Source organism: Bufo bufo, chromosome 6, assembly GCF_905171765.1.
Source record: "Bufo bufo chromosome 6, aBufBuf1.1, whole genome shotgun sequence".
NCBI lineage: Eukaryota > Metazoa > Chordata > Amphibia > Anura > Bufonidae > Bufo > Bufo bufo.
In genome coordinates, this window is record NC_053394.1 from 311,661,961 (window position 1) to 311,734,049 (window position 72,089).

General features: G+C 44.3%; 1 protein-coding gene across 2 annotated transcripts; it reads left to right on the top strand.

Moving 5' to 3' along the window:
- The first annotated feature begins 25,852 nt into the window (after positions 1 to 25,852).
- ODAD4 (outer dynein arm docking complex subunit 4) lies at positions 25,853 to 44,007 on the top strand. 2 transcript variants are annotated; one of them, XM_040435809.1, is made up of 12 exons: positions 25,853 to 25,886; positions 28,519 to 28,650; positions 29,247 to 29,400; positions 32,417 to 32,478; positions 33,342 to 33,501; positions 37,286 to 37,507; positions 38,270 to 38,471; positions 38,606 to 38,692; positions 38,829 to 39,025; positions 41,025 to 41,125; positions 43,230 to 43,305; positions 43,827 to 44,007. In XM_040435809.1, the coding sequence occupies exons 3-12, from the start codon at positions 29,280 to 29,282 to the stop codon at positions 43,838 to 43,840; spliced, it is 1,242 nt and encodes a 413-aa protein (XP_040291743.1). In that variant the 5' UTR covers positions 25,853 to 25,886; positions 28,519 to 28,650; positions 29,247 to 29,279; the 3' UTR covers positions 43,841 to 44,007. The 2 variants fall into 2 exon arrangements, with proteins under 2 accessions (XP_040291743.1, XP_040291742.1); XM_040435808.1 differs by lacking the exon at positions 25,853 to 25,886 and adding an exon at positions 25,902 to 26,078.
- The last annotated feature ends 28,082 nt before the right edge of the window (positions 44,008 to 72,089 follow it).

Sequence of the window (72,089 nt, forward strand, 5' to 3'; positions counted from 1 at the left end):
TTGTTAGTCTTACTGCAACAGACCAGTGATTTGGACGCATCAGTGCATCTTGATACCAACGCCCAGGCAGATCTGTTCATGTGGGACGGATTTCTTAGTGAGTGGAACGGCATTTCCATGTTTATTCCGAGGGCCACTTCTGATTCTCCACACGTATTTTCAGACGCGGCTGCCTCCATAGGTTTCGCAGCCATATTTGGCCCTCACTGGTTCGCCGGCTCATGGCCCTCGCACGTTCTACAGTTACCGGGGTTTTCTCAGACGTCGGCATTGTTCGAGATCTATCCTATTGTGGCAGCCGCTATAGTTTGGGGGCGTAGGTGGTCGGGTCACACGGTGGTTTTCCACACTGACAACATGGCGACCGCAGAGATCATTAACAAGGGTAGGTCCAAATCGCTGCTCATCATGTCTTTCATGCGTAGGTTGACCTGGATAGCTCTGGAACAGGGGTTTCATTTCCATGCCCAGTTTCTGGACGGGGTCAGCAATGTGGCGGCTGATACTTTATCTCGTTTTGACTTTGCACGCTTTTTCTTACAGAACCCAGAAGCAGACGCGGTGGGCACCCCGGTACCTGACTGGCGGCTGCTGGTCTTGGACTAGACTCTCTGTTGGTGGTCGCCAGTTCGCTCATTAAGAAATCTTTGTCGACCAGTACTTTGAAGTCATACCGCCGAGCATGGGTAGTTTTCTTAGACTTCCAGTCGGTATATCCTAGGGGTGACGCTGGTCAGGTCAAGTATATGGTGGCTTTCGTATCTTACTGTCACTCAGTACTAGCGTTATCCTACAATACCATCAGGCTATATTTGGCAGGGGTGCAACATTTTTTGGCACTTCAAGAGCCAGACAGACCCTCCATATTTGCAGCTCACCCGATTTAAGGCCATCCTCAGAGGCATCCAGAAGAGCCAGGTCACGGTCAAGTCGATCCGTCAACCTATTACGGGGGTCACATTTCGTAGCCTGTCGGACGTCCTCTCGTTGTCACCGTTCGGGGCCCTGCCCAGCCTGGTGATCAAAGCAGCGATGTACTTGGCCTTTTATGGGTTTCTAAGACCAGGTGAGGTGACACAGGCCAGACGAGGGGCGGTGGCTCTCCTCAAGGGAGACTTAGTTAGGATGGGCAGTATCTTCCATCTACAGTTGCCTCACAACAAAACCAGGCACCACAAACGCCTGGTGTCCAGTGGCAGTCTTGGACAACCTCGCGCTGGCCCTTAGTCTCCACGGCCCCACCGACCCGCTGTTACCATTCCCTGTTGATCCACTCACGACCAGCCAGTTCACCAAACATATCCGTACCCTGTTGGCCAGTATTGGATTGAATCCGGCGCAGTTCTCGGGGCATTCTTTCCGCATTGGGGCTGCATCCGCAGCGTCCAAACATGGAGTGCCTGCGCACATCATCAAGCACTTGGGGCGCTGGCGCTCAGGGTGCTTTGTCCGGTATATCCCGGAGCCTCTAGCAGAATTGGTCCAAGCATTTAGTACGTTGGCAGAGTAGCACGGGGACCATCCTTCCCTCACTGGTGGATTTTGCCCCCTTTTCCAGGCATACCGACCTAGTGAGGCCAAGGCACACCTCAGGCCAGGTAGGTAGGGGGGTTGGTGGTTGGGCGTCCTCCATTCGCCAGGTCCTGTCCACAAGTGATAAGGCTGGCCGCAGGCTAGCCTGGATTTGTGGGAGGGACCAGTACCTGTTTTAAGCGGCCCACTTCTCCCAGGCAGCACGTCGACATTCGGACATCCCCTGCCCACCCATTCCCATTCTTCAGTCAGTCATCCAACTTTCACATCCAGGGTATGCCCCCTTTTCCAGGCATACCGACCTAGTGAGGCCAAGGCACACCTCAGGCCAGCTAGGTAGGGGGGTTGGTGGTTGGGCGTCCTCCATTCGCCAGGTCCTGTCCACAAAACAATAATAGCCGATACAACATCCTACAATGTTTGGTCTGGATCAGATCATTAATTAGTCCCAGAAGACTGGTCTCTGGAGAACAGACCACTGGTAGACCCAGTTTCTTATTTAAAAACTCATGCACCGCCGACCAGTATGCAGCAATAACTGGGCAACTCCAGATCATGTGGATTAGAGTTCCTCTGTCTCCATTACACCTAGTGCACTGGGCGCTATCCAGCTTGCGCATATCCTCCAGTCTAACTGGACTTAAGTAGATACGATGTAACCATTTGATCTGAATCAACTGATCCCTAGCGCTAATAACTGTATTTCTCCAGTTATGCATTATCTCTTTCTCATGTCTATTTTCCAATATCGGGATATCTACCTTTCATTTTACCAGAGATCTGGACAGCGGTGAAGACAGCTGTGACAAAAGGACCAAATAAAAGGACACTCTGTCTCCCATCATCCGCAGACCTGCTGCTTAGCTTCGGGAACGAGGATCTGTGTTCAGCCTCATTCTCAGGGCGGCTCTTGCTAGCCGGGAGGCTCCCCCGCTCCTAGGTCTGCCTTGAGCTGGCCACGTCACATGACCCTCACTCCCCACTATAAATACAGGCAACCTGCTGGCTACAGGTTGCCTGTGATTTTTGTCCCTTATGCTGTGTATTATTATTATTATTATTATTATTATTATTTAGCTTGCCTTTTGGATTTGACCCTTGATCTGCTTCCTGACACCTCTTCTGCCTGCTCCCTGAACCTTGACGCTACCTATCGGATTTTGACCTCTGCTTGCTTTTGGATTTTGTCTTTGCCTCTTCTCTTGTACTGACGTGACCTCCTGGACTGACCCCGGCTAGTTGACCCGCCTCGCCCTTCCGTTTTTGGTGGTACCTTGCTTGTTCCACCTCTCTGTCCGCTCGAGTGCTACCTCTCATTGGCTGTCTGCTTCCCTGCTGTCTTTATCTCTCTGCTTGCACTTACTCAGGTCAGGGACTGTAGCCCAGTTGCGCCCCGTCACCTAGGGCGGGTGGTGCAAGTAGGCAGGGACAGGGGACCGGGTGGCAGCTCAGGGGTGCACCTCCGCTCTATCTTTATACCAGTGACGCTACCCCGTGACACGTGTGCCAGAGCTGGAAGTACCTAAAAAGGCCAGACTGGGGCAACTGGAACTCTCCCTTCAAGGCCATAAAGGTCTTAAACTAACCATTAAGGTATAACAGGGTAACATACTTAAAGGGGTTATCCCATGAATAATGTAAAAAATGAAAATGAGACATCATACAGTACATGACAATACCTTTCTAACAAAGCTAGGACCAGCCCTGTACCTCACATGGATCCTGAGATCTCCACATTCATTGCCTTAATTGCTCCGCTGGATTTATATCAAGCTGACAGCTCAAGAGGAGTGTCTGTTCTGCTGCAGCTAAAGGGGCGTGTCCATGCTCTCCCTATCACAGCTCAGGAGGCAGTTGAAAGATGAAACTGAGCATGTGCGGCCATCTTGGTGAGCAGGTCAAAGAAATAAGAAATTAAGTGGCACTATACAGATACATTTTATTGAATAACTTAGTAGCTCTACTAAATTTTTAATTACATGCAATTACAAAAGTATTCAGATCCAGGTGCTGATTTGAAAACTGTAGAATTATTTTTCGTGGCACAACCCCTTTAATACCGTGTTTCAGCCAAAATTCAAGGTCAGTCAGGTTAAACAAAACAGGCCGTTTAGTGTTTTGCCACAAAGGGAGCACCGGAGACCACCCTCCACTGCCCATTCCCATCCCACCTGTCTGGACATTCCCCTTCCACACATTAATCACTGCTGACATAATGTAACACCCCAGAGTTGTGTTACTAAACTCTTTTATCCCGCTACAATCTGTTAAGAGCATTAACCTTGTCATCTCATGTAATTTTACATTATATCTTCACAGATGTGCATAAAACCTTGTTAAATCTAATTATTGCTGTCATTTTCCATGTTCACCAGCAGGTGGCAGCAATGGTCTGGTAAGGACTTAAGTTCAGGTTAGTACATCTAAGCTAGAATAGTTCATTCCAGCTTAGCCCCCCTCTGTGAGTAGAGTGGGCTGTGACAACATCCTGCAGCATGGGGAGAGAAGGAAGTTAGGAGTGTAGCCTACCCCCTTCTAGGGCTAGGGTGTGCGTGTTAGGAGCTCCCTGAGATAGGGAAGAAAGCCTTAAGCCAGGATCTTGTCTGTGCTGAGACATTGATCAAATCCCCAGCCTGAGCCCTGCGACCTCAGCTGGATGACAGAAGCAAGCAGACAAACTCCAGTTCCAGGAAGAAAGCCTACCCTGAGAAGATAACTGTGAGTAAAGTCCAGAGACCAAGGAGAAGTCATATTCCTCCTCAGCTAGTCAGTCCCCTTACAGCAGAAGATAGAAAGTGCAGAAGCCAAATTCTAGTTTAGAGCTACAAAGCAGACATCCTTTCCTGCAAGCTCCAGGTTGATAGAGCAAAAGATAAGTTCCTGCCAAACATTGCCAATACCTGCTGGGACCAAAGACAAAAATCTGTATCTTGCTTGGATGAAGGTTACAATTAGTAAAGACAAGTTTGAACTTTACCAAAGGTCTGGATCTCAATTTCATCTGCAAAATCCCTCTATTACTCCTACTAGCACTACACTCAATTTATTGCTAGTGAGCCAGGAGTCCAGCCGTACCCAGGTAGGAGACACCGTTGACACCATTATCACCACCATACAGAGACATTACACCACTCTGGCATTCCTAACCTGGGGCGTAAGTTAAAACCTCTTCAGAGGGCCCTGTGACAGTACCCTGCGCACGCTGCAATTGGCGTCACGAACAAAACTATAGACTAATATATCCATATCCTGACCCACTGCATAATTTGGCGTCAGCGTACCCCGTTCCTGCTCATTGCAATATTAAATGTGAGACACTTAACTGGGTATTTGCCTGCTTAATATAGGAAATTTGCCAAGGCTTCATACGAACCTAAGAGTGCCACCTCTAGTACAATTGCGGGGTTATTGGCATCTGCCCGGATCCACCAACTTGCATACGTTAGTTGGACAGCTTGGTAGTATTTATATAAATCAGGCAAGGCCAGACCTCCCCTAACATAAGGCGCCTTCAGCGTATCTCTAGCAATCCTGGGTTGGGTGTTAGGCCAGAGAAATGGGGTAAGTAGCCTGTCAACAAGGCCCGTGCAAGGATTTTTGCACACAAGAGAAGCTATTTTGGCACCCCCTTCCCCCCACAACTCGGTGGGGGTGATGTAAAAAGGAGGGCGTGATGTGACATGGAGGGGGATGAGAAATGTGACATGGAGGGTGTTGAGAAATGTGACATGGAGGGGGTTGAGAAATGTGACATGGAGGGGGGTGAGAAATGTGACATGGAGGGGGTTGAGAAATGTGACATGGAGGGGGATGAGAAATGTGACATGGAGGGGGATGAGAAATGTGACATGGAGGGGGTTGAGAAATGTGACATGGAGGGGGTTGAGAAATGTGACATGGAGGGGGTTGAGAAATGTGACATGGAGGGGGTTGAGAAATGTGACATGGAGGGGGTTGAGAAATGTGACATGGAGGGGGGTGATGTGACATGGAGGGGGAGAAATGTGACATAGGGGGGTGATTTCTCCTCCCTCCATGTCACATTTCTCCTCCCTCCATGTCACATTTCTCCTCCCTCCATGTCACATTTCTCCTCCCTCCATGTCACATTTCTCCTCTCTCCATGTCACATTTCTCCTCCCTCCATGTCACATTTCTCCTCCCTCCATGTCACATTTATCCCCCCCCCTCCATGTCACATTTATCCCCCCCCTCCATGTCACATTTATCCCCCCCCCCCCTCCATGTCACATTTCCCCCCTCTATTAATGTTGTGTAAAAATTATTATGCTCACATGGCCCTGGTCCGTCTGCAGCAGCTCCCCTTCTCCTCTGTGTGGTCCTGGTATCTTCTCTCTGTGCTCCCGACAAGACTTTGAGGACCTTTCCCACTCAGCCAATCAGTGGCTGCAGCTGTGTCATGTGTCAGACCAGTGATTGGCTCAGCGGGAAATCACTGCCCTGACACAGCTGCGGCAACTGTTTGGCAGAGTGGGAAAGGTCCTCAAACAACTTGTCAGGACTCGGGAGCCCAGAGAGAAGATATGAGGACCACCACACAGAGGAGAACAGCCGCTGGAGGCCGGCGGCCTGCCTGTCAATAGCCACAAAATGGGGTTTCTGAAGAATCACTGGGGCTGCCCTGTATAAATACACAAGCTTAGGTAGTATTATCACTTTAAAAACATTTATTCACCCTATCGACAGTGGGAGTGTCATCCATGCCTTCAGCTTCTGAGTTATATACTCCATGGTAGGGATTATGTTAAGAGGGGTAAATTGGTAGAGATCTTTATGTATCACTATTCCTAGGTACTTGAACCTGTACGCTATTAGTTTCGATTTATCTGAAATGCATTGCTGGTCCACCTCATCTACCAGGTACAGCACAGATTTGGTCCAGTTGCCTTTTAGGCCCAAGTACCTCCCGTAATTGTCCACCATTTTCAGAAGCGCCTCCAATGAGCCCCCCCCCCCCCCTTGTGTCCCCCAGGTATACCAACATACAGTCCTGATCAAAAGTTTAAGACCACTTGAAAAATGGCAAAAAATCATATTTTACATTGTTGGATCTTAACAAGGTTCCAAGTAGAGCTACAACATGCAACAAGAAGAAATGAGAGTGAGACAAAACATTTTTTGAGCATTCAATTAATTGAAAATAATGATTAAACTGAAACAGGCTGTTTTTCAACTGATCCAAATTTTAGGACCACATGCCTTTTAAAAGGCAAAATCTGTGCAAAGATGTGGATTCATTGTCATCTTCTGTCAGGTAGTCACACGTTGTGATGGCAAAGGCAAAATAACTCCCTTTTTGAACGTGGTTGGGTTGTTGCATAAGCAGGGTCTCTCACAGCGCGCCATCGCTGCTGAGGTGGGACGCAGTAAGACAGTCATTTGGAATTTCTTAAATGATCTTGAGGGTTATGGAACAAAAAAGTCAAGTGGAAGACCCAAAAAAATTTCATCAGCACTGAGCCGGAGTATCCAATTAAGGCCCTTACTGGTGCTGACTGTAGCCCCATAACCATCAGACTGCATCTGAGACTGAAGGGCTTCAAAAACAAAAAACGTCTTCAAAGACCTCGTCTCCTTGAACGCCACAGAACTGCTCGTTTGGACTTTGCAAGAGAGCACTAAACATGGGACATTCAAAGGTGGAAGAAAGTTTTATTCTCTGATGAGAAAAAATGTAACCTGATGGTTTCCAACGTTACTGGCATGACAAGCAGATCCCACCTGAGATGTTTTCTACGCGCCACAGTGGAGGGGGCGCCATAATGGTCTGGGGCAGGGATGGCCAACCTGAGGCTCTCCAGCTGTTGCAAAACTACAACTCCCATCATGCCCGGACAGTCTACAGCTAGCCGGAAAAGGCTACTGCCAGTGTGAAAGTAGCCTTAGAAAGACATATCACTGGCCCTCGGGTCACTGGCCATTTTTCACTGTTATTATTTCAACCTTATCTTGTTTATTTTGTAAATGTCCCCTCTTTGAATCTATCCACCAGTGTTGTCAAGTCATTTCCCTGCCTGGATCAGTTAGTTTGGGACGTCTGAAGTACGTCCCGCTGATCCTTCACACTAAACACTGCTGCTATTTTAAAAGATTAAAGTGAGCTCCCCCGACATGTTTTGCTGCTAAACTGCGTCCTCAGGGGTATCGAAGCTACAAACAGGAGTGCCTCGGCTGTCTCACTCTTACTGGCCGAGGCATCCCACCTCCTTGCCTCTATTAGCCATTGCCGTACACTCTGGAATGATGGACAGATACTTGCTGCTTATCACCATGTCCTCAGTGGTTCCTATAGCCAGTGAGGAGAGCAGCTCGTCATCTCTGTCCAATGACGTTTTATCCCCATTCTCCTCTTGCGCACGCGTACCGGACTTAGTCTACAGTCCCTGCATTATCTCTACTGCGCATGTCTTTATACTTAGTCGTTTTTCTCTTATAGTTTAACGTTAATGCGCATGTTTTTAGACTAAAAAATATCACAATATGTCCTGTGAGAATCCTTTAATATTGATGCCTTTTCTGGATTAATTGATATTTATCATTTTATTGGGATATAATTATTAATAGTATCAAGGACTGTTTGATGAAATATATATTTTTACATATTTATTCATCCATATATATTATAGTTGATTTATTTTAATCCCAATAATGATTATTCGTTCTATTTATATAGGATTGATATTTTATTTTAAATCAAAAAATGAAAGTAATGTTCTGGCAGGTAGCTGGTTTTGAAGTTTTCAGCATTTGCAGTTGGGCTAGAAAGCAAACCCAGTCTCACTTCTCACTCCCTGGCTGACATCTTTCCCTGCCTGTCTTTATGCTACACACACAATTCTACTTTGTAATTGTAGCCTTTCTCTTCACTGTTCCTGGCAGTAGAATACATTGATTATGATTTCTGACTGTCCCTGACTCCCTAAATTCATTTTTCTGTCAGACACTGTAACACCCAACGACCCTCATTCACAGCCCAGCACAGAATGACGTTCTGCCCGTTCTGCTAGGGCACCTCCTTGCCTGCTGCAGCACTGATTGGCTCATCCAGGCTGTCTGTTGGTCTGTGAGCCAAATCAGGGCAATCCCTCTGTTGGGGAAATTTTAAATTTACTCTGTTTTTCTAGAATATACTTTATTGTAATTACCGAAATGAGTGAGCTTTGCACGATGTTCAGTTTTTTTGAGTTTCACCTGTATGTGTAGGGGTCTGGTATATGCAATAAAGTGGTCAAAGGCAGTGGAGACATAGATCATTGCCGCCTTGAAACTAGAGATAAGCATTACAGTGGACAGCTGGAACAGATCTTGTTCTCAGGCACTTTTTAAATTATCCTTAATGTCTGTAACATTTTCCATATGTCTCAAACTGTGAATATGTTGTTAAAACTAGTTCAAACCAGTTTTAATATGCCTCAAGATTGTCTATATAAGCTCAACTTCGACAATATATCCCGCAGACATTCTGCTGAACCTCCATACAGTGCGTTTGTCTCTTCTTATATAAGAACAAAGAGAAAATACCTCTAACCTTAAATTCAGATGACATTGTGATCCTTCCTTGGTAAAAAAAAATTCTTTTGAGGTCATGTGACACCCTTCTTTTTCCTCTCTAGTGCTTTTTACCCTCCAACATGTGCAGTAAAATGGCGCTACGTGCCTGTAACAGATCTCCTGGCACCCCAACTGGGTACCTCCGTTGATGGATGCTCCTAGTGCTTCCTGAGGGCTCTAATCACTCCACTTGACACCGTAAGCACTGCAGACCCCACGAACCGCCGCAGCTTGGCTGGGGTCTCGCCGTCTCCTACCCACCCTGGACCTACGACCAGGCTCCGGTGGGTGAACCTCTCTTCCTTCAGAGAGCGATGCAGGGACAAGGCCTTAAAAGATTATAGCCAGGGGATTATACAGCGTATAGCAATCCCCAGTGTAGATACAGACTTCCCCCCACACATGAGACGAGGCTCTATGTTGAGGGTAAAACAGGAACTCTTTAATGGGGCTACATGTCAGCCTTTTATGCAGGTCTTCCAGCAAGGGACACTCCCCCTGGTGACCTTGTGGAAGACTGTGACCGTTTATATATTAGCCAATCACATGCATTTACAGTATTGAAACCTTCCCAGCAATAGTACACAACCCCCACCCCCCCCCTCTGTCTGTGACGCAATCAACAAAATACAATGGTCATTGCCTGTGATACAATTACCAAACATAATGGGCTAACTTAATTACTCACAGGCAGAAAACACAAATTTTTCCCAAAACACAGAAAACACCTCAAAACCCCACATATCCCCATTATACATCCATGGATAGCTCTGATCTGGGTGAACAACATATCCAAAAATCACCCAGATCCGAGCAGGGGTTCCAGAATTCCATGGAAGTCACATTTGGCCGACCGCAAGCATGGCTTTCCTGCCCAAAACAGTTCCACAGATTTAGGCTGTGCAGCCGGTCTATCTTCTCCTTCAAAGTTAGCATATGGGCCATAATTCTGAGGCAAGAGGCTGGCAAACAGGCCCCTCCAAAACCCAGTGGCGAGGTTAGTTTCGTCACAGTGCCGTTTTACTGAATTTGTCGAAAATAAACCTGAAAATTGTTCGGGTTCGTCTGTCATCTGAAGAAATGCAAAGTTCGGAACAAACCCCTGTTCGTTACCAACTGGTTCGGTCATCTTTAGTTCTTACTTAGATATAAAATTGTGTAGCACTACACTGATGCCTTAATTAGTCGATCTACAGTTTCTGGACTCATCCGAATTGATGTCAATATTCTCCACTTTGAGGTCAGTATTATTAATGCACCTTCTACATACTTCCTCGCATGAGACAAACGCTCCCTATTCAAGGTACGGCTGGCATATGGCCTAAGTATATTTTTGGACATCTGAAATGCCTCATCTCCTACAATAACATATGGCATTGGTTCCAGTTCCTGGAAGAGGTTGTGGAGGAGGAAAACTTTTTTTTTCATACAGTCATTCGCCCATTTTAGATTCTTTAAAAACTCTTGAATCGTTACTCTGGCCAAAAGCACCTATATCAATGGCAACAAAACATAATAGACATTTTTTTTTTTTTATAGTTGCAAAAATTTGATCCACTATTTGTTTTTCAATTCTGATATGTTTCCTATCTACAGCTCCAATAAAATTAGGAAAATTAGCAATTTAGTAACATTTTTATGCAATTGAGAGCCACTGTAAGATGTGAGAAAACCTGTGGTTGGAGCGTTTCCCAGATTTTCATGCAAATTTCACCAGCAAAACTAGTTATTGTAGATTTTTCCAATTCTAAATTCAAAATGATGTACCTTTTGAAGAAAATCTATTTATTATATAGATCATCTATTTTTTTTCTAAAATATATAATATATATACATATTATTCCAAGCCTTGTCACACTCTGTTCCTCTTGCTTGGAGTAGAGTTCCCACCCCAGTTAATCAATGAAAGAAGACTCCAGCAAATATAGTATATTAAGGTGATTTTTCTTTTTGTGGTTACTGCGGCTTTAACGTAACGTTTTGGCCTTGTGGCCTTCTTCAGACTAATGCCGCTGGTGTGAGAAGAGGAAGGTTAGGCGCAGTGGAAATTGCGGGTGTATCGCTGGTGGGAGAAGCGATACACTGGAGCTCCAGATTAAAAAAGCCTCCTCTCCTTACCTAAGCCAGGGTTGTTTCCTGTCCACGGACAGCGCGGATGCTCCTGCCAGTGCTATGAAGATTCCGCACGACCTTGTGGTTTCCCCTGCATTGGGAGGGCTGCTGAAGAGGTCGGAGGCTCTGGGGATGCGGTGGCTCCGTTCTCCGATCTTCGGTATTAGCCCTTCTGTGGAAGGCAGCCCCGGGCTTCTTACCCCTTCTTAGGGGTTGTGGATCCGACACGACGGGCTTTGATGCAGGCGGAGCCTTCTCTGGGGCGGAGGAGGTACCAGAGCGGAGATGATGTCACGACGTAGCGACGTGGCGTGCGTCTTGACGTCACGTGCATGCATACGGACGTCCTTGCATTCAGGGCGCGCTGGTGGCGGGGATTTTAAATATTAATGGCCACTGCCTTGTTGGTGGTGTGTTTCCCTGCTCCAGCATGCCGACTCCTCAGGAGGATGCGGCCACTGCCTTGTTGGTGGTGTGTTTCCCTGCTCCAGCATGTCGACTCCTCAGGAGTCTGTGGATCCTGGTTCCAGCGCCCTCAGCCTGGTAAGCTTCCTCTCCTGTAAGCTTGTGCAGATATTATCTTGGATGTGGGGCTCTCCTCTTTTTACTAAATGCACTCATAGGTGTCTGGTGGTGGAGGTTAATATATATAAAATTACTAGCCCTTTTTAAATCTGATTGTTTTAGGGCAGAGAAACCTCCACTACCAGGACACAAGGTGGAGACTCAGGACGCAAAAAGTGTGCTATATGCAGGAAGTCCTTTGTCTCAAAATTCAAGAAGTCACTATGTGTAAGATGCACAGAAAAAGTTGTATCAGAAGAGTCTCCCTCTTTTTTGGACTCCATGAGGAATATGATTAGAGAGGAAGTAAATGCGGTGGTGGAATCAAGGCTACCTCCCTTATCTCCACAAGCTTCCACCTCTCAAAAATCCCATAGTTCACAATTATTCCTTCCAGAGGAATCGCAGAGTCTTCTAAAAACAATCAGGGCTACTATGGATATAGAAGACCCTAAAGAGAGCCAGTCGGTACAGTATCAAATGTTTCAGGGTCTGGGAGAGAGAAGAAAACACGTCTTCCTAGTACATGATAGTGTTGTGCCTTTTCATAGGTAAATGCATTGATATCCAGTTATTCTAGTCAAGATGAATGTTCATTGCCTTTAAGAGCCATGCTCGACTAGAGTTACAATTTTGTATGTCTTGAGTAGGCTGAAGTAAGGTCGCACAAAGGTTTCTACTTTTTAGTGTTATTCTTCTCATGAGTGTACCAGTCTGAGAAGAGGCCTCCTTATCTACTGATAAATTTATGACGGGAGATAAAGATAACCTCTATGCAGCTGGTAATAATTACCTATACAATTAGGTATTTATTAATGAAGCTAAATATATAATATTCATGTATTGATTTAATGAGCCTTAGTCCTTAGCATAAGACAATCAGCAGGATATATATATATATATATATATATATAACTTTATATTATATTGTTATGTTATGAAGACAACATGTATCCAGTATATTATATATATTTCTCATTAGGAGAATATTCGTCTCAAAAAGAGTTTCTGTAAAGATGTGTGTTTTGTAACAATTAATCGCATCTTTGGTATGACAGAGGTACTGATATCTCTGTGAGAAAACAAGGCCATTCATATCATTACGGTCCATAAATCAACAGTGTGAGAAACATTCAGAGAGACACCTAGAGGTCTGTCTCTAATTGCTACAAGTGTCAGAATTAATCCCTATAGCTTTGAATTAGAGATTCTAAGGTCAAATGTATAGAATACGTTTTATTCAGACTTACATAAGTTAACCCTTTATACTATGATGCAAATAGCTTACACAGCAGTGCCACCTAGGTATGAGTAGGTGACATTACAACAGTAGCAAAAGTGCATTCTGGGTAAGGTTATGATGTCACATTTTTTTATGAATGGTCACGCCCATCCGACAATGATTGGAAAGTTCCAAACTAGGAAAGTGTGTCTGATAAATTTGTGGTCATAAACCACACAAAGAGGGGGGGGAAAAGGAGGAGGAGAGGGAGAGACAAGGTGAAAGCTCTCTAGAGGGGTCTATCAAGATGAAATTCATGGTGAGATGCGCTTTTTGGACCACCCAGCTTTCCTAGGAGCAGAAGTGAGATTCCTACTAGGACTTGGTAAGAGACACAGAAAATAATATTTCATTTTATTAAGACTAATTTGATAGTGTGGGTGAAATTATATCATCTAGATTGGCTAATAAATAAATTAATCATCTCCCTATTGAGATGTAGTATTAGGATATTGTGAGGCTTCATTCTACCTGCAGAAGAATCAAGACTCCTAATCTAGAAAAGCATGATTGCATATGTGTGTGTATGTATATATGTATGTGTGTGTGTGTATGTGTGTATATATATATATATATATATATATATATATATATATAACATTCTTCGCCAAGCTAAATAATGAGTTCCCACAGGAAAGACTTATTTCAAGTCCTTCCCATTTAAGATATGGTCTAGCAAAGATCCTAGATCCCTGTTATTTGTCTTAATATTCTTACCAAAGTTATATGTGTGAAAATAGTCCAGGATGGGGCAGAAGGATACAGTTATCTCTTCTAAGTTATATCCTTGAACGGATTTGCCCATTCTGGAAGTCATGTGATGTGTAGTTGGTTAGAGGGGGGCAGAATGTATTTAGCATTCTATAATGATGTCTAGGATTAGACATGCCCATCTTAATATCATGAGGTTTTCTCTGAACAGAAGTAATGTATATAACTTATGTTCCTACTTTGATATCCTAACCTAATAATAGCTTGGTTATAATGTGACAAGTTATTTCCACTCACATGTATTAAGCTTGTAATGATTTAGATTAACGCTATATATATTCATTTGCATGTATCATTGTGTTTATTTACTTATGTATGTTTAGAACCTTGTAACCAATAAACCTGTGTATTATTGTATAATGCAGAACTACATGTTTATCATTAACGTCATCTCACGTCAAAAAGAACTTATTTATCTGAGGAAATAGTCGGACTCAGATGTGAATTGTATAGATTAGTTTGTCTACAATTCACCAGGTCATGATTTTAAGAATTTATGACAAATTTTATAAATTTTATTTTTTTATGGTTAATTATTTTTATGACCATAATTAATAATTCTTGATTGAATTATTACTTCCCGACAATAGTATTAAAGATCTACCGTAATCTATAAGGAATGGAGAGATTCGGGGAAAAAAGAGCCCTAGTTACAAGCTCTTTTAAAAGGAAGTATCCTTTTGCAGATTCTGATGCGACTCTTTGGAATAAAACTCCTAAGATTGACGCACCGGTAGCCCGTATATCAAAGAAATCCTCCCTTCCGTTTGAGGATATGGGCTTACTACGTGACAAATTAATAGCAAAGACAGGTGCACTCAAGACTGGCTGATATGTCCCAGCAGTGGCGTAGGGGTCGCCATAGCAACCATAGCAGTGGCTATGGGGGCCTACGCCACTGGGGGCCCGTCCGGGCGGCCTTCTGTTTTTTTTTTTTTTTTTTACACACACTACAAACAGCAGCCAAGCCCGAGCCGCGGACCGCCCGCCCACTACACTAGTGTAGTGGGCGCGGCTCAGGCTTGACTGGGGAGGAGTCAGGACACGCAGGGCAGGGCCGGGCCGACACAGAGGCTGGGGAGGCTCCAGCCAGGCCACTGAAGATCCGATCATATTCTAACCCCCAGGCGTTCCCATGGTGACAGGGACGCTTGCCTGGGGGTTAGAATATACAGGGCCACGCCGCTCACAGGAGCACATTTATAAACTAATTAGTAACTTGAACTTTAATCATTGACAGTGCTGAATGCTGATCTCTTTACTTGCATTGGATACCTTAGCTCCGGTAACAGCAGGCAGTGCGGGGGGCGGCGCTCGCTCACTGACGTCACGCGCCTGCGCCGCCTAGTGGGAGGAGCAAGCGTGTGACGTCAGTGAGCGAGCGCCGCCCCCCGCACTGCCTGCTGTTACCGTTACCGGAGCTAAGGTATCCAATGCAAGTAAAGAGATCAGCATTCAGCACTGTCAATGATTAAAGTTCAAGTTACTAATTAGTTTATAAATGTGCTCCTGTGAGCGTCGGGGAGGGGGATCTGTGGTTGGCACTGTTTAGGGGAGGGGGATCTGTGGATGGCACTGTTTAGGGGAGGGGGGTCTGTGGGTGGCACTGTTTAGGGGAGGGGGATCTGTGGGTGGCACTGTTTAGGGGAGGGGGGTCTGTGGGTGGCACTGTTTAGGGGAGGGGGATCTGTGGGTGGCACTGTTTAGGGGATGGGGATCTGTGGATGGCACTGTTTAGGGGATGGGGATCTGTGGATGGCACTGTTTAGGGGAGGGAGATCTGTGGATGGCACTGTTTAGGGGAGGGGGATCTGTGGATGGCACTGTTTAGGGGAGGGGGATCTGTGGATGGCACTGGGGGGGGGGGCCCATAAAATTATTTTTGCTATGGGGCGCATGCATTTCCAGCTACGCCCCTGTGTCCCAGGCCTCACAGGTGCACCTAAATGTAGCCTGTAGATGGAAAACAGGCACATTTAATTTGGCGTTTATACACCTCCAGGAATCTATTTATACAAACTAAAAAGAATAGCGTGGTATTAGCAGGAGGTGCTCAAACCCAAACGCAGTCGTGCATATACAGTGGGGGAAATAATTATTTGACCCCTCACTGATTTTGTAAGTTTGTCCAATGACAAAGAAATGAAAAGTCTCAGAACAGTATCATTTCAATGGTAGGTTTATTGTAACAGTGGCAGATAGCACATCAAAAGGAAAATCGAAAAAAAAAACTTTAAATAAAAGATAGCAACTGATTTGCATTTCATTGAGTGAAATAAGTATTTGAACCCCTACCAACCATTAAGAGTTCTGGCTCCCACAGAGTGGTTAGACACTTCTACTCAATTAGTCACCCTCATTAAGGACACCTGTCTTAACTAGTCACCTGTATAGAAGACACCTGTCCACAGAATCAATCAATCAAGCAGACTCCAAACTCTCCAACATGGGAAAGACCAAAGAGCTGTCCAAGGATGTCAGAGACAAAATTGTAGACCTGCACAAGGCTGGAATGGGCTACAAAACCATTAGCAAGAAGCTGGGAGAGAAGGTGACAACTGTTGGTGCGATTGTTCGAAAATGGAAGGAGCACAAAATGACCATCAATCGACCTCGCTCTGGGGCTCCACGCAAGATCTCACCTCGTGGGGTGTCAATGGTTCTGAGAAAGGTGAAAAAGCATCCTAGAACTACACGGGAGGAGTTAGTTAATGACCTCAAATTAGCAGGGACCACAGTCACCAAGAAAACCATTGGAAACACATTACACCGCAATGGATTAAAATCCTGCAGGGCTCGCAAGGTCCCCCTGCTCAGGAAGGCACATGTGCAGGCCCGTCTGAAGTTTGCCAATGAACACCTGAATGATTCAGAGAGTGACTGGGAGAAGGTGCTGTGGTCTGATGAGACCAAAATAGAGCTCTTTGGCATTAACTCAACTCGCTGTGTTTGGAGGAAGAAAAATGCTGCCTATGACCCCCAAAACACCGTCCCCACCGTCAAGCATGGGGGTGGAAACATTTTGCTTTGGGGGTGTTTTTCTGCTAAGGGCACAGGACAACTTATTCGCATAAACGGGAAAATGGACGGAGCCATGTATCGTGAAATCCTGAGCGACAACCTCCTTCCCTCTGCCAGGAAACTGAAAATGGGTCGTGGATGGGTGTTCCAGCACGACAATGACCCAAAACATACAGCAAAGGCAACAAAGGAGTGGCTCAAGAAGAAGCACATTAAGGTCATGGAGTGGCCTAGTCAGTCTCCGGACCTTAATCCAATCGAAAACCTATGGAGGGAGCTCAAGCTCAGAGTTGCACAGAGACAGCCTCGAAACCTTAGGGATTTAGAGATGATCTGCAAAGAGGAGTGGACCAACATTCCTCCTAAAATGTGCGCAAACTTGGTCATCAATTACAAGAAACGTTTGACCTCTGTGCTTGCAAACAAGGGTTTTTCCACCAAGTATTAAGTCTTTTTTTGTTAGAGGGTTCAAATACTTATTTCACTCAATGAAATGCAAATCAGTTGCTATCTTTTATTTAAAGTTATTTTTTCGATTTTCCTTTTGATGTGCTATCTGCCACTGTTACAATAAACCTACCATTGAAATGATACTGTTCTGAGACTTTTCATTTCTTTGTCATTGGACAAACTTACAAAATCAGTGAGGGGTCAAATAATTATTTCCCCCACTGTATATAGGGGAGCAAATCCTGCACTTGTGGCCCGTTGCTAATGGAGATCCCCAGCAAAAATGCATACGGTGGAGGATGCCCGCGGTGAACCACAAGTACCACAATAGACATCCTACACAAGGTAGCAATTGTGTGGATGTTATAATCAATATAACAATATAACAAATTAATAGCAAAGACAGGTGCACTCTGCAGTCTAACTAAACCCTCAAACTGATTTTAAAATTGAGAGATTAGTCAACATATCCTACGGTGTAGAACATGTCTAAGCCCGGGCACCACGCCAAGGTTTCTCAAGTAGCCCGGGACCTCCACCGTATGCATTTTTGTTGGGGATCGCCATTAGCAACGGGCCACAAGTGCAGGATTTGCTTCCCTATATATATGCACAACTGCATTTGGGTTTGAGCACCTCCTGCTAATACCACGCTATTCCTTTTAGCTTACTACGTAACCCCATGGACAAAAAATGTGGAAGCCTGCTTAAAAAAGCATGGGAGATCAATACTGCGATGTTTAGACCCAGTATTTCTTCCACCGCACAGCTAGGTCCTTGTCGGCATGGCTGGGTAAATTAGAAGATCACCTGGCAGCTTGAACTCGTAGAGGGGATATCTTAGCATCTATACTGAAGTTGAAACAAGCAACAAACATTTTAGCCAATGCTTCAGCTGATTTGGTGAGACTGTCAGCTAGATCAGCCGCCGTCTCCAATGCAACAAGAAGGGCCATCTGGCTCTGTTCCTGGTCAGGGGATATGGCATTAAAAAAAAATCGCTTATGTTCTATCCCCTGTGAAGGAGACCGTCTTTTTGGGTCAGTCCTTGACGATATTTTTGAAAAGGCCTCTGATAGGAAGAAAGGGTTCCCTACAGAGAGTAGATTTTTTTTTTCAGCAGAGGCGGTCCTGATCAGAAGAGAAAGGATTACTCAGGGAATTGGCACTCCTCAAGAGTGAGAGGATTCCTCTTTAATCCAGACAAGCCGGCAAAATCCACTCAATGACGCCAGATGCCCGGTTGGAGCAAGGTTAAAAACTTTTGCTTCGGTGTGGGAAAAAATAGGAACCTCCCCTTGGATTCTAAATTTTATCCAAAGAGGGTTTAGCCTAGAGTTCGATACCGGTCCAGAAGATTACTATGTAATCAACAAACCACTGCCTCAGAGGGAGAAACAACTATCCCTGGAGGCAGAGATATCTGTTCTTCTCCAGAAGCAAGTATTGATTTGGGTTTCAGACCACCAACAAAAAAGGGGATTCTACTCTCCAGTATTTCTGATCAAAAAAACGGAGGGTTCATTCAGACTTATTATAAATCTAAGGAAGTTGAACAGATTTTTAACTTACCAAAAATTCTAAATGGACACCATCAAGTCGACAATAAACCTCCTTCCTCACAGTTGCTATATGATAACTATGGATTTACAAGATGCCTATTATCACGTGCCAATCCTCAGAAATCCCTGAGAATTGCTGTTCATATAGGAACCCCCCTGTGTCATTTTCAATTCCAGGCCCTTCCCTTTGGGCTATCCTCTGTTTCGAGGATCTTCTCAAAGATAATATCTGAGGTGACAAGTTGCCTCCATCTACAGGGTATTCTCATAATACCCTGTCTAGACGATTTCCTGATTGCAGCTAAAACAGAACACGAGCTGCTACTTCATCTAGACCAAGTAAAGAGTCTTCCTTTCTTTAGGATGGATTATAAATCACAAAAAATCGGAATTCATCCCAAGTCAACAAAAAATCTTCTTAGGCCTATTTCACACGGGCGAGATTTCCACGTGGGCGCAATGCGTGAGGTACGCATTGCATCCGCACTGAATCTGGACCCATTCATTTCTATGGGGCTGTGCACATGAGCTGTGATTTTCACGCATCACTTTTGCGTTGCGTGAAAATTGCAGCAAGCTCTATTTTGTGAGTTTTTCTAGCAGCGCAGGCCACATAGAAGTGAATGGGGCTGCGTGAAAATCGCAAGCAAGTGTGGATGCGGTGCGATTTTTCACGCACGGTTGCTAGGATAATTTTTCTGCCACACTTATTACTGTCACCTGGGGGGGGGGGGTGGCAGCAATGAGGAGACTGGCACCTGATGGGGGGAGAATTGGCATGTATATTGCTGGCACGTGGGGGGGGTGGCAGCAGAGAGGAGACTGGCACATCATGGGGGGAGAATTGGCACGTATATTGCTGGCACGTGGGGGGGTGGCAGCAGAGGGGAGACTGGCACATGATGGGGGGGGAATTGGCACTTATTACTGGCACATGGGGGGGGTGGCAGCATAGAGGAGACTGGCACATGAGTGGGGGGGAGAGGAGAGTGGCATTTATTACTGGTACATGAGTGGGGGGAGAGGGACTTTTCACTAGCACATGATTGGAGGGCATCTATGGGGCACCTCTTACTGGCACATTATTGGGGGGCACTATGGGGACATTTACTGAGGCCACAAAGAAGGGGTATTTTATATGGGGGGCTCTGTGTGGCACTAATATTATCAATGGTATTATCTGTTTCTGCAGTATAGTATTGGGGATCTCTGGATCCGCCACTTGTTCTATTCGTCTTGCCGCGCAGGCGCACCTCCTTCCAGACCTGAGAACCTCATGTGCAGCTGCGTCACAGGAAGTCCGGAGAAGAAGAAAGGAGAAGGAGACGTTCAGGGGTAGGGAAATTTGGTTTTTCACTTCAAAATAAGATATGTGCAGTGTGCATAGGGATTTGTTCATAGTTAAAGGGGTTTTCCCATCTTGGACAATGGAGGCATATCGCTAGGATAAGCCCCCATTGTCCTATAGGTGCGGGTCCCACCGCTGGGACCCGCACCTATATAGAGAACGGAGCCCCGAAAGTGAAGGAGGGCGCACTACGCATGCGCAGCTGCCCTCCATTCATTTCTATGGGGCTGACGAAAATAGCCGAGCTCTGGCTCGGCTATTTCCGTCTGCCTCATAGAAATGAATGGGAGCATGGGCAGTGCATGCGCGGTACGCTCCCATTCACTTTCGGGGCTCCGTTCTCTATATAGGACCCGCACCTAACGATATGCCCCCATTGTCCAAGATGGGAATACCCCTTTAAACTATAGTCCGGCCCTCCAACGGTCTGAGGGACCGTGAACTGGCCCCCTGTTTAAAAAGTTTGAGGACCCCTGCTCTACGCCATGTAAAAATCTTATCAGACAACACAACCATGGTTGCATACATAAACAGACAGGGGGACACTCGGAACAAGTTTCGTGGCCGATTTCTTAAGCAGACAGACAATAAAGGAAGGAGATTGGACCCTGAGTCCCGACGTGTTCCAACTGATCACAGCAAAATAGAGTGTTCCAGTCCTGGACTTATTTGCAGATCGGGGCAACAGGAATGTACAGAGATTTTGTTCTCTGTCCCCACAGGACCAGCCACAGATTCTAGATGCCCTATCTTGTCCATGACCAAAGGGGCTGCTATATGCGTCCTTCCCCCCCCCTTTCAGTTTAATTCCGAGAACCCTAATGAAAGTGGCGGAAGAACAGGCGCAGGTAATTATGATCGCTCCTTATTGGCCAAGAAGAGCCTGGTTTCCTCTGCTTCTCAATCTGTCAGGAGGAGAATACTGGACTCTCCCAGCACTTCCAGATCTTTTATTCCAGGGTCCGATTCACCACCCCAGAGTCTTTGAACTCAGATTGACGGCTTGGAAATTGAACATCTAGCTTTAAAAGGAATGGGCCTCTCAGATCCAGTAATCTCCACTATAGTAAAAGGTAGGAAAGCCGTGACATCGAAAATTTATCTTAGGACCTGGAAGGCCTTTACGAAGAGCAGAAACTGTCAAAATTCCCTTCTGAATGTTCCCATTATTTTGTAATTCCTACAGTCGGGGTTAAGCAAGGGTTTCAAACCCTCTAGCCTCAAGGTACAGTCAGAATCTCACCAACCATACACTCTACCATTCCAATATGGGACTTATATTTAGTTCTTACAGTTTTAATGGAGACGCCATTCGAACCCATTGATGGTATCTCCATGAAGCTTTTATCACTTAAGACCACCTTACTTCTAGCCATAACAGCCGCTAGAAGGGTGGGTGAGATCCAGGCATGTCTCTTGTCGTGCACCGTATCTTAAAATTTTAGATGACCGTATAATCCTTAAGCATTGCCCAGCGTTCCTTCCAAAAGTAGTTTCAAAATGCCATTGTAATCTGGAAGTTGTTCTGCCGTCCTTCTGTGATTCTCCTACCACGGACCAAGAGAGGATGTTCCACAATCTGGATGTAAAACGTTGCCTACTATGTTACAGTATCTAGAGAAAACAAAGCAGATCAGACAGTCGGACCACCTCTTTATTCAGTTCCAGGGTCCTAATAAGGGTCTAGCAGCCAGGAAGCCTACAATCGCTCGGTGGATAAGAGACGCTATCTCTCTTTGGCTACTTTCACACTAGCGTTCAGAGCGGGTCCGTCTGGTGTCTGCACAGACGGATCCGCTCCTATAATGCAAACGTTGGGATCCGTTCTGAACGGATCCGTCTGCATTATAGTTCAGAAAAAATTCTAAGTGTGAAAGTTGTTCAGACGGATCCGTCCAGACTTTACATTGAAAGTCAATGGGGGACGGATCCGTTTGAAAATTGAGCCATATTGTGTCATCTTCAAACGGATCCGTCTCCATTGACTTACATTGTAAGTCTGGACGGATCCGTTTGCCTCCGCACGGTCAGGCGGACACCCAAACGCTGCAAGCTGCGTTCGGGTGTCTGTCTGCTGAGCGGAGCGGAGGCCAAGCGGAGCCAGACTGATGCATTCTGAGCGGATCCGCATCCACTCAGAAAGCATTAGGGCTGGACGGATCCGTTCGGGGCCGCTTGTGAGAGCCTTCAAACAGAACTCACAAGCGGAACCCCAAACGCTAGTGTGAAAGTAGCCTTTTGTTTTACCAACAAGAACCTCATTTCCCCAGCAGGACTCAAGGTCCACTCGACTATGTCAGCCTCTTGGGCCAGAAAACCCTGCTATATCAATTGAACGGATCTGCAAAGCGGCGGCTTGGGCTAATCCTATGACCTTTATTAAGCACTACAGGCTGGATGTGACCCATAATCGGGACTTGTCCTTTGGGCGTAGAATTCTTTTTATAGTAGTCCCTCCCTAAAATATGTTTATTCTCTGTTAATCCTCCTGTCAATGCCGTTGGGGAGGGGCCGGGAAAAGGGTTAATTACTCGTACCGGTAATTAGATTTTCCATTAGTCTCCCCAACGGCACTGGGAGTTTTCCCACCCTTATTTGTTGTTTTGGTAAGAGTATAATTACCTTGGTAGATTGTATTATGTTGAATTACTAATAATTTCCCATGTCCTTGGTTAGTAACTGGCTTAAGTAAGGAGAGGAGGCCTTTTTAATCTGGAGCTCCAGTGTTTCTTCCTGTCCAGGGGCCGGGGATGCCCTCCTGTCAGTGCCGTTGGGGAGGCTAATGGGAAATCCGATTACTGGTAAGAGTAATTAACCCTTTCAGAGACCTTTAGGAAATGAAAGCTGAGCTCGGATTGGTTGCTATGGGTAACTAAAACAGTTTTACTGTTAGGTAGTTTTGATGAATAAGGCCGCATATTTCTCACGCAGATGATTCACTGGTTGTACCCAGTAACAGGGTTTAATTTTATTTTTCCGTCTTCTCTGAAAAACGATTTATTTCATTTTCTGAATCAATGAAATTAGCATCAGTGACTATATAAATATATATCGCTTCAGAGAGCTCAAACCCACAAACCTATCTAGTCCCAAAAGGGTCATCCAGAAATGTTTGTATACTTTATTTTTTTTAAAAGAGGACAACTTTATTTATACATGTTGTAACATTTTTATTCAAATGAACATTGATATAATTTGATACGTTTTTTAAAACGGATATTAACGCTATACATATCTGTTTAACATATACATAATTTTTTTATATAACAGATACAAAAAAATAGCATACGTTTTTGTTTGCGTAACATGGACGTTTAAAGGGAACCTGTCACCGGGATTTTGTGTATAGAGCTGAGGACATGGGTTGCTAGATGGCCGCTAGCACATCCGCAATACCCAGTCCCCATAGCTCTGTGTGCTTTTATTGTGTAATAAAAACGATTTGATACATATGCAAATTAACCTGAGAGGAGTCCTGTCCCTGAGATGAGTCCAGCATGAAGGAGCCCAGCACCGCCCCACATCCTCCGAATCTCCTCCTTGCTCCCCGACGTCAGAAAGCCAGAGCAGCGTAATCTCGCAATGCGTGAGCTAGCGCTTGCACAGTTGTAGTGTACGGGGACTGTAATGCCCGTCACTACAAAAGTGTCACTTGGTGTGCTGTCGTCCCTCCTTAATTTATGGGGAAGTTGGTATATGTCATCTTTATAAATTGTCATGTAATGCAATGCTATGTATTTCCCTGTTTCTGTGACACTTGCATGTACAGGCCTGCTAGGGGTGTCATTCCAGCTTCTAGTCACTAGAGGGAGCTAGAGAGCCCTAGTTTATATAAGGCCCAGACAGGGAAGTGAAAGGCAGTCTAGTTTAGAGTTCAGAAGTTTCTAGAGCCTGAGGAAGCTGAGAGGGAGACAGAGGCAAAGCGCAGAGAAGTAAGAGGTACTCAAGATGACAGAGGAGGTACTTTATAAAGCTAAAACCAAGGATATACGCCAGAGTTAAGGTATTGGACCTTGGAGAAGATTTGCTATGTTCCAGGATCAGTCAGAGATAGAGTGCAAGCTCCTGTACTGCAAGTCCTGTGTGTTTAACACTCTGTAGTCACCTTGCTCAATCTGTATTGCCTGCATCGACCGTATTGAAAAATCAACTGTATGCAAAGGAACTGTGCTTCCGTTAATGTCTCTATGAAAACTACTAAAGTTGGAGTTCTGTTTTAACATCACGGTGTTCCTCATTTATTCCTGCTATCAGCAAACGGCGTGCCACCGTTTAATTGGCACTGGCGTCACGAACATTTTCTACCATCACCTGCCCTTGCAGAGAGTCAGCTGTCTCAGGTTAGTGTCATTGCACTACTACACCCAGAAACTCTATTACACACAACTTGAGTACGCTGCACCTCGTCTGCATAGTGTTCCTTACCTGTGCTGGCATCAGCCTCAGGGAATGAACTGCGCATGCACTAGCTCGTACATCGCGAGATTACGCTGCTCTGGCTTTCTGGCGTCGGGGAGCAAGGAGGAGATTCGGAGGATGTGGGGCGGTGCTGGGCTCCTTCACGCTGGACTCATCTCAGGGACAGGACTCCTCTCAGGTTAATTTGCATATGTATCAAATCATTTTTTTTACACAATAAAAGCACACAGAGCTATGGGGACTGGGTATTGCGGATGTGCTAGTGGCCATCTAGCAACCCATGTCCTCAGATCTATACCCAAAATCCTGGTGACAGGTTCCCTTTAAAGCATATACTCTATAATGGGATGTGCGTTCCGCAAATTGCGGAATGCACACGGGCGGCATCCGTGTGCACAGCGCGGTCGTGTGAATGAGCCCTTAGTGAAAGCAGTCAAATACATTGTCCTACTCCACCGACAAAACAGCCAAAATCACTCCACTTCTGGTGCAGCATCCTTGATCGCTTTCTCCCTAAGGGTCTATTCACACGGCAGATTTTGATGCTGTCAAAATTTAGCGCGTATATCGTTTCTACCACCGTTGTTCACTTCAGATGCCGTAGGCCATTCAATGGCGCTGAGCCACAAGCGGACAGTCACGGCAGCTGACCACACACCATGCCCCAAGTGGACACATCCCTTCTTGGCATGGTCCTGGCTTTTAACCACGTCCGCATTGCGTCACATGACCTAGTGACTCCTGGGGAGACATCACAGCTGTGGGGAGTCATTGACTTCAGCGGCCACGTGACCCCCGTCATACGGGATGTTGACGCAGGGAAGCGAAGGAGCCAGAACCCGGCGGCGGGATCAGGTAAGTAGGATTTACTCCACAGGTCTGCCTGAAAGGTGAAGAACCCCTTTAAGGAATTGTTTGACTTGTTTGTAAAGTGCAGGGGGAGGATTTAAAATAATAATAAAAAGTTATACTCCCTCAACCAGCTATTCGTTATTTTTATACTCTGCCATGTCTCTTACAATTTATTGACCCCCTTTAACATCCATCAGCTAAGGATCAACTTCAGCCATCACACAGCCTCTGAGAGTACAAGCTGACGGGAGGGCGCACGCACACGTTACACGAGTGCCGCCCTGTGGCCGCTCCCTGGAATTACAGCGAATGCTAGCCACGCCCCTCCTAACTTACTCCCTGTTTTTGAGCGGCTGCGAGGAGTTCATTGACCACGTGACGCGTGTTTCCCGGTTGCCAGGTAACAGCGTACGCTGCTAGCAACACTGAGGAATAACAGCAGCGCTGCGCAGATCCGAGCGGCCGCATCATGGCAGAAGAGGCGGACGGAGAGCAGGGACCCCCGCGCAGCAGCTTCACCACCTACATGGCCGAGGGGGAGCAGCTCTACCAGAAGGGGGAGTACGACAAAGCCAGGGAAAGCTTCAGTAATGTAAGGGACGGGGCACAGGCAGAGTGCTGGGCTAGAGGGAAGTATCAGAGAATTGCATAAAGAGCAATTCCCTAATATGCAGCATTGTCTATGGGATGAAGCAGTGGAGCACTCTACTGTCTATGTCAGCCTCATAGACTTCAAATGGAGCAGCACCATGCATGACTGATCGCCTCTCCATTCAAAGGCCTCCTCACTGCAGTTGTGCAACAGGGGCCCATTCTGGTGATTGTGGGGCCCCTAGTAATCAGACATTTATGATCTATGATGTCCACGTTTAAAACCCTTTTGGGCAGCCCCCACCCTCCAGAGGGAGGCATATGTACCTGCCCCCAGTTCTGACTTCTTCAGTCCACCATGCTCTGGTTCCCTGCTTGTCAACTTCCAGAGTAGAAGGGGGTGATATGTGTCATTGTTGATGTGACAGCCAAGCAGCACATCATTGGGTCACATGCCGCCGGAGGGACACTTCACCGCGAGCACGGTGGAGTAGAGTAGTAGGTATGCTTCTCTCCATAGGTCCGTCGGGGGGGGGCAAGTGGGGCTTCTAGGGTGGCCACTTGCTGAACCCCAAAAAGGAGGACACCGAGATGACACTCACAACTCCACTAAGCCACACTAACAGCTGGGCAAGAAAAAAAAAAAGAGGGGGAGACCTTAGCACTCCCACAAACATTAATATTTTCTGACCTGTTAGAAAGGTACATGATGTAAACTGTAGTGAATGTAATCTTCTCCCCAGTGACTGATCCTCAGCTGTGTCATGTGACCACCACTCTGATCTCCAACTGACACAGGACAGGAAGTCAGGTACTTCTCTATTCAGTCCTATGAGACTGACATTGAGGAGCCCATAGGAATACACAGAGAAACTGCCTTCCTGTCCACACATAAGATGATGTGTTATTTAGAGAGTGAGAGTGCTGGTCACATGACACAGCTGAGGTTCAGAAGGAAGGGGATAACTCCTAAATACAGGCACTGGTAAGAAAATGACCTTCACTACAGTATACATCAAGTACCTTTCTAACAGGTCAGAGAATAAACCTTTTTGTGGGAGTGCTTCTTTAAGGTGAGCTGCTGGCCGGCCCCGAGTCCTTCTCTCACCCTCGGTGACATGTCAGCCGGCTCTAGGGATTGACGGGGTGAGAGAAGGACTCGGCCAGTTCCCACATTCTCAGAGCGTGGAGCCACAGAAAAGGAGGGCTCCCCAGTGTCTCCGTCCAGGCCCTGCGTTGTGTTCCGGCTTTCTCATTCAGCCGGACGCCGCTCCAACATCCCCAAATAAGTTTGTTTGTATGAAATGTCTTCATTTACTCCACACTGACCACCAATGTTTTATTCAACAATGAGCCCTATTTAAAGATGGGATTAATTTGTAAGCTGAATTGTATATTCAACATTTGCCATGTGGAGGGGTCAGGACCTCCCCCTCCACTCCCCTTTCTATGCCATTTTGGCGGGTTTTTTTAATGTATTTAAGTGTGTCTTGTAGTTATGTTCCCTGTATGAGCAGTCTGTACCCGATGAAGGGCTGTTTTCTGCCCTGAAACGCGTTGTACCACCTGCCAAATTATTAAATCAAGTTTATATCGTCATCAAAGATTGGTTTTTGCGCCGTGGGAGTTTCTTCTCTTTACTTGGATTTATCCGCCTTCTTGGGGACTCCAGGCATCCCTACGTGGAAGTGCGTACATCCCTGGCTGCATGACCATCTGCCTTGGGGGCCCATTACGACCCCCTTCAAGCCTTCAGTAGTGTTGTGCCTATTGATTGCACAACGCATTAAGGTGAGCCTCCAGTCTGGAGTACTTTATGTTCATTTATTTAACTGGACTGTACTACCCTATGGTGCGCCTTTTTGTGTTTTTCATAGAGAAACACTGCCTGTTACGTTGGCTGCGCCGGAAGGAAGGCAAGGCGCCAGGAAACCGGTCTGTCCGGCCAAAAGCCAGACGTCTGGTCACCCTAGTGGCTGCCCAAAAGTGTTTCAAAGCTGAACAACCCCTTTGAGGATCTGTGTTGTACAGATCTGTAATACAGGGACCATAACCTGCTGTGGGTCCATACTGTGCCTCTGTGTGCTCTACTGCAGCATTAGAAGGGTTAATGGACACATACCAGGCAACATATGGAATTTATCCATAATACATGTGCTGGAGACAAGTCCATGAGACATGTAATTATTAAACTGGAGGCACGCTGAGGTGTGGTTTGGGCCTTTAGAATTCTATGGGTGCTATATATCAGATGCGTACCACACAGATACTGCCATGTGCATGAGGCGTAAGACTGGCATAGATGATCCAAGGTGTGTTGAAAAGACACAGTTGAGGTGAAAATTGAGCTTCATTTGGGCAGATGAGAAGTTCTCAGTGTCCTGCCTGACACTGGGACATCTTTGTACATTTCTTATGTATTTTATGAATCTCTTTTGTAGGCTCTCGACACACAGCCAACAGAGAAACACTGCCTGGTGGCCCGGTCTAAATGTTTCCTGAAGCTTGGAGACCCAGAATCTGCTTTAAGGGATGCAGAGGCCTCTCTACAGGAAGAGAAAGACTTCTTCAGGGTAAGTCCATGCACCAGCTGTACTGTCATATATCATATATATGTCTACTGACATCCACTGAAAGATAAATTCTATACAGTAGAGTCTAGAGAACAATATTCAATATCCAACAGCCCGAATCTCCAATCCATCTTTGACATCTCTTGATTTACAACCAAATAAAAGTTGAACTTTCATTTGGGCATCAATTGACTTGTTCAGGAGGGGTCAGAGAGGAACTAGAGAATGAGTTGGTGTTATATGTATATAAGGGTGGGGAACTGTAGGGTTGGTGGTATATATATATATAAGTTTGGGGGCCTGTAGGGTTGGTCGGCCCTAAGGGCATAAAAAGACACTGGTATTATAGAAAGTGCTTGATGGTCAGGTTACACCTCTGGCTGGAGGGAAGGGGTTAGGTCAAGAATTTGGCATAGGGGGGTTGCCGGTTCAATTTTTACCTCAGGCATCACAAAGGCTATGTGCTTCCCTGCCCCTGGCCACAAAGTCCTGAGGGAAGGGGGCTCAAGCTGAACTCTTGAACTAGGGCCATTGAATTGTGTTGCACTGCCAAGGGCCATTCAGTATCTTCAGATGCTCCTTTCTTCTCCTTACAGGGTCTTTACCAGAAAGCAGAGGCACTCTATGCCATGGGCGACTTTGAATTTGCCCTTGTGTTCTATCACAGAGGGTACAAGCTACGCCCTGAACTCCAGGAGTTTCGTTTAGGAATCCAGAAGGCTCAGGAAGCTATTGAGAACTCTGTTGGGAGTGAGTATTGCTGGTGGCATATGTGATTATTTTTATTGTAAATGCCTTACAGGAAATACAAAACACAAATTAAACAGCATATTGGTGGGGGTGCCAGGAGTTGGACCTCCACCGATCAGATATTGATGACTTACCCTGAGGAAAGCGCATCAATATTTTACCCCTTTAAAGGGCATCTGTCAGCAGATTTGCACCTATGAAACTGGCTGACCTGTTAGATGTGTCCTTGGCAGCTGAAGACATCTGTGTTGGTCCCATGTTCATATGTGCCTAAATTGCTGAGAAAAATGATGTTTTAATATATGCAAATAAGCCTCTAGGAGCAATGGGGGCATTGCCATTATTCCTAGAGGCTCTGCTCTCTCTGCAACTGCTACGCCCTCTGCATTTTGATTGACAGGGCCAGGCAGTGAAAACACTACCATGCCTGGCCCTGACTTCTCCTAATGTCAAAGTGCAGAGGACGTGGCAGTAGCAGAGAGAGCAGAGCCTCTAGGTGTAATAACAACATCGCACAATGCTCCTAGAGACTCATTTGCATATATCAAAACATCATAAGAACATGGGACCAACACAGATGCCTTCAGCTGCCAAACGCACGTACAACAGGTCAGCTAGTTTCATAGGTACAAATCTGCTGACAGATGCCCTTTAACTGGGGAACGGACAGAACATTTACCTGGTGATCTCTTTTTTATCTTTTCAGGTGCAGATCCGCCAATTCCTATGCTCCTCTTCTGCCATCCAGGATGACCGCACCACTTCTCAGACTGCCTGATGCATACTGCTCATGTGAACAGTGCTGGCCAATCTGAGGTCAGGGGTGGACAAGCATTAAATGTTATGGACAACCAAATGCATCAGGTAGTCTTGAGAAGTGGTGTGGCCATCTTGGATGGCAGAAGACGAGGGTGGGAATTGGTGAAGCTGTCCTGAAATGAGGTCAAGGAAGGCACCAGGTAAGTGCTCTGTTCGTTCCACAGTTAGGCCTCATGCACACGACCGTTTTTTTTTGCAGTCCGCAAAACGGATTTCCGTTGTTCCGTGATCCGTGACCGTTTTTTCTTCCGTGGGTCTTCCTTGATTTTTAGAGGATCCACGGACATGAAAAGTGAAAAAAAAAACTAAGTCAAGTTTGCATTGAAAATGATAGGAAAAACGGACACAGATCACGGACGCGGATGACTATCTTGCGTGCATCCGTGATTTTTCACGGACCCATTGACTTGAATGGGTCCGTGAACCGTTGTCCGTGAAAAAAATAGGACAGGTCCTATTTTTTTCACGGACTGGAAAAACGGATCGGGGACGCGGAAGCCAAACGGTGCATTTTCCAATTTTTTTCACGGACCCATTGAAAGTCAATGGGTCCGTGAAAAATAACGGAAAACAGAACAACGGCCGCAAATGCACACAACGGTCGTGTGCATGAGGCCTTAATGTTATTTTATTTTATTTTTTTCTTGAACCAGAGGGGCGCTTTGAGTACATTTTAGTTGCCTGCAATGACCACTAGAGGCAGTGCATGCGGCGTATACAGTGAGCTCCTATGTGCTCTCTAGCGCTGTATATGTAGGAGATTCGGAACGCTCTACTGGAAAGACTTACAAAGATTTAATGAAAAATCATGAGGCAGATCCATTCTAAAAAATAGACCTTGGCTGGATGAGTCAAATCTTGGTTGTTTTGATTACCCAAGTGCTTTATAGTCAAGGCTCCACTCATGCTGTACTACACAGATGAGAAGTTCAAGTGGTCTATGAAATCCCTATTAAATCCACTCCATCTCTGGCCTGACAAGATTTAGTATAGCCACTGAAATGTATCTGTATAGCAATACCTGCTGTTTCTTCTATTCCTTACTTCTCTGTCCACCTTGCTGAGGTGGTCGCACATGTTCAATTCCATCCTTTAACTGCCACCAGCAGTATTTACTGTTAGAAGCTGTGACCGTTACAGGAAGAGAGCTGCAGCAGAAAGGACACATCCCCTGAGGGGCTGGTTCTAGCTTTCTTAGGCCTCATGCACACGACCGTTGTTGGTTTCCGTGTCCGTTGTTCCGTTTTCCGTGATTTTCTGCAGACCCATTGACTTTCAATGGGTCCGTTGAAAACTCGGAAAATGCACCGTTTGTCATCGTGATCCGTGTTTCCAGTCCGTCCAAAAAATAGGACCTGTCCTATTTTTTTTGACGGACAACGGTTCGCGGACCCATTCAAGTCAATGGGTCCGTGAAAAAACACTGAGGCACACAAGATTGTCATCCGCGTTCGTGATCCGTGTCCGTGTCAGGCAAACTTGACTTAGATTTTTTTTTCACTCTTCTTGTCTGGTGATCCTCCAAAAATCAAGGAAGACACACGGAAGAAAAAACGGACACGGAACAACGGAACCCCGTTTTGCAGACCGTGAAAAAATACTGTCGTCTGCATGAGGCCTTAGAATGAGATTGTCATGTACTAGATGGCGTATGTTTTTTTTATTTTATACATTAAATGCTTTGGGTGGTAATTTTTTTTTTTATTATTGCATTCTACTCATTTTGGGCTACAAATCATATTTTCAGTTGGTCTTTATTAACTTTTCAGCCCTTCTCTCTGTACAGATGTCAGATGTGTATTTGCAGACCAGGAGGCTTTCTTTTCACAGTGAGTCTGGTCAGATAGAAGCCTTATCTGTGAATTCTTACCAGTTCGATAGGAATCTAGTTACAATGAGTGTTTGAGGTCAGGAGATTAGAGAATAGAGCTACACATGAGCCGTCACCAGATGGGGCTCACTGTAAGCAAAAAAATCACTGCAAATAGACTGAAATGTAACCCCTGTTTCACAAAAACTGCTGAAAATTAAAAAAAAAGACTAAAATGCAATCATAAAAAATTGCCCCGAAGATGTCCATAGCCTTTAATCATGGGGTAACCTCTTTAATATAACCCAGTGGTATAATAGACTTAATAAAGCACATGTAAATGATGAAGATTTGGTAAATAAAGATCTCTTCATTTGCTTGATTTAGCTCCAGCCTCTGTAAAGTTAGAGAACAAGAAGGGCATGGCGTTTCTTAGCAAGCAAGAAGAGGTGAGTAACAAGGTTTTATTCCACCAAGATGCAGCTCCTAGATGTTTGAATATGGTGGCGGCCCGCGCCTACCACTGCTCCACTCCCCTCCTGTGGGCACAGTTCCATCTACTTGGACCTGCCAGTGTTTCTCTCCTTCCACCAGGAGCTTCCAGCGGTCAGAACTGGCAACAAGTCAGATAGTCAGGGACATGGGGAATGGGGGGAGGATAGAGAAAATTTCCTTCATATAATCCATGTTATCTCCCCTCTTACCAATCAGAGAGGACATGTAATCACATTTAGGCCCCCTGCACACGAACGTGTGCGCCCCGTGCTGCTGCCCACAAAATGCGGGCCGCAATGCACGAACACCGACCGTGGGGCAGCCACAGTGGATCGCGGACCCATTCACTTTAATGGCTCCGCAATCCGGCCGTTCCGCAAAAAGATAGGACATGTTCTATCTTTTTGCGGAACGGAAGTACATGACGAAACCCCACGGAAGCATTCCGTAAGGCTTCCGTAGGGTTCCGTTCCGTGCTTCCGTTTCGCATCTCCGGATTTGCGGACCCATTCAAGTGAATGGGTCCGCATCCATGATGCGGAATGCCCACGGACCGGCGCCCATGTATTGCGGATCCACAATACGGCAACGGGCAGCACACGTTCGTGTGCAGGAGGCCTTAGGGGTTCAGAGCAGTTTAGTCACCCCCTGCACTTAGTCAGAATATTTATCGACTGGTATCTGGATCATCATGTCGTTTTTGTATGTTTATTTCTGGGGAATATGTGAAGATGGGTGCATATGGACAATGTGTACATTTTCATGGCAGCAAAAGGATTAATAGCATCTGTATGTTTTCTCTTGACGTTGATAATAGAGTAAAAAGGCGAAACAAAAAGCACCAGCAAAGGTACCCAAAAAAGACCCAAAGCAGCAGAAGAAGGCAGACCCTTTGAAAAGCCAAAAGACTGCCCGCCAGCTGCTGGGAGAGCTCTACAATGACATGGAGTATCTGGAGACACTGTTAAAGGATGAAGGTGGGTGGTTAGCTTAAAGTTCTTAACCGCCTCACGTCCGCCCATAGGATATAAACGTCCTATGGGTGGACGTCTATTTCTGACAGCACGTTTTAAAACGTCCTGTCAGAAATAGCAGCTGCACGCTAATCGTGCAGCTGCTGATCGGGTTGCCCGCTGTCAGTGACAGCAGGGCAACCCAGAGATAAGGCAGGGACAGTGCCCAGGTGTCCCTGCCTTCACGATCGCTGCAGACACAGCGCTCACCGAGCGCTGTGTCTGCAGAGCAGGAAGCGCTGTGCGCTTCCTGTTCCGGCCCGGCGGTCATGTGACCGCCGGGACCGGAGAGTGCAGGGGCTGTGTGAGGTCTCTCAGAGACCTCGATCAGCCCTGCTGTGAGGCTGTACAGCGCTGGATTGCTGCTGTACAGCCTCTATAGGGGTGCATTTCCACTGTAACTGGGGCTACTATGTCAGCCCCAGTTACAGGAGAAATCAACAGTGAAAACAAAAAAAAAAAGTGAAGTAAATGTCCCCCAGAGGTCTTGTATGACCTTATGGGGGACGAAAAGTGTAAAATAAAATAAAAATAAAATAAAGTGTTGAAAAAATAAAATAAAAAAAAGGTTCACATGTAAAAAAAAAAAAAATCCCAAGTAAGGAATAAAAAAAAAAAAAAAAAATAGAAAAAATAAAATAAAATAGACATATTTAGTATTGCCGCGTCCGTAAAAACCAGCTCTATAAAAATATCACATGACCTAACCCCTCGGGTGAACACCGTAAAAAATAAATAAAAAAAACTGTGTCAAAACAAGCAATTTTTGTCACCTTGCATCACAAAAGGTGCAACACCAAGTGATCAAAAACGCGTATGTCCCACAAAATGGTACCAATAAAACCGTCACCTCATCCCGCAAAAAATGAGCCCCTACATAAGAAAATCTCTCAAAAAATAAAAAAACTATAGCTCTTAGAACATGGAGACACTAAAACATCATTTTTTTGGTTTCAAAAATGCTATTATTGTGTTAAAGTGAAACAAATAAAAAAAAGTATACATATTAGGTATTGCCGCGTCCGTAAAAACCAGCTCTATAAAAATATCACATGACCTAACCCCTCGGGTGAACACCGTAAAAAAAAAAAAAAAAAAAAACTGTGTCAAAACAAGCAATTTTTGTCACCTTGCATCACAAAAGGTGCAACACCAAGTGATCAAAAACGCGTATGTCCCACAAAATAGTACCAATAAAACCGTCACCTCATCCCGCAAAAAATGAGCCCCTACATAAGAAAATCTCTCAAAAAATAAAAAAACTATAGCTCTCAGAACATGGACACATTAAAACATAATTTTTTGGTTTCAAAAATGCTATTATTGTGTAAAACTTTAATAAATGAGAAAAAGTATACATATTAGGTATCGCCACGTCCGTAACAATCTGCTCTATAAAAATGTCACTTGACTGAACCCCTCAGGTGAACGCTGTAAAAATAAATAAATAGAAACTGTGCTAAAACAACCAATTTTTTGGTCACCTTGCCCCATAAAGTGTTATAATGAATGATCAAAAAATCATATGTACCCAAAAATAGTACTAATAAAACTGGCACCTTATCCCCTAGTTTCCAAAATGGGGTCACTTCTTGGGAGTTTCTACTGTAAGGGTGCATCAGGGGGCTTCAAATGGGACATGGCATCTAAAAACCATGTGGAGTTCCTTTCCTTCTGCGCCCTGCCGTGTGCCCATACAGCAGTTTACGACCACATGTGGGGTGTTTCTGTAAACCGCAGAATCTGGGTAATAAATATTGAGTTTTGTTTGGCTGTTAACCATCGATGTGTTAAGGAAAAAAATTGATTAAAATGGAAAATCTGCCAAAAAAGTGAAATTTAAAAATTTGATCTCCATTTTCCTTTAATTCTTGTGGAACGCCTAAAGGGTTAACAAAGTTTTTAAAATCGGTTTTGAATACCTTGAGGGGTGTAGTTTCTACAATGGGGTCATTTATGGGGGTATCCACTATGTAGGCCCCACAAAGTGACTTCAGACCTGAACTGGTCCTTATAAAGTGGGTTTTGGCAATTTTCTTACAAATTTGAAGAATTGCTTCTAAACTTCTAAGCCTTCTAACGTCCTAAAAAAATAAAATGACATTTCCAAAATGATGCCAACATAAAGTAGACATATGGGAAATGTTAAATAATAACTATTTTATAAGGTATCACTTTCTGTTTTGAAAGCAGAGAAATTGAAATTTAGAAAATTGCGAATTTTTCAAATTTTTGGGTAAATTTGGGATTTTTTCATAAATAAAGGTGAAATATTTTGACTCAAATTTATGACTATCATGAAGTACAATGTGTCACGAGAAAACAATCTCTGAATGACTTGGATAAATAAAGGTGTTCCAAAGTTATTACCACATAAAGTGAGATATGTCAGTTTTGCAAAATTTGGCCTGGTCAGGAAGGGGGCAAAGGGCCCAGATGGGAAGTGGTTAAAATGTACCTAAACATTCAAGCAAACTTTATTAAAATCTATTCTATTTCTTGAGAAATAGTTACCTGAACTTCAGGTGGCTATTGCGCTTTTGAATCTATAGGCTCATACACCGCTAACATGTCAGCTGTACAGATTCCGCTGGGGCCACGTTAAGTGCTGTACAGGCAGGAGCTCACATCGCTGCCCCCTGTCTGTACCCATGCAAGGCTTTCAGTGGAGTGGGACAAGAACTTGCATAGCACATCTCTGCTCCTGCCTGCCCTCGCTCCGCTAAAGCCTGGTATGGAGCATCAGTAATGTAAAAGGAAAAGTAAAAAAATATTGAAAATTCAAGTACTGTATATTACAAGAAGTTTTTTTTACCACATTTAGAATAGGTTTTTAAAAAGTTTACACAAGCCTACAACAATACTTCAAGGCATAATCAATATGTCCCTCCCACATTATAACCCAAAAACTTACATAAAAATACCCAAATATTTATAAAAATCAAAATTTTCATGAAGTAAATCAGGCCACATATTATAATAAGCAGTCTGTTAATTTCAAAAGGTGAAATATGCTGCTGAAATCCCCAGCATAAATGGACATACTGCAGATCTAAAAACCACAGCACTCTCATAGTATGTTGATGATATTAACTTTTTACAGAATTTGGATCTTCTAAGCAGGGGCAGACTGGCCATAAACCCTACAGGGAAATTTCCTGGCCAATACCCAGGGGGCTGCCCAAGCCCTCCTCACGCTGCCGGCCAGGTACATAATGATCTGATTAATTAATGCTAAAATAACTTATCCACCTGGCCGGCGGCCGCAGGTGCCCTACTGAATTCAAGTCCACATTACAGAGATCCAGTTGTATACTGCAACGGGGACGGCAGTACTTTGTGCTGCACTGTGGTATTTGGTTCTGCTGGGGCGGTACTTTGTGCTGCTCTACGGTATTGCTGCCCCACCTACTTGTGTTGTCCCTGCCTACTTGCGTTGCCCCACCTTCTTTCAGTTTGGACCCGCCTACAACATGGGACTACTTTTTATTTTTTTTCTCAGGGCCACTGTAAGTTCCCATCCGTCCCTGCTTCTAAGACTTTGGACGTATTTTTATTTTTTCTGCCGTTTTTCACGTCTTATAGATGTGTGTTTGAAATACTTCCAAGACATAACAGTGAGTCCAAGGGGTAAACTGGAACTTGTTTTGTCACCATCTGCTAAGCTGGTGCATTCACAATTTGTGTTGCAGGTTATGTATATTAATATATGCAGATGTGTAAATTGTTTTACTTTACATGGATACAGGGTTAGTGAAAGGAAATACGAGAAGTGGGTTAAAACTGCAGGACCTGATCTTGAGTGCAATCACCTATCTGGACACACGCACTGAGTTCTGGAGGCAGCAGAAGCCTATCTACGCCCGGGAAAGGGACCGCAGAATTTTGCAACAAAAGTGGAACCGGGAACGTAATAAACCTTCTGATCGCAATCAGTACATTTACGAGAACATGGAAACGATTGCGACGTGTATGTACTAATCTATTGATAATGAGATGGTTACACTTGCGAGAATAGATGTTTAGCAAGTTTGAAGTAGATGGGACACTTAAGACCTCTTTACACTGTCCGATCTTCGGGCAGATTAGGTAATGAGCGTTCGTTAGCAATAATCTGCTGGTATAAAGGTGTTGTTGATTACTTGATTAACAACCAAAACGCTCTTTTATGGGTTAATAGATGGTTGGCGCGGTCACCTAAATCATTGTTTGCCGGCAGCAGATCATGCTGTCTAAACGGCCTCTGCTGCCGGCAAACAACGATTCTGTATGGGGATGACTTGTAGTAACAGGAACACCCAATCACAATCCTTTCAAATAAACATACAAAATATAATACATATACTATTATGGGTTGGGTTGCTGAAATTATAAAAATTTTGGAATACCCCATTTAATATTGATAACCTGAGTTGCAGTAGGGGACACAGCAAGAGGCACTAAGGGTAAACAATACAAGGGACACAGCGCTCCCTCATTCATCTGTCCAGCAGGGGTGTCGGGAGTCGGGATCTCACCAAATAAAAATAGGCCATTATTTTTAATTCCCAGAAAGGTTGAGTTTTCACTGTTTCAGAACAGAACAAGTTTTTATTTTTTGTCATGATCGCCAGGCTTCTCATGAAGGGTTGTGGTCATGGCTGGGTTTTACCACAAATTGCTGGTTTTGCTGTGGTGCCCTAGACTTGTTGTTTTGGCTAACCACCACTGGGGTGTTTTCTGACTGTTCTAGTACTCTCCAATGGAAATGCAGAAGGGAGTTACAAGAAAGCCCGCCAAGTGTTAAAGACCATCCAGACTTGGAGAGATGACCCCGATAAACAGGAATTGATAGGTTACCTTTATAGCTGCATCGGCAACGCTCATATGGACATGGGACAGATGGAAGAGGCACTACAGAGTCACAAGAAGGACCTCCAAATAGCAAATGAAAGGTAAGCCTTTTATCGGTGATCTTATGTCTACGCGTGTCTGTCTCCATTAATTCTACCACCATCTTTATTTCAGTTTAACCAGTTCCCGTTTCTTGCAGCTATGGTTGATCATTAAATTCATTGTTGTTTTTCAGCAATATACCAGAAGCAAAATCCCGTGCTCTGGACAACATAGGAAGGGTTTATGCACGGATTGGAAAGTTTCAAGAAGCAGTAAAAGTGTAAGTATGTCTCTTAGTCTCTTATTTATGGTGCAAACATTGTCTTAGTATGGAAAACTGCAGTCCTGGATTTGCTGGGCAGGTCGTCCTGAAGTCAGGAGATTATTTATTTTGCCTCCTATCCCTCTGACTGTAGATGGGAAGAGAAGATTCCTTTGGCATCTTCAAGCTTAGATAAGACTTGGCTGTTCCATGAAATCGGTAGATGCTATCTGGAGCTTGAATTGTTTGAAGAAGCAAGAGACTATGGTGTGAGATCTCAACAAGAAGCAGAAGAGGCTGAGGATGTTGAGTGGCAGCTCAATGCCAGTGTCCTAGTGGCACAGGCCCAAGGTAAACCCTTTTATACTATGTAAAAATTAAGGATTCATTGCAGGAAAAGGAAGTTTAAGTTACCATTTTGTTAGGGTAAAAATTGTTGGGGTTAGATTGTCCATTCAGTTGGCCTAATGTCTGTGGGCAACCCTGCAGTAGTTACCCAAAACTAGACTCAGAACAGCATAAATTATAGAAATACTAAATCTTTTATTGGACATACACTTGTATAAAACATAGAAATCCGTATACATAAGCAGCATTAAATCACACAGGATGATCTCCACAGGTCAATATATATAAAGTGCATAGTGCCTCAACTCTAAAATTACATAGGGGAAAAACATGCAGTAAAAGTGAATACAGACCAAACAGTCCTGTAACCCAACACGTGTTTCGCAGTCGCTTTGAGAAACTGACCGCGAAACACGTGTTGGGATCCAGGACTGTTTGGTCTGTATTCACTTTTACTGCATGTTTTTCCCCTATGTCATTGTAGAGTTGAGGCACTATGCACTTTATATATATATATTGACTGAGGGCTGTGATTGATTACCTTTTCTCACAGTCTGGGAATTCTTATTGCAAAGTGATGTTCAATATAATGTAACAGACCTGTAGGGATCATCCTGTGTGATTTAATGCTGCTTATGTATACGGATTTCTATGTTTTATACAAGTGTATGTCCAATAAAAGATTTTGTATTTCTATAATTTATGCTGTTCCGAGTCTAGTTTTGGGTAAATACTTGTAGTTAGTTCGAACAGCAACAATACCGGGCGTTTACTCGCTTTGTGATTTGGGTGTGCAAGCCTGCAGTCGGCAGCATCTCATCCTGAGGGTTAGGAATGGATTTAAGTTCATGCTGTCTGAGGTGAGGCAGTGGTCGCCTAACTTCTCTGTTTGAAGCAGGTCCAACTTCTCTAACCAGTGTGCACCACCATCTCTAGTGCCTGAGAGAGCAGGAGAGTGTTTTGTGCCTACAGGCCACTGAGTTGTTCCTCTATCTATATATCCTGTTAGAGCAATAGGACATCATTTAGGGGGTCTCCCACTTGGGTCCCCCATATATCAGTAAATCTAGCAGACCTGTCCATTCATGCATTGCAAGGACATTTTTTTTTATTTGTTTGGCGGCCATGCCACAATACTCTGGCCAGAACGGGCCTCCCTGGAAATAATAGAAAAAGCTGGACCCTCATAGCTGACATACATATCGGCTGCCATTTAAAAAGAGGGTGTTTTTAGGAGACAACTCTTTAATCGGGTAATGTATAGTGCAATTTTTCTTTAAATTCTTCAGGTAGACCTGTTTATTCATACTGTGCCTATGGACGGGCATGTGCTAACCGTACTGCCCCACCACCGCCTGTATTCCCCTTCTACTACATTTTAACATTGCAACACATTAAATGTATAAAAACACTTTAAAGGGGCATTCCAAGTAATATTTATTAGATCAGGGTCCCCACTGATCATGAGAACGGGGGTCGTGTACCCTGCAGGGCCCTTAAAGTGAATGGGGTGGCACTTTGAACACGTACATTGCTTCTCCACTCATCTATATTGGGCCCCTACGGAAATAGCCAAACACATGACTCTGCTACTTCGGCAGTTCCTTATAGATGAAAGAAGAGGCAGTGCACATGCCCAGCCTGCCACTCTGTTCTTTTCGAGTGGGTCTGTGGGGTACGGGGGCCCAGTTTTCATGATCATGGGGGTTCCAGTGGTAGGTCTCCCACCGATCTAATAGTTATCGCCTATCCTGTGGAAAATGGATAACTTGAAATCACCGGAATACCCCTTTAAGAAAATCTGCTGTGTAGCAGTAGGCCGACAAATGTGGGCAAAGAAATATCTACTAGAAAGCCATTGTCTTATTGTAAGTGGACCAGTCACAGAGGGAAGAATGGCCTGACATATTCGGTCAGGCCTGTGGTTCTCTGAAGTGCTGCACATGAGCTCTACATGGTTACTTTATTGACCTTCTATTATTGTTTTTCTCTTTTAATTTAGTAAAATTAAAGGATTATCAGTCTGCCGTGATCAACTTTGAAAAAGCCTTAGAGAAAGCAAGAACTGTAGACAATAAAGATGCAGAGCAGGCAATCCTTACTGTGAGTATACTTCAAGGAGTCCAGTCACAAGACGTTTTCCTATATCCACTGGAATGGGTCAGTGGTCGAGCATGCTTACCACGACTCCACTCAAAGTCTATGTCCCTGCCAGAGGTAACGGAGTACAGCACTCCACTGTTATATTGGTGGGGGCCCACTATCTGAAGAACGGAGTTCCTGTGTAAATAGAGGGAATATCGAGCATACACAGTCTTTGGGACCGCCAAACATAACAGAGAACAGCACTTCACTGTATAGGGGATAACTGTTAGATAGGTGGGGGTCTAACCGATCTACCAACCTAGCTATTCAGTGTACATGCTCGACCTGCCACTCCATCCATTTTAGGGGTCCCCATGGGTTATAGGGCCCCTGTTCTTGAGAGTGGTTAGACCCCACCGATAAGAAGTTATCCTTTATGCACTGTATAGGGAAAAACGTACGTTACCAGAAACCCCCCTGAACCCCTTATTGTCTGGTATAGTTCAACACTCTGATCTTTCCAGTGGTAAAAAATTAGGATTCCGTAGACAAGGTGATTAAATGATGATATGAAGCCAGTGTCACATGCTAATAAACTTCTAAAGCTGCTTCTCCTACCTGGTCAGGACTCGTGCCAGATTAAAGAGTACCTCCAACCAAAAATCTAAAACTGCTCCAGAATCTACATGTTTACTAAGTGCGTGGATTTTTTCTCCAAAGTTCATCTGTTTTTCCTCTAACCTGTCAGTGCCTTTTTATTGGAGACCAGGAATTGATATCTCATGGGGTTGCAGTCCATTGCACATTTGACGCCTGATTACGTCAGCATGCTCCCTATCATCTCTTCCCTCATGTCCCTGGCAGTCCTTGTGATGGACCTTCTGTTATATCGTCCCTCCTGCCTTCTAAACAAGATATGGGCCTACACAGAAATCATAGAGCCCCAGCAGGTCTCCTGATGTGGAAAAGTTGGATCTGGCGTTGTTTTCTGTCATATTTCTAAAGCTTCCTTCGCACTTTTTATGGCCAAAAGTAATAAAAAACTAAAAAGGCAAAGTTTGTAGTGTGCGTTAGATTTCACTGGAGGCTTTCAGCTAATACCTGGCTGTAGCTATTTTTGGGGGAAAAAAATGGAAAAAACACTGTTAAACGGGTTGTCTCACTTCAGCAAATGGCATTTATCATGTAGAGAAAGTTAATGCAAGCCACTTACTAATGTATTGTTATTGTCCATATTGCTTCCTTTGCTGGTTGGATTCATTTTTCCCTCACGTTATACACTGCATGTTTCCATGGTTACGACCACCCTGTAATCCAGCAGCGGTGGCCGTGCTTGCACAATATAGGAAAAATCTCTGGCCTCTCTTGTGGCTGGGACCACGGGAGTGCGCATAATCCAGCACTTTTTTCTATATTGTGCAAGCGTGACCACCACTGCTGGGTTGTATGGTGGTCATAACCATGGAAACAAGCAGTGTATAATGTGATGAAAAAATGAGCAAAGGTTGAAAAAAGTCAGCAAAGGTGGCAATATGGACAATCACCATAAATTAGTAAGTGGCTTGTATTAACTTTTTCTACATGATAAATGTCATTTGCTGAAGTGAGACAACCTCTTTAAGCATGACAGGAACATATTTTTCAATGTATTTATACCATGAAGCTGGCATAAATGCACTGATTAATCTTCCCCCGGTGATCTACAAATTCTCACTTTCCTTCTAATTGTAAATTAAAAAATTCAACCACCACTAGGGGGAGCTCAGTACATAGGAATTTATGCAGCTACAATAGTACTCGGTAGATGTTGTATAAATCACTATGAGCTCCCCCTAGTGGTGGCTACAGGAAAACAACCTCCTGTGAGAAAGCAGTAAAAGCAGCTTAGTGCTCGGCCTCCCTGCTGCTCTATGGTCTGCCTCAATAGGAGGGAAGGTACTGCTGAGGCATGTAAAACGCTGGCTGCAGAGCATCTGTATTATCCCCTAATATAAATGGACTTCTATTGGTGTTTTTTTTTTTTTTTTTTTTACTGTACTACTATTATGTCATTATTCTTATCCATCGTCTTACAGTCTAATAAAAACTAAAAGACAATTCTGTCATTCTTGTACTTTCCAAGGCCCTTGAAGATGCAAAAAGAGATTCAACAGAGGAGAATAAATCGGAAGACAGTGAGACAGAAGATGACCCAGTCGGTAGGTGACCGATACTGGGCTGGTAATAAAAAGCTTAAAGGAACACTCTAGACAACTGATAAAGTATCAAAGAACAGTAAAGCTACTTTCACATTGCATTTAGCTTGCACCTTTATCCTAACCATAGGCTCCCATTATAGTGACAGAGGCCAACAGAGTGTTTGCTGCACCTCCCTCCAGTGGATACCAGTTGTTTTGGGCGGGATTCGAGCGGTCATTTAAAAAAAAATTGTATTGCGGCCAAACATGTGGATGAGGTGGAGTAGGAAAACTGGAGTAGCTTTTCTAGACAAAAGTGTTAGGTTTAGGGATAAGACATTTATCAAATATGGAACATTTGGTAAATGTGGCATAAAGTACGACAACCCAGACTCAAGCAAAACTGACTTCAAATATTCCACCCAATGTTCATCTTGACAACTTATGCAGAGGAGCAGTAGATCCATGCGTCTTTTTTTGGCTTTTGGATTCTGACCTTTTCCTAGAAGACGATGACTATGTTGATTTTCTTTGTTTTCCAGAGGACAATGTATGAAGTGGAGAGGAGCGTCATTGTGAGCACAGTCCCTTATCACCATGTGGCACAGTCTGCCGGGACTCAGTAATAGGAGGACTACACCTGCAGACTGAACCATGCAGAACTCGTTGCCATTTATTTAAACACTAGGAATAAATCACGGTGATGAAATCTTCACTTTTCCATATGTATTTCTGACATCTTGTGTCTTTCTTCTCATTCCTTCAAGTCATTTGACAGTAGTATGCAGATAGGATCACAGGACTGTCCCTAATGAAGGCTCAAATCTGGCATAGATAGAGGCCAGGAAAAGTTCTTGGGGTATACATCAACTGTATTCATAGGGCTCCATTTATGCTGTGGAGGAGAATAGAGTGTCTTATTGGTCTTCATTTAGGTGGTATACAGTCGTGGCCAAAAGTTTTGAGAATGACACAAATATCAGTTTTCACAAAGTTTGCTGCTAAACTTATTTTAGATCTTTGTTTCAGTTGTTTCTGTGATGTAGTGAAATATAATTACATGCACTTCATACGTTTCAAAGGCTTTTATCGACAATTACATGACATTTATGCAAAGAGTCAGTATTTGCAGTGTTGGCCCTTCTTTTTCAGGACCTCTGCAATTCGACTGGGCATGCTGTCAATCAACTTCTGGGCCAATTCCTGACTGATAGCAACCCATTCTTTCATAATCACTTCTTGGAGTTTGTCAGAATTAGTGGGTTTTTGTTTGTCCACCCGCCTCTTGAGGATTGACCACAAGTTCTCAATAGGATTAAGATCTGGGGAGTTTCCAGGCCATGGACCCAAAATGTCAACGTTTTGGTCCCCGAGCCACTTAGTTATCACTTTTGCCTTATGGCACGGTGCTCCATCGTGCTGGAAAATGCATTGTTCTTCACCAAACTGTTGTTGGATTGTTGGAAGAAGTTGCTGTTGGAGGGTGTTTTGGTACCATTCTTTATTCATGGCTGTGTTTTTGGGCAAAATTGTGAGTGAGCCCACTCCTTTGGATGAGAAGCAACCCCACACATGAATGGTCTCAGGATGCTTTACTGTTGGCATGACACAGGACTGATGGTAGCGCTCACCTTTTCTTCTCCAGACAAGCATTTTTCCAGATGCCCCAAACAATCGGAAAGAGGCTTCATCGGAGAATATCACTTTGCCCCAGTCCTCAGCAGTCCATTCACCATTTTTTCTGCAGAAGATCAATCTGTCCCTGATGGTTTTTTTGGAGAGAAGTGGCTTCTTTGCTGCCCTTCTTGACACCAGGCCATCTTCCAAAAGTCTTCGCCTCACTGTGCGTGCAGATGCGCTCACACCTGCCTGCTGCCATTCCTGAGCAAGCTCTGCACTGGTGGCACTCCGATCCCGCAGCTGAATCCTCGTTAGGAGATGATCCTGGCGCTTGCTGGACTTTCTTGGACGCCCTGAAGCCTTCTTAACAAGAATTGAACCTCTTTCCTTGAAGTTCTTGATGATCCTATAAATTGTTGATTGAGGTGCAATCTTAGTAGCCACAATATCCTTGCCTCTGAAGCCATTTTTATGTAACGCAATGATGGCTGCACGCGTTTCTTTGCAGGTCACCATGGTTAACAATGGAAGAACAATGATTTCAAGCATCACCCTCCTTTTAACATGTCAAGTCTGCCATTTTACCTGACATAATGATCTCCAGCCTTGTGCTCGTCAACATTCTCACCTGAGTTAACAAGACGATTACTGAAATGATCTCAGCAGGTCCTTTAATGACAGCAATGAAATGCAGTGGAAAGTTTTTTTTGGGATTAAGTTAATTTTCATGGCAAAGAAGGACTATGCAATTCATCTGATCACTCTTCATAACATTCTGGAGTATATGCAAATTGCTATTATAAAAACTTAAGCAGCAACTTTTCCAATTTCCAATATTTCTGTAATTCTCAAAACTTTTGGCCACGACTGTACATTAAGTATAAGAAATCACGGCAGAGTGCCGCCACAAAAAGGTGGAACTCTCACAGTGTATACCTTCAATGGGAAGACAAAACATAATGGGGTAGGTTAACTATTGAAAATGTGTCAGTTTTTTTGTGCATTTGCGCCCAAAAAACTAACATTCATGCTTTTCATCACATTTACCGATTTATACATTTTTCTAAACTTTTTACGCCTTTTCCAACAAGGAGAGTGGCCTTTTAGGAAAGGAGAATGTAGTTGCCTGAAAGGGGGCGTGGTCTAAACGTCGCCATCTTATAGGTGGTGTCAACTTAGACTAGACATTTTTTTTGGCGCAATGACACATTTGTTTGTATCATGGACAAATTTTGGTTCATGGACAGTCATTTTGGTGCACAAAGAGAATTTTTCGGGCATGGACAGAATTCTAACATAAATAATAATAATAGTCTTTATTTATATAGCACCAACATATACCGCAGCGCTTTACAGTTCAGGCGTTCATGTACAAACAGTGATAAATAACATAGCAACAGACAACTCAATAATTACAAGAGGAATGAGGACCCTGCTCGCAAGAGCTTACAATCTATGAGGGGAAAGGGGTGACACAAAAGCTAAAAGTGCTTGTTTTGTGCAATGGTCCTGCCGTCTTGGGATTAATAGGGGAGTAGATATAAAGCTGCAGTCACCAGCCGATATCTGTAGTGCTTCTGGGTGCGGTGGAGAGTTTGGTGGAGGATCAGGTTCAGGAAATGATAATAAATGGGCTATATACGGAGAGGTCTATATAAATCTGGCACTGGATTTACAATACTCTAAATTTATAAAGGTCCATGTCCCAGAATAGGGAATTTGTCCAATATTAAGACTGTGATTCGCATTCTTAGACCGTGCAAAGTACACTATTAGTAAATCTGCCCCAATGTGCACAGAGCCTTAGCTAGAGGTACTTGGGTCTATACAGGTGGGGTTTAACAGGGGCGGACTAGCCATAGCAGATGCCAAGGGACCTCGCTGAGCCCTCCTCATGGCTGTAGGCTGGGTACATAACGATCTGATGCTCTCAGGAGCATTGGGTACTTACACACCTGGCCAGCAGCTGCAGGTGCCCCCCTGAATTTAACTGTATGATTATCCTCAGGACAGTGTTACACTTGAATACTGCAGCACCGGCTGGGGGGAGAGGGGGTTATTTTTTTTGCTGGCTACTTGTGTTGCCCTATGTTGTGTGAATTTGGATTTGCCTACAAGATGAGGCCCACTTTTAGTTTTTTTTACAGGGTCACTTTAAAGAGGTTTACCTCTGGATAGGTTATCAGTATCTGATCGGTAGGGGTCTGTCACTGGGACCTCCAGCGATCAACTGTTTGAGAAGGCAGCAGTGTTTGCAGTGGGGCTTTGGCCTTCTCCAGCTTTTCCTAGGCCGTGCGAGGACATGTTCCTTGGTCACATGGCTTAGGTGCAGCTGAGTCCCATAGAAGGGAAAGGGGCTGAGCGCAGTACCAAGCACAGCCGCTGTACAATGGAGATAGGTCATCAGTAAAGATGAGCGAATTTTTCAAAAATTAGATTCGAATTTATTTGTGGCAAATCGCGTTAAAAACAGCTTTTTCCTGGCTGGAGAGAGCCTTTATAGTGGTGTAGAACACTGTGCCTTGCAGTAACACGCATAGGGAGTCTGCTGGGGTAGTGAAATAATACTGTGAGTCAGTATGACATGCAGATGACAGGCGTCGCTCTTAGAATCACTGCACACATCATTTATTTGGGCAGTCACGGTGCCAAAACTGACCAAATAACTCAAGTATGAACTCAGCCTTACAGGTCGATGTTAGCGCCAAGAAGAAGCACACTCCTTTTACACCATCGTCAGCTGATTCCACAGAGATGTCTACAGATGTCTTCCCTATTAAACGCTTATACAAGTAGAGCCCCCGACAGAAAGGAGAGGGTGTCATGTACCACTGATGAAGGAGCACGCAGGCTCCGAAACGCGTCTGGAAATGGATGAAATGTAATCAAGGAAGATCTTCTAATAAAATCGAGACATATAGCCACAAACAGAGGAGACTGCAGAATTAAGAATGATCAAATATGATCAAAAATATAAATCATGGTTTACTAAGGATGAATTAAAACCATCACTATCACTAACACTATATATTTTTGGACTTTCTGGACTATCTTGGGACTTTTTGGGCTTTGATAATCATCAATGGATTTTGTGATTTATAAACTTTTGTTTCAGCTAAAATCATGGGACAATAGAACAAAATATCAATTGGGGAATTGCACTATTCATACTCTATTTTTCTTTTTATACATATTTTTTATATGAGTTTTATTTGAAAGGAAGTATGCATTGGAAGCGATGTTGTTTAATGAAGTATTAGAGGTGATGTATTGATTTATTGATGGTACATACATTTTCACATTTATAGCTTTTAAATTTTGGATCAAAGTTTATATTTAAGTAAAATACTGTGTTTTATTGCAGCTCCGAATGTTATGAGTGCATGTTAATTTATCCTCAATATATACATTCAAAGCTTTGGGTATAGCTTTTTATAACAAAGCAACTTAAAATCCAGATATCATGACAGGAGAGCCACCACACATACCATATTAATGTCAGCAGTAAGTTTGTGTTGATGTCATTGATTATTTTGCCCTTCCTCTGATCCCAAAAAACGGATCCTGTCTGTGGAGCATCCGCCTTCACTCGGTCAGCATTCGGTCATTAACCCATCAGTATTGCTAAGGCCAAAAAAACAGGAGTGGATCCAAAACTTGAATGGAATATTTGCATGTCTTCTGTGTTTTGTACCCACTCCTGCTTTTAGCTAGCAAATCACAAGCCAATTCTGATGGGACCATACAGGCGCTACACAGACAGGATCCGTTGTGCGTCTCATTTTTCCTTCCTTCTGACAGATCAGAAGAAGGGTCAAATAAATGAGGATGTCAGCCAGGCAGAAAGGCAAAATAGTGGCCCAGTCATGAAGTGGGGAGGGTGGGAACAGCATGAGAAGTCCGCAGAGTTTCCCTATGACATAGTGGTGAGGTGGAAGCAGCATGAGGAGACCACAGAGTGGCCCAATGACAGACTCTGGAGGTGGCGGCAGCATCAGGAGGAGGCCACAGAGTGGCACAATGACAGTGTGGAGGTGGCGGCAGCATCATTAGACCATAGAGTGACCCGGTGACATAGTGTGGAGGTGGCAGCAGCATGAGGAGACCACAGAGTGGCAAGGTGACATAGTGTGGAGGTCGCAGCAGCATCAAGAGGCCACAGACTGGCAAGGTGACATAGTGTGGAGGTGGCAGCAGCATCAGGAGACCACAGAGTGACCCAGTGACAGAGTGGGAGGTGGGTGGCAATACCAGCTGAAGATGGTGGGTGAAAGAAGAAGCACTTGGCATCAAATGTGTGGCATCAGGCGGGTGGCAGCATCAGAATAATAGCTGAGGCAGGTAGCCAGAAGAAACCGGTCTCTTTTGTCAAAGTGTTGGTGTGGCACAATGGATGATCTAGTCTGATGCATCAGGCATTGGTGGGTGGAAATCCTGGCTGATCCACGCCTAATTAATCTTGACAAAGGTAAGTCTCTCCACATTTTGGGTGGACAGGCGAGTTCTTCTTGGGGTAACTATGGCCCCCGCCGCACTAAACACCCACTCTGATGCCACGCTACTGGCCGAGCAGGACAGCTTTTCCAGGGCAAACTCGGCCAGTTGCTGCCACAAATCCAGTTTGGCTGCCCAGTAGTCCAGCGGATCTTCAATGAAGGCTGGCAGGGTGCACTCCAAGTATGCCACCACCTGCTGGTTCAAGTTCTGCTCTATGTCTAGCTGCTGGTGAGTAGTTTCTTCACTATGCGGGTGAAGAAAGCTGCTCATCAGCAACTAGACTCAGGCTGCTGCTGATGGAGCTGGTACTGCTCCTGCCACCTTACCCCTCCCCAGCAGCCATGGCAGTGGAACATGAGGGCAGGGGGCCCTTCCCCCCGGTCAGACCTGCGAGAGGATGGACGATGGCGCAGATAGGATACTATAGGATGTCTCTATAGTAGTTCAGTTTGTCCTCCCTCTCAGTGTAAAAAAGGCCATTTTGGACCGGTAGCGAGGGTCCAACAAGGTGGAGAGCCAGAAGTCATCCCTCTGCCTAATGGTGACAATTTGTCTGTCACTACGCAAGCAAGTGAGCATGCATTGGGCCATTTGTGCAAGTGACTCGGAGGGACTCCCTGCCTCCATCTCCACTGCATACTGCCACAGTGTGTCTGGGTCCCCTGCCTCGTCTTCCTCATCGACCTGTAGCTCCTCTGCCTGCTCCTCCTCTCCTGTCACCTGTGTAGAAAAACCACCCATTTCGCTACACATTGCTTGTGCTCCAATGTCCTCCTTCTCCTCCTCCTCCTCCTCCTCCAGTTCAGCCCCAACAGGACTCATGTGGCCTTGAGACTTAGGCGCCACGTCTCCGGTCCCCTCACCAACCAGATTTACCAGCATCTGTTCCAGGTCATGAAGCAGTGGAATGACGTTCTTTATCCTGTTGTCCTGGCGACTGACAAATAACGTGGCCTCCTCAAAGGGCCTGAGCAATCAGCGTGTGTCACAAATGAGCTGCTACTGGCTGACATCAAAGTTACACAGGGGAGTACTCCTGTCCGCTTGGATCATCAAGAAATCGTTTATGGACTCTCTGTTCGTACAGTTGGTCCAACATATGGAGGGTGGAATTCCAACGGGTGGAAACGTCGCATATCAGCCTATGTTGGGGGATGCCGTTCTGCCGCTGCAGCTCAAGGAGCGTGTGCTTTGCAGTGTACGAGTGGCTGAAGTGCATGCAAAGTTTCCTGGCCATTTTTAGTATGTCTTGCAGATTGGTGGAAGACTTCAGGAACCGCTTGACAACCAGATTGAACACGTGTGCTATGCAGGGCGCATGGCTCAGCCCTCCTTGACACAGCGCCGACAACATGTTCTTCCAGTTGTCGGTCACCATGGTTCCGATTTTGAGTTGTCGCAGAGAAAGCCAGGATTCGATTTCTTGATGAAGGACACGGAGCAGTTCCTTCCCTGTGTGACTCTTTGCCCCAGACAAATGAGCTGCAGAACAGCGTGACACCGCCGGGCCCTGCACATGTGGTATGCTGGAGGGGCACTGTGCATTGTCCCTGCAGTGGAGGCTGAGGACACGGTGGAAGATGAGGAGGCAGAGGCGGACATTGTCGCTGGACCAACGGCGTGGCAACGTGGAGGCGGAAGTGGCATCACCTAGCCAAGTTGCTGGTGTGGCTGTGCAGGAACCACATTCACCCAGTGGGGCGTAAAGGACATGTATTGTCCCTGACCGTAGTTACAGCTCCACACGTCGGTGCTGCCTTGGACTTTGGCAGGCTCAAGGACTGGCCCACCTTTTGTTCTACATGTGTGTGCAGGGCTGGTACTGCCTTTTTGGAAAAGAAATGATGGCTTGGGACTATCCACCTCGGCTCAGCACAAGCCATCATTTCTCTGAAAGGTGCAGAGTCCACCACTTGGAAAGGGAGGGACTGCAGCACCAGCAACTTGGACAGGAGCACATTCAGCTGCGCCATTGGATGAGTGCATGCCAGTGGCGTGCCCGGGGGGGGGGGGGGGGGGGGGGGGGGGGCGGGGTGCCGGCTCTTAGCGCTCTCAGGGGGGTGCCAGAACAGAAGCAATGAGCACTTCCATCAATACAGATGGAAGCACTCATTGCTTTTCCCTTTATAAGATGCAGTGCATCCTATAAAGGGAATACTAGTGAGCGCTTCCACAATAGAAGCGCTCACTAGTCTGCAGGAAGAGGGGGACAGAAGCGCTGTAAGCGCTGTACAGTACTTACCCCTCCTTCTGCTCACTCTTCTCAGGGCCGGAGCTGCTGTGTCCTGGCTGCCTGCAGCGTCAGGACGTACAGAGCGCACACTGACCTGACGCTGCAGGAAGTCAGATGACTGAAGCGCGGGCCCTGAGAAGAGAAGACATCCAGGACAGGGAGATTAGCGACAGGAGAGGTAAGTGACTATTATTTTACAGTCTGATCTGAGGTCGTCTGATATGGGGGTCTAATGGGGGTTTGGAGTGGTCTATGGGTGTCTGGAGGTCTGACTGGGGGGTCTGGAAGTCTGACTGGGGGTTTGGAGGTCTGCCTGGGGGTCTGGAGAGGTCTGACTGGGGGATCTGGAGGTCTAATGGGGTCTGATTTGGGGTATGGGGGTCTGATGGTCTGACTGGGGCTCTAGAAGTCTAATGGGTGTCTGGGGGTCTGGAGGTCTAATGGGTGCCTGGAGGTCTAATGGGGGTCTGATCTGAGGTTTAAAACTGGGGTCTTATATGGGGTCTGACAGAGTTCTAAAGGGGGTTTGGTCTGAGATTGGGGGATCTCATTTAGGGTTTTATATGGGGGGTCTGATCTGAAAGGAAGGTAGTTTTTTTTAAATTACTAGCGCACAATATAAAGGGGTGTTTTTGTACTGATGCACTATCTGTGTGGTACCAGTATTTTTAGGGGGACTTTCTGCAGGACAGTATTGGGGGTGGCAGGATGGGGTGTTGAGAAGGTGGGAGGATGATGGAAAAGTAAGAAAGTAATATGTCTGTTTGTAAACCACTTCACATCCGCCCACAGGATATAAACGTCCTATAGGTGGATGTTTATCTCTGAATGGACGTTCTGGAACGTCCATCTAGAGATGGCAGCTGCACGCTGGGGGCAAGCCGAGCAGGGAGCAGGGGGCAACCCAGAGAGAAGGCAGGGACAGTTCCCAGGTGTCCCTGCCTTCTAGATCGCTGTATACACAGTGCTCAACAAGCGTTGTGTATACAGATCAGGAAGCGCTATGCCGCTTCCTGTCCTGGCCCGGTGGTGTGACCGCCGGGAGAGGGCAGGAGCTGTCGGGTCTTCCACAGACCTCGATCAGCCCTGCACTGAGGCTGTACAGCCTCAGTGCACTACTATGTCAGCCCCAGTTACAGGGGAAATCAATGGTGGAAAAAAAAGTTAAGTTAAATATCCCCCAGAGGTCTTGTATGACCTTATGGGGACGCGAAGTGTAAAATAAAAAAAATAAAACAATAAAGTGTTTAACCTCTTGGGGACACAGGGCGTACCTGTATGCCCTGATGTCCCGGTACTTAAAGAGGACCTTTCACTAGAATAAAACATCTAAACTAACTATACAGACATGTAGAGCGGCGCCCAGGGATCCCCCTGCACTTACTATTATACCTGGGCGCCGCTCCGTTCTCCCGTTATAGCCTCCGGTATATTCATAGTTAGGCTCCACCTAGGGGAACCTGCCAGCGTCTCCTCCCATGCTGTAGCGCTGGCCAATCGCAGCGCTCAGCTCATAGCCTGAGAGTTTTTTTTTTTCTCTCAGGCTATGAGCTGAGCGCTGCAATTGGCCAGCGCTACAGCATGGGAGAATGAGACGCCGGCAGGTTCCCCTGGGTGGAGCCTAACTATGAAGATACCGGAGGCTATAACGGGAGAACGGAGCGGCGCCCAGGTATAACAGTAAGTGCAGGGGGATCCCTGGGTGCCGCTCTACATGTCTGTATAGTTAGTTTAGATGTTTTATTCTAGTGAAAGGTCCTCTTTAAGGACACAGGGCATACTGGTACGCCCTTTGTATTTCCGATCACCGCTGCACGGCGGGCGGTGATTGGAAAAGAGTGCCTGCTGAAATCATTCAGCAGGCACTCTACGACAATGCCTGTGACCCGCCCCTCCCCCCCCCCCCCCCCCCCCCCCCCGTATCGGCGATTTCTGCAAACCGCAGGTCAATTCAGACCTGCGGTTTAAAGCGTTTACAGGTGATTCCGGCGGGGATTGGCGCTGCCATCCTTAGGCATCGGGGCTGCCTTTGGGTGCAGAGCCTGTGAGATCCAGCCCTGTATTACTTATACAGCCAATGCATTCTAATACAGAAGTATTGGAATGCATTGTAAAGGGGATCAGACCCCCAAAAGTTGAAGTCCCAAAGTGGGACAAAAAATAAAGTGAAAAAAAAGTTTAAAAAATAAAGTTTTTCCCCCTAAAAATTAAAAGTTTGCCTTCCAAAAACCATACAGCGCTTTTTTTCTTCTGTGCCCTGCCGTGTGCCCTTACATCAGTTTACGACCACATATGAGGTGTTTCTGTAAACTTCAGAATCAGGGTAATAAATATTGAGTTTTGTTTGGCTGTTAACCCTCGATGTGTTAAAGAAAAAAATGTATTAAAATGGAAAATCTGCCAAAAAAGTGAAATTTTGAAATGTCATCTCCATTTTCCTTTAATTCTTGTGGAACACCTAAAGGGTTAACAAAGTTTGTAAAATCAGTTTTGAGTAACTTGAGGAGTGTAGTTTCTACAATGGAGTCATTTATGGGGGGTTTCCACTATGTAAGCTCCACAACGTGATTTCAGAACTGAACTGGTTCTAAGGGTCCATTCACACGTCCGTTGTTTCTTTCCTGATCTGTTCCGTTTTTTGCGGAACAGATCTGAACCAGATCTGGACCCATTCATTTTCAATGGGTCCTGAAAAAAAATCAGACATTGAGCTGTCCGTTTTTTTTCAGGACCTATTGAAAATGAATGGGTCCAGATCTGGTCCAGATCTGTTCCGCAAAAAACGGAACAGATCAGGAAAGAAACAACGGACGTGTGAATGGACCCTTAAAGTGTTTTTTGGAAATTTTCTTTAAAATTTTAAGAATTGCTTCTAAAATTCTAAGCCTTCTAACGTCCTAAAAAAATAAAATGATGCCAACATAAAGTAGACATATGGGTAATGTTAAGTAATAAATATTTAATGAGGTATCACTTTCTGTTTTAAAAGCAGAGAAATAGAAATGTTGAAAATTGCGAATTTTTCATATTGTTTTTTTTCCAATTTTGGATTATTTTATAAGTAAAGGTGAAATATATCGACTCAAATTTACCACTGTACAATGTGTCACGAGAAAACAATCTCAGAATGGCTTGGATAAGTAAAAGCGTTCCAAAGATATTACCAAATAAATGTCAGATTTGCAAAATTAGGCTCTGTCAGGAAGGGGGAAATGGCCCAGATGTGAAGTGGTTAAAGGTGGAAAAAGTTCTGAAATGATTTATCTTTGTCTCTTTTTTTTTTTACATCACAGAAACCTGGCATTTTAACAGGGGTGTGTAGACTTTTTATATCCACTGTATCTCTTACATCCAGTGACTTCTCTTCTCTGATGTAGATATTCTCTTTCCTCTTCTTCTCCTGTTAGACCAGTCCACCATGGTGACTTCTTTCAGCCGTGCCTCGTTTCTGCAGAGTTTAATGTGATCTATAAACTGTACCACTCAATTGAAAAACAAACTGAAATCTTTTAGGTAGAGGGAAGAAAAAATATAAAAATAAAATGAAATGGTTGCATAAGTGTGCACACCCTTAAACTAATACTTTGTTGAAGCAGCCTTTGATTTTATTACAGCACTCAATCTTTTTGGGTATGAGTCTTATCAGCATGGCATATTTTGACTTGGCAAGATTTGCCCACTCTTCTTTGCAAAAAACACTCCAAATCTGTCAGATTGCGAGGGCATCTCCTGTGCACAGCCCTCTTCAGATCACCCCACAGATTTTCAATCGGATTCAGGTCTGGGCTCTGGCTGGGCCATTCCAAAATCTTTATCTTCTTCTGGTGAAGCCATTCCTTTGTTGATTTGGATGTATGCTTTGGGTCGTTGTCATGCTGAAAGATGAAGTTCCTCTTTATGTTCAGCTTTCTAGCAGAAGCCTGAAGGTTTTGTGCGAATATTGACTGGTATTTGGAACTGTTCATAATTCCCTCTAGCTTAACAAAGGCCCCAGTTCCAGCTGAAGAAAAACGGCCCCAAAGCAAGATGCTGCCACCAGCATGCTTCACTGTGGTATGGTGTTCATTTGGTGATGTGCAGTGTTGTTTTTGCGCCAAACATATCTTTTGGAATTATGGCCAAAAAGTTCAACCTTGGTTTCATCAGACCATAACACCTTTTCCCACATGCTTTTGGGAGACTTCAGATGTGTTTTTGCAAAATGTAGCCTGGCTTGGATGTTTTTCTTCGTAAGAAAAGGCTTACATCTTGCCACTCTACCCCATAGCCCAGACATATGAAGAATACGGGAGATTGTTGTCACATTTACTTGCCAAATATTCCTGCAGCTCCTTTAATGTTGCTGTAGGCCTGTTGGTAGCCTCCCAGACCAGTTTTCTTCTCGTCTTTTCATCAATTTTGGAGAGATGTCCAGTTCTTGGTAATGTCACTGTTGTGCCATATTTTCTCCACTTGATGATGATCACTGTGTTCCATGGTATATCTAATGCCTTGGAAATTCTTTTGTACCCTTCTCCTGACTGATACCTTTTAACAATTAAATCCCTCTGAGGATTTGGAAGCTCTCTGTGGACCATAGCTTTTGCTGTGGGATCCGACTAAGAAAATTTCAGGAAAGACAAACTAGAGCAGTTGAACTTTTATTTGGGATTAATCAGAGGCACTTTAAATGATGGCAGGTGTATGCTGACTCCTATTTAACATGATTTTGAATGTGATTGCTTAATTCTGAACACAGCTACATCCCCAGTTATACGAGGGTGTGCACACTTATGCAACCACATTATTTATATTTTTATTTTCTTTCTTCCCTCCACCTAAAAGATTTCAGTTTGTTTTTCAATTGAGTGGTACAGTTTATAGTTCACATTAAAGGTTCTGAAATGATTTATCTTTGTCTCATTTTTTTACAGCACAGAAACCTGACATTTTAAAGAGGACCTTTCACCGATCCTGACATTGTGAACTAAGTATACAGACATGGAAAGCGGGGCCCGGGGATCTCACTGCACTTACTATTATCCCTGGGCGCCGCTCCGTTCTCCCGCTATGCCCACCGGTATCTTCGGTCACTAAGTTATGGTAGGCGGAGATTTCGGTCACTAAGTTATGGTAGGCAGAGTCTGCCCTTGTTCTGCTGTAGCGCTGGCCAATCGCAGCCATAGCACCCGCACTGAATCCTGAACCATTCATTTCACTGGGTCTGTGTACATGAGCGGTTTTTTTCACACATCAGTACTGCGTTGTATAGTCTGTGTTTTTCATGCAGCCCTGGCCCCATAGAAGTGAATGGGGCTTCAGTGAAAAATGCATTTGCTTGCGGATGCAATGCGTTTTTCACTGATGGTTGCTAAGAGATGTTGTTTGTAAACCTTCAGTTTTTTATCACGTGCCTGAGAAACGCATCAAAACGCATTGCACCCGTGTGGAAAAAACTGAACAACTGAACAAAATCGCAGACAAAACTGACTGAACTTGCTTGCAAAATGGTGCGAGTTTCAATGAACACACCCTGAACCCATCCGAACCTAATCCGTCACGCTCGTGTGAAAGGGGCCTAATACACACAAAAAAGGGCTTTAGAACATATAACTGCACCGCTGAACGGCAAATATATTTTACTTTTGCCACTAATACACGCCACAAAAGGCTTTGGAACATATAACTGCACCGCTGAACGGCAAATATATTTTTCTTTTGCCACTAATACACGCCACAAAAGACTTTAGAACATATATGGTAACTGCACCGCTGAACGGCAAATATATTTTTATTTTGCCACTTATACACGCCACGAAAGGCTTTAGAACATATAACTGCACCGCTGAACGGCAAATATATTTTTATTTTGCCACTAATACACGACAAAAAGGGCTTTAGAAGATATAACTGCACCGCTGAACGGCAAATATATTTTTATTTTGCCACTAATGCACAACAAAAATGGCTTTAGAACATATAACTGCACCGCTGAACGGCAAATATATTTTTATTTTGCCACTAATACACGCCACGAAAAGCTTTAGAACATATAACTGCACCGCTGAATGGCAAATATATTTTTATTTGGCCACTAATATACGCCACAAAAGGCTTTAGAACATATAACTGAACCGCTGAACAGCAAATATACTTTTCTTTTGCCACTAATACACGCCACAAAAGGCTTTAGAACATATAACTGCACCGCTAAATAGCAAATATATTTTTATTTTGCCACTAATACACAATAAAAATGGCTTTAGAACTTATAACTGTATCACTAAACGGCAAATATATTTTTCTTTTGCCACTAATATACGCCACAAAGGCTTTAAAACATATACGGTAACTGAACCGCTGAACGGCAAATATATTTTTATTTTTGCCACTAATACACGCCACAAAAGGCTTTAGAACATATAACTGCACCGCTGAACGGCAAATATATTTTTCTTTTGCCACTAATACACGACAAAAAGGGCTTTAGAACATATAACTGCACCGCTGAACGGCAAATATATTTTTATTTTGCCACTAATGCACAACAAAAATGGCTTTAGAACATATAACTGCACCGCTGAACGGCAAATATATTTTTATTTTGCCACTAATACACGCCACGAAAAGCTTTAGAACATATAACTGCACCGCTGAATGGCAAATATATTTTTATTTGGCCACTAATATACGCCACAAAAGGCTTTAGAACATATAACTGAACCGCTGAACAGCAAATATACTTTTCTTTTGCCACTAATACACGCCACAAAAGGCTTTAGAACATATAACTGCACCGCTAAATAGCAAATATATTTTTATTTTGCCACTAATACACAATAAAAATGGCTTTAGAACTTATAACTGTATCACTAAACGGCAAATATATTTTTCTTTTGCCACTAATATACGCCACAAAGGCTTTAAAACATATACGGTAACTGAACCGCTGAACGGCAAATATATTTTTATTTTTGCCACTAATACACGCCACAAAAGGCTTTAGAACATATAACTGCACCGCTGAACGGCATATCTACAGTATTATACTTTTGCCACTAATACACAACAAAAAGGGCTGCAATTTTAGCACTTCACCACACAATGACTAATAAGCCCTTTTTCCCCCACTAATACAAGCCAAAAATGCTTTAGAACATATAACTGCACCACACAAGGGCAAATAAGACATAGAAATATTTCCTTGTAATAAACCCTGTTAATGGCTGTAACACCCCAATAACAAGAACGGTTTGCTGGAATTACAGAGCTGTATAATGGCAATTTGGGTGCCCAGTCAGTGCAGCAAGGTGTAATAGGATTGTTTCTATTACCCAGGCTGTAACCTCCCCTAATGAACCCTGTTCAACATAAAAGCTGTGGAATGATTCCTCTCTATCCTTTCCCTACACCTTGAGTAATCTTTCCATGCACTTGTAAATCGTTTTGTTAGCACAATTAAGTTTTTTCTAGCCCTGTCCCTAGCTCCTACTGACATCTCTCCCTGCACTAAGTACACTGGGAAATAGCAGAATCCAAGATGGCTGAGGCTATTTATAGGGCTGTGACATCACAGGGCTGGCTGCTGATTGGCTGCATGCATGGCATTATGGGTGATCGAGCCTTCCCAGAGTTCCTTGCTCCATGTCCTCACACATGCTTTAGCCATTTTAGGAAAAAATGCAATTCGTTACCACGAAACGTGAGGAAATTCTGATTTGGTGCGAAACAAATTTTTCCTGAAATTCGGATAGAATTCCATTTCGTCAGCTTCGATTCGCTCATCAGTATTAACGTCTAGGAAAACCCTTTTAAGTTCCCAGTCTGCCCCTGCAGTTTAATAAGACTTTTGGGTGCAAGGGTATTTTTGCTATGGAATGCACTTCAGTAATCCAAGGCTGGCTCTCAGATTTCTTGCAGTTCCATGTGCTATGGATCCACACACAGCTTCAGCCCCTTTCAAATAGGGGTCATCCATGTGTGACCACCAGCCATGGAAACCAGAGCGAAAATTGACGTTAGTTGACATACTCTAGGACGCTTATTTAACCTCTTCCGGACACATGACGTACCGGTACGGCATGTTGTCCCGGTACTAAGGACACATGACGTACTGGTACGTCATGTGTATTTCCGTCGTGTATTTCTGACCGTTGATCGGAACCCGGTGCCTGCTCAAATCGTTGAGCAGGCACCTTGGCTAAATGCGCGGGGGTGAAGGTCCTGTGACCCTCCAGTGTCGTCGATCGCTGCAAACCGCAGGTCAATTCAGACCTGCGGTTTACGGCTTTTCAATGTTGCGGCGATCGGTGGTGTCATCGGGTCCCCGTGGGGCTGTAGGGGGGACCCGATGGCATGGAAGGCAGCACGATGCCTTCCTGAGGCATCGGCGCTGCCTTCCTGTGACGAGCCTGTGAGATCCAGCCCCCTGGATCTCACAGGCCAGAAGCTGTATGAGTAATACACACAGTATTACTCATACAGCCAATGCATTCCAATACAGAAGTATTGGAATGCATTGTGAAAGGGATTAGACCCCCAAAAGTTGAAGTCCCAAAGTGGGACAAAAAATAAAGTAAAAAAAAAGTTGAAAAAATAAAGTTTTCCCCCCCTAAAAATTAAAAGTTTCAAGTAAAAATAAACAAAAACGTCCTTTTCCCCAAATAAAGTTAAAAAAAATTGGTAAAAAATAGGGGGGGGGGGAGTTTACATATTAGGTATCGCCGCGTCCGTATCGACTGGCTCTATAAACATATCACATGACCTAACCCCTCAGATAAACACTGTAAAAAATAAAAAATAAAAACTGCTAAATAAACAATTTTTTTGTCACCTTACATCACAAAAAGTACAACAGTAAGCGATCAAAAAGGCGTATGCCCACCAAAATCTAACCGTCACCTCATCCCTCAAAAAACGAGCCCCTACCTAAGACAATCGCCCAAAAATAAAAAAAAACTATGGCTCAGAATATGGAGACACTAAAACATTATATTTTTCTTTTTAAAAAAGCTGTTATTGTGTAAAACTTAAGTAAGTTAAAAAAAGTATACATATTAGGTATCGCCGCATCCGTATCGACCGGCTCTATAAAAATATCACATGACCTAACTCCTCAGGTGAACACCGTAAAAAAAAAATTTGTCATCTTACATCACAAAAAGTGTAATAGCAAGCGATAAAAGTCATATGCACCCCAAAATAGTGCCAATCAAACCGTCATCTCATCCCGCAAAAAATTAGACCCTACCTAAGATGATTGCCCAAAAACTGAAAAAAACTATGGCTCTCAGACTATGGAGACACTAAAACATGATTTTTTTTTTTGTTTAAAAAATGAAATCATTGTGTAAAATTTACATAAATAAAAAAAAATTGTATACATATTAGGTATCGCCTTGTCCGTGACAACCTGGTCTATAAAAATACCACATGATCTAACCTGTCAGATGAATGTTGTAAATAACAAAATAAAAAACGGTGCCAAAACAGCCTTTTCTTGTTACCTTGCCTCAGAAAAAGTGTAATATAGAGCAACCAAAAATCATATGTACCCTAAACTAGTACAGACAAAACTTCCACCCTATCCCGTAGTTTCTAAAATGGGGTCAATTTTTTGGAGTTTCTACTCTAGGGGTGCATCAGGGGGGCTTCAAATGGGACATGGTGTCAAAAAACCAGTCCAGCAAAATCTGCCTTCCAAAAACCGTATGGCATTCCTTTCCTTCTGCGCCCTGCCGTGTGCCCGTACAGCAGTTAACGACCACATATGGGGTGTTTCTGTAAACTACAGAATCAGGGCCATAAATATTGAGTTTTGTTTGGCTGTTAACCCTTGGTTTGTAACTGGAAAAAATGGATTAAAATGAAAAATTTGCCCAAAAATTTTAATTCTGAAATTTGATCTTCATTTGCCAATAACTCTTGTGGAACACCTAAAGGGTTAACGACATATGTAAAATCAGTTTTGAATACCTTGAGGGGTGTAGTTTCTTAGATGTGGTCACTTTTTTGGAGTTTCTACTCTAGGGGTGCATCAGGGGGGCTTCAAATGGGACATGGTGTCAAAAAACCAGTCCAGCAAAATCTGCCTTGCAAAAACCGTATGGCAGTCCTTTCCTTCTGCGCCCTGCCGTGTGCCCGTACAGCGGTTTACGACCACATATGGGGTGTTTCTGTAAACTACAGAATCAGGGCCATAAATATTGAGTTTTGTTTGGCTGTTAACCCTTACTTTGTAACTGGAAAAAAAATATTAAAATGAAAAATCTGCCAAAAAAGTGACATTTTGAAATTGTATCTCTATTTTCCATTAATTCTTGTGGAACACCTAAAGGGTTAACAACGTTTGTAAAATGAGTTTTGAATACCTTGAGGGGTGTAGTTTCTAGAATGGGGTCATTTTTGGGTGGTTTCTATTATGTAAGCCTCACAAAGTGACTTCAGACCTGAACTGGTCCTTAAAAAGTGGGTTTTTGAAAATTTCTGAAAAATTTCAAGATTTACTTCTAAACATCTAAGCCTTGTAACATCCCCCAAAAATAAAATGTCATTCCCAAAATGATCCTAACATGAAGTAGACATATGGGGAATGTAAAGTTGGTATTTTTTTAATAAATAAAAATGATTATTTTTTTTACTCCATTTTACCAGTGTCATGAAGTACAACATGTGACAAAAAAAACAATCTCAGAATGGCCTGGATAAGTCAAGTCAAAGCGTTTTAAAGTTATCACCGGATAAACGTCTCTGCTAAGGTTCAGGACTATGTTCAACTTAATTTACTTCCGGCCATTATGAAGATTAGATCTAAAATTAAATTATGGCATCGGTTCACCCTTTCGAGAGGAGATAGGGTCTCCCTGGTGAAAATGATAGTTCTTCCCCAACTGCTTTATGTTCTCCGGAATTCCCTGGTTTGGATAGAGGACAAATTTTTTAAACTGATAGAGAAGATGATCAATGACTTGCTATGGGGGAGGAAGCGAGTAAGGCTGAAACTGGATTATTTTTCAATGCCGCCGGAACAGGGGGGCTTGAACCTTCCGAGCTTCAGGGGATACTTTATTGCGTCTCAGCTATGTTTTTTTTATAAGTGGGAGACCAGCCCCTTATGCAAAAAATTGGTGGACCAATTTGATTTTCTTGACTTTTTTTTACCCTATTAGAGTCAGGATGCCTAATGACTCGGAGGCAGGAGTTTAGAGGTTTTGTTAAGCTTGTCACCAGGGCCTGGAAACTGATCAGGAGCTGGCTTTCTATCACATCCTCACTGGTTTGCACTCCACTATGGCAAAATCAAAGACTTCCAGCGCTGGGCGACCCCAATTGCCAGCAGTACTGGAGGTCTAAGAATATTCACTACATAGCGCAAGTAGTTGGTGATGGTCGGATCCTCTCTTGAGGAGATCGTGCAGAAGGAAAACACAGGAGAAATACTTTGGTTTAGATATTTTCAGTTACGACTGGCACTTTGTAGTATCATGGATAGAACCCTATTAAGTATAGACACGTCGAGTTTTTTGCACAGCCTAATAAGGAAAAAGAATTACGTTAAGGCTAAGATAGCTTATTGTTACAAACACTTAACTAGGGCACGCTTTTTGGATTGTCTTTCGCCTGGACAAAAGTCCTGGAGACTCACTTACCCTAATTTATCTTAGGAAAGTGTTTTGAAGAATATGGGTTTGGTTTCATTTAGTTTTAACCACATAGTTGTTCAGTTTAATATTATGCACAGGATATATGTTACCCCGCTGTGGCTCCAGAGGCGTGGACTGCGAGATAACTCCAACTGCATGCGTTGTGGGAGCCCGAATTCAGACTATCTTCATCTGTTTTGGGATTGCCCCCTTTTAGATGGTTATTGGGGAGCAATACAAGAACTTCTTGTGCGGCGACTGCAGATGGAGCTCCCTCGCCAGCCTCAGCTATGGATCCTTGGGGATCTTTCTGTTCTAAATTGCCAGAAGCCAGAGCAGTGCCTTTTGACCAGGGCGATGTTTGTGGCCCGTCTTCTGATCTCTAGGTCCTGGTTCGCAGCTACCCCGCCTCACGTTAACCAGTGGCTCAGTGGCGTACATAGAAATCATTGGGCCCCATAGCAAAAATCTGAATTGGGCCCCTAACCCCACCCACTACCCACCCGTGGCCCATTCTCCTACTAATTAAACCGTTATTCAAGTGAAATTCAAGTGCCTATAGTGCTTAATAATCCATACTTTCGTACACCGCTAATAATACAGAGGTGTACAGAAGTACAGATTTCACTAGGGCTGCAGCGAGCAATGTACAGCACACATCACTCTTCCTGCCTGTCTGCTAAAGCCTGGCACAGTGGGCACAGGCAGGAAGAGCGATTTATATGCCAGTAGAGCTGAAGGAGGGCAAGGCAGGAGCTTGCATAGCATCGTTCCTCCTGCTTGTGCCCACTCTGCACAACACCCCCCCTCCATGAACTCTTCTTAATGCTAATGTGACAGAGTTCACTGGGGGGGGGGGGGGGGGAGCTACTGGGGCATCGTTGTCTATATAAGCATCAACAGCAAGCAGTGTTAATGGGGGGGGGGCTGCTTGAGGCACATTGTTCTGTATATGATAAGATTATGTAGAGGGCAGTGTGCCCCCCCTCCCCTCGAACTCTGCTTGCTGCTGCCCCCTCACACTAACCATTTGCCCCTCCCCCACACTTCCCCATTAACTTTTTTTTTACTTTTGACGGTGCACAGCTGCACACTACTTACATTGTCCGTAGCTGTGCAGGGCACGCTCTCTGGACACATTACCAGTCTCTGGGGATTGGAGTTATAAATCACTGAGCCGGGCAGGCAGCGCAGTGGAAGACAAGTCTAGCATCATCCCGCCCGCTCAGTCCTGTCTCTGTCTACTGAGCTAGGCTAGCCAATCAGCAGCAGGCTATTAACGCTGCTAAATGCTGATTGGCCGGTTCAACACCCAGCAGACAGACAAAGGAAAGCGCACTGGCATAGGCTGGCTGGGCACTGTCTGTCACTGCAGGAGCCGGCAGGAAGATTGATAAAATATGTAAGGGGAGGGGGGCCCTGAGCACAGGGGAAGCAGGGCCCGTCTGAGCCCCAGATAGGGAGAAGTGATAGTGGAGCCACAGCAGCTATGTCAGTGTAATTAGGGGCGGGGCCTTCCATCCACTCCAGGCCCCCCCCCCTTCACGGGCCCCATAGCAGCCGCGTGGTCTGCCTCTATTGTAGGTACGCCACTGCAGTGGCTGAAATTAGTCAATAAAATCAGAGATTACGAAGCCATTTTGTATAGGCAGAGAGGTTCTTATGATAAATGGCTCAGGGTTTGGGCAGCATGGAATGGGTGAAAGAAGAATTGAAAAGCCTCATGTTCATTTATTTTTTTATGGTCGGGAATGTATGTATCCTGTTTTTCTTAATCTTGTAAGTGTTGGTTGAGATGAATAAAGAAAAAGTATTAATAAAAAAAAAAAAAAGTTATCACCACTTAAAGTGACACTGGTCAGATTTGCAAAAAATAACCTGGTCCTTAAAGGGGTTATCCCATCTTAGACAATGGGGGCATATCGCTAGGATATGCCGCCATTGTCTGATAGGTTCGGGTCCCACCGCTGGGACCCGAACCTACAAGGAGAACGGAGCGGGGAGAATTGTGGCTGGAGGACCCTGGGTTTCCCGGGGTCCGTCCACCACCCGGCGCAGCTCCCGCCTCTCCCATTGAAGTGAATGGGAGCGCACCGCACATGCACGGCCACCGCTCCCATTCATTTCTATGGGGCTGACGGAAATAGCCGAGCCAGCGCTCGGCTATTTTTGGTGGCTACATAGAAATGAATTGAGGGCGGCTGCGCATGCGCAGTGCGCCCTCCTCAAGTTTCTCTGCTCCGTTCTGCTTGTAGGTGTGGGTCCCAGCGGAGGGACCCGCACCTATCAGACAATAGCGGCATATCCTAGCGATGGGCCCCCATTGTCTATGATCGGATAACCCCTTTAAGGTGAAATAAGGCTGTGTCCTTAAGGAGTTAAAGTGTTCTTTTGATTTCAGCGCATGTACATACCCTAACCATTGTTGGTACTAAAGCAAAGAACAAAAAAGAAGCGTGGAGGGGTTATCATAAATTTCTATTCATAGTAACTTTTACGTAAGGTACCCTAATAGACATCAGCTAACACTGAAGTGGGCAGTATGCTGGCTGTATGTGGTCCTCTTTGGAAAACTCTGATCCTGCCAATTTCATTCCTTAGATGCCAGGGCTGATGCGATTTCTAGTGGCACCCAGTGGCAGATTGCGCCTCTGCTATGGGGCCCGTAGTGAGAGGGGACCCTGTGCAGAACTTTCCAGGTATAGATTCATGGCATTTTCCTTCAGCCACCACTAGAGAGAGCTTAGTGCATGGAGATATTACAGCTTCCACTAAAGGGGTTTTGCCTAGAGGTGCGACGAATATAATTTTTTTCGAATCCGAAAAGGTTCTTGAATCCTACGAATCCTGTACATGAGAATTGTGTGAACAGTGTAAGAAACAAAGTGATCCAAACACTTATGGGGGGGATCTGTGGATGGCACTGTTATGGGGGGATCTGTGGATGGCACTGTTATGGGGGGGATCTGTGGATGGCACTGTTATAGGGGGATCTGTGGATGGCACTGTTATGGGGGGATCTGTGGATGGCACTGTTATGGGGGGATCTGTGGATGGCACTGTTATGGGGGGATCTGTGGATGGCACTGTTATGGGGGGATCTGTGGATGGCACTGTTATGGGGGGATCTGTGGATGGCACTGTTATGGGGGGATCTGTGGATGGCACTGTTATGGGGGGATCTGTGGATGGCACTGTTATGGGGGATTTGTTGATGGCACTGTTATGGGATCTCTGGATGGCACTGTGATGGGGGGGATCTGTGGATGACACATATATAGCATCTTATACTATGTGCCATCCACAGATCCCCCCCCATAACAGTGTCCCTGCAGTGTGAATGACCCCCAATACAGGGGCTGGGGGCCGGCATCTGGATTAGGAATGACAGTGGGGACCGGGGTAGTCCCTGTATTCTATTGCACCGGCCCCGCTCACTGTTGTATAATCTTATCTAACCTGTAGGCATTGTTAAAATATAATAATCATTTGTAATCCGGCTGTATTACTTACAACAAGTTCCGTAGCAGAGAGGAGGGAGGAGGCAGGCCAGGAGGGCGGGCGGGTGGCACGTCACTCACTACGTCACGCACCCGCGCCGCCTGCTTCATTCATAAAGTGGGCGGCTCAGGTGCATGACGTAGTGAGTGACGAGCCGCCCGCCCAGCCTGCCTCCTGCCTGCCTCCTCCGGAACTTAGTTGTAATACAGCTGGATTACAAATGATTATTATATTTTAACAATGCCTACAGGTTAGATAAGATTATACAACAGGGAGTGGGATTCGTCGGATATAAAAAAACACCAGCTTACGTGAGCTCCCACAGTCCCAGTCACCAGAGAGGCTCTCACTTTTTCCTATAGTGTCCAAGCACGACCACCACTGATGGATAGCGGGGTGGTCGTAACCATGGAAACAAGCAGTGTATAATGTGATCGAAAAATGAACCAAGCCAGCAAACAAAGCAATATGGGTAATAACAATACATTAGTAAGTGCTTTCTCTACATGATAAATGCCACTTGCTGAAGTGAGACAACCCCTTTTAAGTCTGGTTTGCTTTAGGCACAGGGAACAGCAAACCCTGCCCAGCCGGGCACTTGGGAGCTGTTTTCCAGCAGAATAAAAGCACTTTTTCTGGACGTGGAATAAATGTACAAAGTGCACACAGGTATGTTTGCAATCTTTATTGGGGCAATATTGTTAGTTATAGGTGAAAATGACGTCACAGACTCCCTTTAAATCTCTGCTCTTTTTTATCTCAGGTGTTCACGGAGGTGTTATTAGTGATTGATAGCACTTCCTGTGTTAGGCCTCCTGCAAATGACCGCGTATGTTTTGTGGTCCGCAAAATACAGATGCAGTCTGTGTGCATAGGGAGCTTTACGGGCCCCATTGTAGAAATGAGGACAAGAATAGTGTAGATTAGATAGTAATATAGAGGCTCACCCGTTCGTTAATATGGGTATGGTGCACTTGCCCTGATTGATTACACCCAATCAATAGAAAGTGGTTAAAATTGAATATAGAGGATGGCAGGCACTCATTATCTGTAACCACCCGCAGACTACAGGTGGAAAATATTTTCTAAAGTATATATAAAGGTAAAATCAATATAAAATCAATAAAAAATGAATCTATGAAAAATCAATAAGATACTGATTCAAAAAATGCAAGGAGGATGACAGAGTGGATAAAAAAGTAGAAAGAAAAATATGGAACAGAGATGGATATTATTATATAGGAGTAATAATATATATGAATATATATGAAAAGATACATAAGGATATAGATCTAGTCATATGGTATGTCCTTCTAAATAACCATTCAGAGGGTATTGTCCCAGGTGGTTGTCCAAGGAGTAAAAATAGTTCATCAATGTTCATAAATACATGAGTCCATATAAATAGTGGTTAAATGGTTAAAAGAGTTGGCAATGGTTAAAAGGTCAAAAGGTCAAGGGATGGTAGGTGTCCTCATGGAGTTATTTCCTACTAAAGTGCAATTTTGTTAGACACAATGAATGGTATATATAGTGTGGTTGATATAACTTGCTATTACTTCCAAGTATCGCTCACTTGCCCCTCACTGTTATTCAGGGTTAGTAGGTTTAGTGCCCACCGCTACCCTGTGGCATCCCACGTGTGCAGCTGGGTTTTTTATTTTTTTTATCCTATTTGTATTCCTGTGTATGCTTTCATATCATGTTTGTATATTATGTTTTTTACATGTCCTTTTTATAACATGTCCTTTTATATCATACATTATATATATATATGCTTACTATATAACACATGTGATATATACAAAACAATAATCCCATTGCTAGACTTAGGATATACAATGAAAAAATGGTATAATTACAAAAAAGACCTTAAATAGGAGCCCACTGTACAGAATTACACACAAATGATTTGGAAAAAAACGCACCAAAACGCAATAGCTTTTTTTATTTATTTTTTTTGGGAGAAGCTGCAAAAACACAAGATGTATATAACCTATAAACCAAATCTGTAAGATAACTAAAGGAAAGAGAGATATCAACTCAGGAACAGCTGATCCAGTACAGATTTTGGCAAAAAAAAATGGATTCCAGATTTTTGGGACAACCACTTGTCCTGGATGACTATAAAAAGGGAGACCACAAAACAGCAGGCAACCACTGAGGAAGGAGTAAGGTATACTCCGAAACGCGTTTGGTGTTTTAGACCTGCTATTGTGGACTATTTCCACCACTTTACAACTATGGATATATACTGTAGGAGAAACGATCCCAGCAAAATTCGATAACCCAATCTGTATACAGACACCGCAGTGAAACGTCCCTCCCGATGCCTTACTGACGGCAGGAGTGCGAATCACGGACTTAATGCCGACATACGTGATATCTCTTGAACTTTGAACCACGGGATTACGTGAGACGCCCAACTCGAACAGCAAAGAGCAGCTCCAGTAACCCTCGTTTCTCCAGGAAAGAGGTAGGAGATTCCCGTGATCCCAGCTACACACAAATGACTTTCGATTATCCAAGAAAGAGGTAAAAAAACTTCTGTATACCCAGCTGCACACGTGGGATGCCACAGGGTAGCGGTGGGCACTAAACCTATACTTGGAAGTAATAGTAATAGCAAGTTATATCAACCACACTATATATACCATTCATTGTATCTAACAAAATTGCACTTTAGTAGGAAATAACTCCATGAGGACACCTACCATCCCTTGACCTTTTGACCTTTTAACCATTGCCAACTCTTTTAACCATTTAACCACTATTTATATGGACTCATGTATTTATGAACATTGATGAACTATTTTTACTCCTTGGACAACCGCCTGGGACAATACCCTCTGAATGGTTTTTTAGAAGGACATACCATATGACTAGATCTATATCCTTATGTATCTTTTCATATATATTCATATATATTAATACTTATATATATTAATATCCATCTCTGTTCAATATTTTTTTTCTTTCTACTTTTTTATCCACTATGTCATCCTCCTTGCATTTTTTGTATCAGTATCTTATTGATTTTTTTTATAGATTTTTCATTGATTTATTTTTTTATTGATTTTTCATTGATTTTATATTAATTTTACCCTTATATATACTTAATAAAATATGTTCCACCTGTAGTCTGCGGGTGGTTACACATGGATGCGGGCAGCACACATATAACATTTGTGTGCTGTTATAGAAATGAATGGGTCTGCATTTGATCCGTAAAAGATGCAAACTGAAAAAACGTTTGTGTGCATGAGGCCTAAGTGTGTCAGTCACTGATAGTTGCCCGGGGGCGGTCTTAAAGGGGTTTTGTCACTTCAATAAGTGGCATTTTTCATGTAGAGAATGTTAATACAAGACACTTACTAATGTATTGTGATTGTCCATATTGCTTCCTTTGCTCCCTTGATTCATTTTTCTATCACATTATACACTGCTTGTTTCCATGGTTACAACCACCTTGCAATCCATCAGTGGTGGTCGTGCTTGCACACTATAAGAAAAAGTGCCGGGCTCTCTGGTGACCAGGACTGTGGGAGCTCACGTAAGCTGGTACTTTTTCCTATAGTGTGCAAGTACGGCCACTGCTGCTGGATTGCGGGGTGTTCATAACCATGGAAACTTTCTCTGCATAGTGGCAAAATCCCTTTAAGTTCAGTGGTAACTGTATAAAGTACTAATCAGATCAAGCACCCATTTATATCATGTAATGTGTAAAGGGAATCAGAGGAGTTATCTTGCCACGTCTGGCATTATTAACAGAGCTCCCGTATAAAGATATAAACAGTTACGGTGATCAGTAACTTCAAAAATCTTAAGTGTAAAGAAAAAGAAGGAATACTTAAAGTGATTATATGCCCCACACCTCCCCAATCTCAATATCATAAAGTCTGTCTGAGTTTACATGAAGAGACAGAAGGATTTGAGCACGCCTACATCATGAGTTCCTTCAAAACCTCTGTGGCTATTGTGAAGGCAAAGGGGGCTCACACCAAATACTGATTGGATTTAGATTTCTCTTGCTCATTCACTTTTCATTTTGGTAACTGATAAAAATATACTATAAGTGCTTTTATTATGGGAAGAAATGGATGCAAATGAGCTCTTAATAAGCTCTGCCTCTAATGCCACCAGATGTAAGGCGGCTTTCCTATTACATTTGGTGGCATTAGAGGCAGAGCTTGTTAAGAGCTCATTTGCTTCCATTTCTTCCCAGAATTCCAGAGGAGCATGAATGGACTATAAGTTTCCTCACACCGATTAAGGCGCTCTCTCCCCAAGGAGAGATAGTAACTCCCAAATCCTGGCTTAGGCCTCTCAGCCAGTTAAGCCAGTATTCTCTGCTCTACACTGATGAGGGGGCAATCATCCTAAAACAACTATCTGCAGATGAGGTGCTGGCTGATTTAATATCCGACTCATGTGTTAAGGCCTATCTAAAGGGTTGAAAAAATTGACTTATAGCAGTGATGGCTAACCTCCGGCACTCCAGCTGTGGTGAAACTACGACTCCCAGGATGCTCCATTCATTTCTGTGAAGTTCTGAGAGCAGCCAAGCAAGTGTACATCTTGGGAGTTGTAGTTTTACCACAGCTGGAGTGCCAGAGGTTAGCCGTCACAGACTTATAGGATAGCTGCCTTACATCTGGCGGCATTAGAGGCAGAGCTTGTTAACAGCTCATTTCCATCCCTTTCTTCCCAGAATTCCAGAGGAACATGTATGGCCTATAAGTCTCCTCACGCCGACTAAAGCGCTCTTTCCCCAAGGAGAGATAGTACCCCCCAAATCCTGCTTTTATTATGAAATGGATTAGAACAATATTTAGTCTGCACTTTCATGGGTTGCCTGTAGGTGCTGCTAGGCAGGGGGTGGTTGTGGATTAGAGAGGACACTAGTAACTTGTGATGAGGCAGAACTTGGTTTACTTGTGTAGATTAAGTTCCAAACATACAAGACATTTCAGCAAACTGTAACAGCAGCCATCTTGGTATAAAAAGAGAAACCAACAAGTTTTACAGATATACACAACTGGTAACCTTAATGTACAGCGCCATCTACTGGTCAAGTGATAATAATACACAATACTGTATATGGTACATGCTGTTGCATCCCCAGCACCCCTTCTCAACGGCATGTGCACAATTATACGACATTCAGTCTCTTTTGTAGAAAACAATGACGTTCCCTTGGCAAAGTTTCTATGTCTTCCCAGGATGTTGGCTCCTGTGTTTGATGTGTTTTAGCAGCGTATGATAACCTACGGGGTGGTATCCCTTTTGTCATCCGAGAGGATCTTCTGATTTCTTGTTGTTCAGTGGGTACT

Bases quoted from the DNA above. Each gene is read 5' to 3' on its own strand.
- ODAD4 (XM_040435808.1), top strand. From the start codon at position 25,956: ATGGCAGAAGAGGCGGACGGAGAGCAGGGACCCCCGCGCAGCAGCTTC. The intron at 29,401-32,416 runs GTGAGTATTGCT...TGCTTGATTTAG, and splicing joins TATTGAGAACTCTGTTGGGA to CTCCAGCCTCTGTAAAGTTA. The intron at 37,508-38,269 runs GTATGTACTAAT...TGACTGTTCTAG, and splicing joins CATGGAAACGATTGCGACGT to TACTCTCCAATGGAAATGCA.